This window comes from Triticum aestivum, chromosome 4D, assembly GCF_018294505.1.
Source record: "Triticum aestivum cultivar Chinese Spring chromosome 4D, IWGSC CS RefSeq v2.1, whole genome shotgun sequence".
NCBI lineage: Eukaryota > Viridiplantae > Streptophyta > Magnoliopsida > Poales > Poaceae > Triticum > Triticum aestivum.
In genome coordinates this window covers 365,323,690-365,395,778 of record NC_057805.1, presented here as the reverse complement: position 1 = coordinate 365,395,778, position 72,089 = coordinate 365,323,690, and positions in this window count along the sequence as shown.

The following is a 72,089-nucleotide window of genomic DNA, read 5'->3' as shown; positions in this document are numbered from 1 at the left end:
TGATAGATTGTCCGGAGTGCGAAGACTAGAATTGTCAGGATTTTGAGTGCGAAGGACTTTATCAAACTTGAAGGCAAGTTCCACTTTTGATCATACCAATCCTAAGTTTTTATTTTGCATGTAGTGCCTTCTATCAACATAGTAGTATGCATGTGTAGGACTACTATGCTATGTTAAACCCAGATAAGATAGACATATATATGTGATCCTGATAATCTTTGCCGCCACTTTGGGAATCATTATAGTGTAGTTATTGCTTAGCCATGCTATGGTGGACGTGGATTGGGTACAGTGTGATTCATGAAAGTTGCGAGAGAACCTAAGCAATGACTACATTAACAACAACTTACACGTATTATACTTCCCCGGGGGCTTTGCAATACCAATTGTTGGAGTATAATGTCCGGCCCTCTCCCATAGTTCGGACTTTTGGATGAGTTGGCTGGAGCATGAATTCAATATGTTGCCCACCTCCCTCCATCAGTCCGAACTATGGGAGAGGGCCGAACATTATACTCCAACACTCCCCCTCACGTCTATGCTTCTTTGGAGCTATATGACGTGGGCAGCGGAAGCGGGGGCAGGCCGCAATTATTTATTGCGTTTACTGGGTTTTGAACCCTGAACCTGTTGGTTGTAAGTTTATGCACCTAACCAGTTCATCCATCAGACCGATCTGAGAGAGAGGGCTGGACATTATACTCCAACACTCCCCCTCACGTCTATGCTTCTTTGGAGCTATATGACGTGGGCAGCGAAAGTGGGGGCAGGCCGCAATTATTTATTGTGTTTACTGGGTTTTGAACCCTGAACCTGTTGGTTGTAAGTTTATGCACCTAACCAGTTCATCCATCAGACCGATCTGAGAGAGAGGGCCGGACATTATACTCCAACACCAATTAATCAATCATCTAGGCGGAAAGGTTTGTCGGGACCAGTCGACAAGTACGTATCCTCTGGGAGACTTTGCATTACTCAGGAATAGGTGGATAATTTCGCCTAGGTTCAAAAAGGTTGGACATGTTTCATATCAAGTAGCTTCCTTGCGCAGCCACAAGCCATTATGGGCCTTGGCTTGGTTAACCCTAGTTGTGACTCTGGCCGGACGGTGCTATGAGATGTAGAAGAGCGGTAGGATTGGACCGGCAGTGGCCCAGAGGAACTCTTCGAAAGACCATGTTTTGTTCATCCCGTTCTCAAATACTAGGAAGTGAGAGGACGTGAAGGGAGGGATCAATTCTTGGGGGAAAAGTGTGCAAACCTCTGCAAAGTGTAAAACTAATCGATTAGCCATGTCCCCTGTTGCGGACAATTTTGAGCAACTGGACTTGAAACCTGTGGAAGATCTTCTCATCAGAAATAATTAATATGATGTGGGTTTAATTAAACCGTGATCCCCGGGGGCTCTCATGGAAATAATAATTTGGGAACCTATGACCCTCAGAGGGTCTCATAGGCGGGTTAAATTGGAGGTGGTCCAATTTAACAATAGGTTAATTAAAATGAAAAGAAATAAAAATTGACTAGGGAGTAGAGGTAGGATATAATTGGCTTTATGCAAAATAAACCTTAGAGCTTTCCACGTGTAGATGATAGGTATGTTTTAATACTTTGGGTGTGACTTGCCAATACATTCAATGTATTGACCCTTTGTGGTCGCAACGTTTCATGTTGCAGATTTTTCTGACGAAGAGTAAGGTGCGATAGGTCGTTGTTCTGCACTCAGTTTTGCCGTGGAGTTGATAGACTCATTTACCTTCGATGCTTCCATAGCTATTTTTTGTAATAAATACTCCTTTGAAGGACTTTGATGTAATAAAGTGTGTGATTGAACTCTGTTATCTTTCATCGAGTACTGTGTGTGCTAGCATAGTCGATCTAGGGACAGCACGGTAAGCATAGAGACTTCGATCCTTACCGGGTCGGGTCGCTACATTGAGAATCTCGACTAGTTGCAGAACATGCTCTGAAGGTTGAGGAAGATGCATTGATGCTATGATGCCATGGCTAAGAGCTGGACGGAGTTGAGAGATATGGAATACATCATGTACCTTGGATCCTTCGGGTAATTGGAGCTTGCAGGCCACTGGGTTAATCACCTGAATGATTGTGAAAGGGCCAAAGAATTTGAAAGGTAGCTTGTGATTGGCGTGCCTCTCGAGTAAAGTTTGAATGTACGGTCGCAACTTGACAAAGAGAGTCTCCCACTTGAAAAGTCTGTTCCATCCGCTTCTTGTCTGCTTGAATCTTTATAGAGTTGCGAGCTCTGCTCAGATGTTGTTTGAGCAGTTGTTGCATGAGCTTGCGCGCCTCGAGCCAATCTTTGAGAGCTGGTATTCTACAAGTGGATGTTGCCTCGAGGCCCCCATGCCTCGGCTCATGTCCGTATAGTGCAACAAATGGCGATGTCTTCAGAGTTGAGTGATAGCTTGAATTGTAGCCGAATTCTGCTAGGGCGAGGTGCTGACTCCACTTGCCTGGACATGCATGTATGAAACATCATAGATAAACCTCCAAGCACTAGTTGAGACACTTAGTCTGACCATCCATCTGGGGGTGATACGGCGTGCTCATAGTGAGTTCAGTACTGATAACACGGAATAGCTCGCGCCAAAACTTGTTGGTGAACACTGTGTCCCGATCAGAGATGATAGCTGCTGGTAGGCCATGCGGTTTATAGACATTTTCCAGGTAGGAATGAGTAACTTTCACAGCTGTAAAGGCGTGAGTCAGAGGAAGGAAATGGGCATATCTAGTGAATTTTTCACCACCACTAGGATGCAATTGAACTTGTTGGATTGTGGTAGACCGTTAATGAAATCCATTGTGACTACTTGCCACGCTCCTTCTGGTAATGGAATCGGCTCAAGCAGCCCTTGATATTTCACCCTCTTCGGTTTAGCCTGTTGACATATAGTGCAAGCTTGTACATACCGACGAACCTGATCTTTCATCTTTGGCCACTCAAAGAGATGGCGTAGACGTATGTAGGTGACCATAAACCCGAAGTGCCCCACAACTGAGTTGTCGTGAAACGCTGTCAACATGCGCTGTTGTAATTCATGTGCTCCTCCCAACCAAAGTCTGTTTCTGAAGTAAAGGAGATCGTTGGAGACTGAAAATCATTGCTTAGGGTCCGAGCCAGCGGCCATTTGAGCAAAGACCTTTTGCACTTGCCAATTGGTAGTGTAAATGGTAGCAATGTCATCCACCTAAGCGGGCTTGCAGACAGAGATCGCGGATAGGCTTGCAGAATTGTGCAGCCCATATGACAGAGCATCTGCGGTTCCATTAGCAGTCCCCTGGTGGTAGCTGATTTTGTACCTCGGTCCAAGGAGTTTAGTAAATGCTTTTTGCTGCCAGGGAGTGGTGAGACGTTGATCGTCCAGATGTGATAAACTCCGTTGATCTGTGCGAATGAGAAACTCGCATGTATGCGGAGACGGTCTCCACTTCTCAACAATCGTCAATATTGCTAAGCACTCCTTCTCATAAGTAGAGAGGCCACGGCTTTTAGGACCTAGTGGTTTGCTCATATACGCGGTCAGGTGCCCTCCTTGATGAAGTACAGCTCCTACTCCATAGTCACAGACGTCCATGTCAATGGTGAAAGTTTTACTGAAATCTGGCAACTATAGTACAGGAGTTGTAACCAGAATTTTCTGCAGGAGCTTAAAAGTTCTGTTTGTCTCTTTGATCCACACAAACGGATAATTCTTGTTGAGAAAATTGAATAACGGCCGAGCGATGATGCGAAAGTGTGCTTGACGAATTTCTGATGATAGCCAACCAAACCCAGGAAGTTGCGCACTGATGACCCACAAGTATAGGGGATCAATCGTAGTCCTTTCGATAAGTAAGAGAGTCAAACCCAACTAGGAGCAGAAGGAAATGACAAGCGGTTTTCATTAAGGTATTATCTGCAAACACTGAAATTGTAAGTAACGAGTAGTTTGGTAGCAAGATAATTTGTAACAAGCAAGTAACGATAACGGTAGGAAAAGTGTAGCAAGGTGGTCCAATCCTTTTGAGGCAAAGGACAGGCCAAAATGGTCTCTTATAATAAGCAAAGCGTTCTTGGGGGTACATGGGAATTTCATCTAGTCACTTTCATCATGTTGGTTTAATTTGTGTTCACTACTTTGATAATTTGATATGTGGGTGGACCGGTGCTTAGGTGTTGTTCTTACTTTAACAAACCTCCTACTTATGATTAACCCCCTCGCAAGCATCCGCAACTACGAGAAAAGTATTAGGAATAAATTCTAACCATAGCATTAGACTTTTGGATCCAAATCATCCCCTTACGGAATAGCGCTTAAACTAGGGTTTAAGCTTCTGTCACTCTCGCAACCCATCATCTAATCACTACTCCACAATGCATTCCCTTAGGCCCAAATATGGTGAAGTGTCATGTAGTTGACGTTCACATGACACCACTAAGGGAATCACAACATACATACCATCAAAATATCGAACACATATCAAATTCACATGATTACTTGCAACAAGATTTCTCCCGTGACCTCACGAATAAAAGTAACTACTCACAAGTGATAAACATGTTCATGATCAGAGGGGTATTAAATGGCATAATGGATCTGAACATATAATCTTCCACCAAATAAACCATATAGTGATCAACTACAAGATGTAATCAACACTACTAGTCACCCACAGGTACCAATCTGAGGTTCCGGTACAAAGATTGAACACAAGAGATGAACTAGGGTTTGAGAGGAGATGGTGCTGTTGAAGATGTTGATGGAGATTGTCCTCCCCAAGATGGGAGAGTTGTTGGTGAAGATGATGACGATGATTTCCTCCTCCGGGAGGGAAGTTCCCCCGGCGGAATCGCTCCGCCGGAGGGCAAAAGTGCTCCTGCCCAAGTTCCGCCTCGAGACGGCGGCGCTCCATCCCGAAAGTCCTCTCCTTATTTTTTCTAGGTCAAAATGACATATATACCAGAAGATGGGCACCGGAGGTGGGCTGAGCTGAGCACAACCCACTAGGGCGCGCCTGGGCCTCCTGGCGCCACCAGGTGGGTTATGCCCACCTGGTGGCCCCCCTCTGGTACTTATTGGCTCCAATATTTCTTATGTATTCCATAAAAATTCCTCGTGAAGTTTCAACTCATTTGGAGTTGTGCAGAATAGGTGGCCTGACGTAGCTTTTTCGGATCTAGATTTCCAGCTGCCGGAATTCTCCCTCTTTGTGTGAACCTTGCATTTTATGAGAGAAAAGGCATTAGAATTACTCCAAAAAGCATTATTATGCAAAAAAACATTATAAATAACAGTAGGTAAACATGATGCAAAATGGACGTATCAACTACCCCAAGCTTAGACCTCGCTTGTCCTCAAGCGAAAACCGAAATCGAAAAACATGTCCACATGCTTAGAGAGAGAGGTGTCGATAAAAATAAAATATGGACATAGAAGCATCATGAATATTATTATAACAGAAAAAAACTTAAACATAAAACTTTTATCATAGAATTTTTATCATAGACTTCTCATGAATAAGTAACAATTCATCACAACATCGAAGTATAAAGCATAAACTCTATTGGAAACCAACAAACTATGTTCTAAGTCAACTTTGCAACTACAATTCATCATCTTTTCAGGAAGGGTCACATATCGGAGCCTTTTTGGCAAGTCCACATACTCAACCATCATATAGTCTTCTATGATTCCTAACACTCACCACATAGACACTACTGCAGGATACTGCTAATGCCACACTACGATCAGAGAACCTTTGACGAAACTGTGTGTGATGCATTAATCCCAAACTATGGTGTAAAAACCCATCAAAAAAGGTGCAAAACATTTGCGATGGCGGAGCCATCAACACGGTTCAAATTTTAGTTGCCTGTGCGATCCAGGGCACACGATTAATCCACTCAAACTATTTGCGATGAGGCAGGACAACAAAAACGGGCAGCCATATCAATGTGTGTGCGATATACGGCATACGGTTCACTCGGACGAACTGTTTTCGATTAGGGAACACAACAGAAACGGTTCAACTTAACAAGATGTGTGTGATATGCGACATACAGTTCACATGGATGAACTGTTTGCGATGAGCCAAAAGAACACAAACGAGTCATGTAAACAAGACGTGTGTGATACGTGGCAAACAGCCGACTTGGATGAACTATTTGCGATGAGAAATTACAACGCAGACGGTTAATACAGTTAGTTCGTGTGTGATTCTGTGTGTACAAAAAACTTTGAAAAATGCAAACTAGTTGCTTGCGGTGGCTGGGAGTATCGCACACGATGCGTCTGTGAGTACTCGTGTGCAATGATTGGTAAGTTACACATACGTTTCCTTATGTTAACGCAGACGGTTAATATGCAAATGCCTTCTGGACATCGGGCACACGCTTAAACTCAGTGAACTGTGTACGATACTAATACTTTCCATGAAAATTTAAGAACTTGGGTAACAACATTTGAGTAACATATATATATATAGTGGTTACACTATTCAACAAAAGGAGGATCTTCGTAACACCGTTTTGACAACCATATGGTCCATATCTACATACTTAACATAGTAACAACTATCACATTTTAAGAGGCTAAGGGCCAACAACCATATGGTCCATATCTACATACTTAACATAGTAACAGCTAGCACATTTTAAGAGGCTGAGGGCCAACAACCACAACTATCCGCTGGAAGTAGCTTGATCACGGCGACTCAGCATCTCGTCAATGAAAAGGAAGAGCCCTCCTGTGCCTTTGTAGAGCATGAGTAGAACAATGTCTCCAATTTTCCAATATGGATGCATTGCCACGACAAGCGAGAACTTGTTAATTTGAATGGTTCCATTTCTGCGGGAAATGCAGTACCTTGCAATCACTTTGGTGTTATTAGCAGGCACAAGTGTAATTCGACCACACCGGGCAATTTATGTTGACATGTAGAATAAAAACCAATTGTAACATATCGTTGAAGATATATATAGTTTATGAGCATCACTATTAAAATAAGACTTTTTACCAGCGTTTTGTGCACACAATTGGTCTTGTTCAATATGTGCACCATAGGTCTAATTAATCCCATCCAAAATCCAGCGTTCATACGCTGTCCTATCTCTGTCAGATTATCAACAAAGTTTATGACTTGCTTCAAGTCCTTCCAGTGAAATTTGGTACGCTTAGTAACATACAGATCATTCACGATGCATCCAACATATCCTACTTAAAAGGTGGAAAGGTATTATTTATTTAGAACATGGCAGAAGAATATATAGTGTACATAAATTGCTAAATAGAATTTGTTACTGCCTAGGAACGGAGTCAGAAAATGAAATCACAACTGGTTGCTTAAATAGTGATCAATTAGTCAGAACAAATACCCTGATTTTGCTAAGTAATATGACCGCATGGAGAAAGTTGAAAGGACACTAACCTCGATTAGATTTTGATCGGCTGATGAGGTTGGGGAAGTAAACATCCATGTTAATTAGACCAGGCTGTGGTGCACGCACTGGAATTTTATTGCGAGCTTTCAGTTCATAACACTTAGACATTTTCTCCAAAGGTCTGCATTAAAATAGGAGTGACCATCTTTATAGTGTTTTACGCTAACCGTCATTGTAAATCCATGCTGCGTTGTCAATATGACATCCTGGGAGTCATCAACAAAGTAAAGCCCAAGATTTCCTTCTACTCCTGTTCTTGCAAAGCAAGGGATGTACTGCTTGAAATGAAAATTAAGAAAATATATATATATATATATATATATATATATTAGATATATTGTAATAACAAAGAAAGATGCAAATATGGGAGTAACTGATAGAACAAATCAATATATAGATAAAAGCAAAGTACAAAAATATAAAATTAAAAATAGGTAATGTAGCAACAGACGGTATATGTTCACAAATTTAGGCCATGCCGATCGTGGTAGGTTGAGATTGAACATACCGAGCGCTCCCTGAAGTCATCCGGAATGGTGAGATAGAACTTCGTTTCCGACTGGGTGCAACCACACTTGCCCAATTTGTGCTCGCACTGTGGACACATGAATGAACACCCACGAATCAGCTAGAACAAAAATGATTCCACGGCGATTTCCGCCGGTTGATTAACAGCGACGGACGAACTGCGATAAGAGATGAGTGAATATTTCGCTTAGTTGATTACCTTCTCCATGAGAATAATCCCGGCACAATCCCGCAGAAAACCCCAGTCAACCAGAGTCTAGAATGTCGGTGCAGATAGGTGGCGGAAAGCGGTAGGGGCGAAATCTCGTGTCGTTTGGAGCGCGACCTACGCTCGCCGACAACAGCCGTCGAGCTTAGGGTGTCCGCTGCGATAGAAGTTGATGAGGTTCAGAGTTGCGGAGGAGTCCGCGGCGAGTGGGAGGGGACGAAGTGGGCGAGGGTTTTCTTTTTTCCTTTTGCATGTGTGAGTGAACATACACGGTTCGCAGAGGCGACGGAGATGAATTGTGTGCGATAGTAAATCACCGAGATTGAATAGGAATCCAAATCTCCTTTGTCCTTCATCCATGAATTTTTTTTCTACGATGAACATAAACCCTGCTAATCACCGTGTTCAAATTTGGTACTTTTTCGGGTTCATTTACAATATTGAGGGGATTATGTGCATTTTGTAGGCATTAATGCACATAATTCAAATTCAAACAATTGGTGCTTGAAAAGGTGCACAAGAATGGTCTGGAAAAACCATACTCGTGGTATTTAGTAAATTCTCAAGCCTTTTACAAGGAATGGGCAGAGATTTCAAGGGAATGCGTGGCAATAGTCAACCACAAACGCGTCATTACTGGGTTATCAACTATAGAACAATGAAATACATGCTAGAAAAACATGATGCCTGGCATGGTGCCATGGTATGGCCTCACCGTGCCCTGGTTAAAAGCTGAGAAGGTTTGATTTATGTCGTCTAGCACGCCCTTCATGAATCGAACCATCATCGAGGAAGTTCCATGCTTTCGAGAGGGAAATCACCAAGATTGAAGGGGAATCCAAATTTGTCATTCAGTTTGTCATTCAGTTTTTTTCCAACAATCAACATACCATCTCAAATGAAACGTGTTCAAATTTGACATTTTTCCGGGCTCATTTACCATATTTAGGGAATTATGTGAATTTTCTAGGCATTAATTATGCGCATAATTCAAATTCGAACAATCGGTGCATGAAAAGGTGCACAAGAACGGTATGGAAAACCATGCTCGTGCTATTTAGTACATTCTCATGCCTTTTACAAGGAATGGGCGGATATTTCAAGGAAATGTGTGGCAATAGTCAACCATAAACGCGTTGTTTACTGGGTTAACAACTATACAAAAATGAAATACATGCTTGGAAAACATGACGCCTGGTGTGGTGCCATGGTATGGCTTCACCGTGCCCTAGTAAAAATTTGAGAATGTTTTCCTTATGTCGTCATGCACGCCTTTTATAAATCGAACCATCACCAGGAAGTTTCATGATTTCGAGGGGGAAATCACCAAGATTGAAGGGGGGATCCAATTTTCCTTTCTCCTTTGTCCATGAGTTTTTTTTCTACGATGAACATACGCCCTGCAAATCACCGTGTTCAAATTTGGCACTTTTCCGGATTCATATACCATATTTAGGGGATTATGTACATTTCCTACGCATTAATGCACATAATTCAAGTTCAAGCAATCGGTGCATGAAAGGGCACAAGAACGGCCTGGAAAACCATGCTCGTGCCATTTAGTAAATTCTCATGCCTTTTTCAAGGAATGGACATATATTTCGATGAGATGTGTGGCAATAGTCAACCACAAACGTTTGTTTATTGGGTTTTCAACTATAGAAAAAAATGAAATAAATGCTTGAAAAACATGACGCCTGGCATGGTGCCATGGTATGACCTCACCATGCCCTGGAAATTTTTTGAGAAGGTTTGGCTTATGTCGTCATGCATGCCCTTCATAAATCGAACCATCACCAAGGAAGTTCCATGCTTTCGAGAGGGAAATCACCAAGATTGAAGGGGAATCCAAATTTCCGTCCTAGTTTGTCATTCAGTTTTTTCCAACGATCGACATACCGCCTCAAATGCAACGTGTTCAAATTTGACATTTTTCCGGGATCATTTACCCTATTTATGGGATTATGTGCATTTTCTATGCATTAATGCACATAATTCAAATTCGAACAATCGGTGCATGAAAAGGTGCACAAGAACGGTTTGGAAAACCATGCTCGTGCTATTTAGTACATTCCCATGCCTTTTACAAGGAATGGGCAGATATTTCACGGAAATGTGTGGCAATAGTCAACCATAAACGCGTTGTTTACTGGGTTAATAACTATACAAAAAATGAAATACATGGTTGGGAAACATGACGCCTGGCGTGGTGCCATGGTATGGCCTCACCGTGCCCTGGTAAAAATTGGAGAATGTTTTCCTTATGTCGTGATGCACGCCTTTCATAAATCGAACAATCACCGAGGAAGTTTCATGGTATCGAGGGGGAAATCACCAAGATTGAAGGGGGATCCAAATTTCCTTTGTCCTTTGTCCATGAGTTTTTTTCTATGATGAACATACACCCTGCAAATCACCGTGTTCAAATTTGGCACTTTTCCGGGTTCATTTACCATCTTTAGGGGATTATGTGCATTTCCTAGGCATTAATGCACATAAAGTTCAAACAATCGGTGCATGAAAGGGTGCACAAGAACGGCTTGGAAAACCATGCTCGTGCTATTTAGTAAATTCTCATGCCTTTTACAAGGGATGGACAAATATTTCGATGAAATGTGTGGCAATAGTCAACCACAAATGTTTGTTTATGGGGTTTTCAACTATAGAAAAAATGAAATAAATGCTTGGAAAACATGACGCCTCGCATGGTGCCATGGTATGACCTCACCATGCCCTGGTAAAAATTTGAGAAGGTTTGGCTTATGTCGTCATGCACGCCCTTCATAAATCGAACCATCACCGAGGAAATTCCATGCTTTCGAGAGGGAAATCATCAAGATTGAAGGGGAACCCAAATTTTCTTCGTTCTTTACCCTGGAGTTTTTTTTCTACGACGAACATACACCTGATACGTCTCCAACGTATCTATAATTTTTGATTGTTCCATGCTATATTATATTCTGTTTTGGACATTAATGGGCTTTATTATACACTTTTATATTGTTTCTGGGACTAACCTATTAACCGGAGGCCCAACCCAGAATTGCTGTTTTTTGCCTATTTCACAGTTTCGCAGAAAAAGAATATCAAACGGAGTCCAAACGGAATGAAACCTTTGGGAACGTGATTTTCGGAACGAACATGATCCAGAGGACTTGGACCCAACGTCAAGACATCAACCAGGAGGGCACGAGGTAGGAGGGCTAGCCCTCCACCCTCGCGGGCCCCACGTTGCTCCACCGACATACTTCTTCCTCCTATATATACCTACGTACCCCCAAACTACCAGATACGGAGCCAAAAACCTAATTCCACCGCCGCAACCTTTGTACCCGTGAGATCCCATCTTGGGGCCTTTTCCGGAGCTCCGCCGGAGGGGGCATCGATCACGGAGGGCCTCTACATCAACACCATAGCCTCTCCGATGATGTGTGAGTAGTTTACCTCAGACCTTCGGGTCCATAGTTATTAGCTAGATGGCTTCTTCTCTCGTTTTGGATCTCAATACAATGTTCTCCCCCTCTCTCGTGGAGACCTATTTGATGTAATCTTATTTTGCGGTGTGTTTGTTGAGACCGATGAATTGTGGGGTTTATGATCAAGTTTATCTATGAACAATATTTGAATCTTCTCTGAATTCTTTTATGTATGATTGGTTATCTTTGCAAGTCTCTTCGAATTATCAGTTTGGTTTGGCCTACTAGATTGATCTTTCTTGCAATGAGAGAAGTGCTTAGCTTTGGATTCAATCTTGCGTGTCCTTTCCCAGTGACAGTAGGGGAAGCAAGACACGTATTCTATTGTTGCCATCGAGGATAACAAGATGGGGTTTATATCATATTGCATGAGTTTATCCCTCTACATCATGTCATCTTACTTAAAGCATTACTCTGTTCTTATGAACTTAATACTCTAGATGCATGCTGGATAGCGGTCGATGTGTGGAGTAATAGTAGTAGATGCAGGCAGGAGTCGGTCTACTTGTCTCGGACGTGATGCCTATATACATGATCATACCTAGATATTCTCATAACTATGCTCAGTTCTGTCAATTGCTCAACAGTAATTTGTTCACCCACCGTAATACTTATGCTCTTGAGAGAAGCCACTAGTGAAACCTATGGCCCCCGGGTCTATTCTCCATCATATTAATCTTCCAACACTTAGCTATTTTTATTGCCTTTTATTTTACTTTGCATCTTTATCATAAAAATACCAAAAATATTGTCTTATCATATCTATCAGATCTCACTCTCGTAAGTGACCGTGAAGGGATTGACAACCCCTTTATTGCGTTGGTTGCGAGGATTTATTTGTTTGTGTAGGTGTGAGGGACTCGTGCGTGGCCTCCTACTGGATTGATACCTTGGTTCTCAAAAACTGAGGGAAATACTTATGCTACTTTGCTGCATCACCCTTTCCTCTTCAAGGGAAAACCAATGCGGTGCTCAAGAGGTAGCAAGAAGGATTTCTGGCGCCGTTGCCGGGGAGTCTACGCAAAAGTCAACATACCAAGTACCCATCACAAACCCTTATCTCCCGCATTACATTATTTGCCATTTGCCTCTTGTTTTCCTCTCCCCACTTCACCCTTGCCGTTTTATTCGCCGTCTCTTTTCCGTTCGCCTCTTTTTCGCTTGCTTCTTGTTTGCTCGTGTGTTGGATTGCTTGCTTGTCACGATGGCTCAAGATAATACCAAATTGTGTGACTTTACCAATACCAACAATAATGATTTCCTTAGCACTCCGATTGCTCCTCTTACCAGTACTGAATCTTGCGAAATTAATGCTGCTTTGTTGAATCTTGTCATGAAAGATCAATTCGCCGGCCTTCCCAGTGAAGATGACGCTACCCATCTAAATAGCTTCGTTGATTTGTGTGATATGCAAAAGAAGAAAGATGTGGATAATGATATTGTTAGATTGAAGCTATTTCCTTTTTCGCTTAGAGATCGTGCTAAAGCTTGGTTTTCATCTTTGCCTAAAAATAGTATTGATTCTTGGAATAAGTGCAAAGATTCTTTTATCTCTAAGTATTTTCCTCCCACTAAGATCATCTCTCTTAGAAACGATATTATGAATTTTAAGCAACTTGATCATGAACATGTTGCACAAGCTTGGGAGAGAATGAAATTAATGATACGCAATTGTCCTACACATGGTTTGAATTTGGGGATGATCATACAAAATTTTTATGCCGGATTGAATTTTGCTTCTAGAAATCTTTTAGATTCGGCCGCGGGAGGCACTTTTATGGAAATCACTTTAGGAGAAGCTACTAAACTCCTAGATAATATTATGGTTAATTATTCTCAATGGCACACTGAAAGATCTACTAATAAAAAAGTGCATGCAATAGAAGAAATTAATGTTTTGAGTGGAAAGATGGATGAACTTATGAAATTATTTGCTAGTAAAAATGTTTCTTCTGATCCTAATGACATGCCTTTGTCTACTTTGATTGAGAATAATAATGAATCTATGGATGTGAATTTTGTTGGTAGGAATAATTTTGGTAACAATGCGTATAGAGGAAACTTTAATCCTAGGCCATACCCTAGTAATTCTTCCAATAATTATGGTAATTCCTAAAACAATTCTTATGGAAATTTTAATAAGATGCCTTCTGAATTTGAGACTAGTGTGAAAGAATTTATGAATTCATAAAAGAATTTCAATGCTTTGCTTGAAGAAAAATTGCTTAAAGTTGATGAATTGGCTAGGAACGTTGATAGAATTTCTCTTGATGTTGATTCTTTGAAACTTAGATCTATTCCACCTAAGCATGATATCAATGAGTCTCTAAAAGCCATGATAATTTCCATTGATGAGTGCAAAGAAAGAACCGCTAGGATGCGTGCTAAGAAAGATTGCTTTGTGAAAGCGTGTTCTTCTAATTTTTTTGAAAATAAAGATGAAGATCTAAAAGTTATTGATGTGTCCCCTATTAAATCTTTGTTTTGAAATATGAATCTTGATAATGATGGGACTGAATATGATCCACCTTTACCTAGAAGGTGTTCCAAAAATTCGGAGTCTTTAGATCTTGATGCAAAAATTGGTAAAAGTGGGATTGAAGAGATTAAAACTCTAGATATTAATGAACCCACTATTTTGGATTTCAAGGAATTTAATTATGATAATTTCTCTTTGATAGATTGTATTTCCTTGTTGCAATCCGTGCTAAATTCTCCACATGCTTATAGCCAACATAAAGCTTTTACTAAACATATCGTTGATGCTTTGATGCAATCTTATGAAGAAAAACTTGAGTTGGAAGTTTCTATCGCTAGAAAACTTTATGATGAGTGGGAAACTACTATTAAAATTAAAATTAAAGATTATGAGTGCTATGCTTTATGTGATTTGGGTGCTATTGTTTCCACGATCCCAAAAACTTTGTGTGATTTGCTAGGTTTCCATGATTTTGATGATTGCTCTTTAAACCTGCACCTTGCGGATTCCACCATTAAGAAACCTATGGGAAGAATTAATGATGTTCTTATTATTGCAAATAGTAATTATGTGCCCGTAGATTTTATTGTCCTTGATATAGATTGCAATCCTTCATGTCCTATTATTCTTGGTAGACCTTTCCTTAGAACGATCGGTGCAATTATTGATATGAAGAAAGGAAATATTAGATTCCAATTTCCGTTAAGGAAAGGTATGGAAAACTTTCCTAGAAAGAAAATAAAATTACCATATGAATCTATCATGAGAGCCACTTATGGATTGCCTACCAAAGATGGCGATACCTAGATATATCCTTGCTATTATGTCTAGGTAGGGGCGTTAAACGATAGCGCTTGTTGGGAGGCAACCCAATTTTATTTTTAGTTTTTTGCTTTTTGCTTATTTTTAGGAATAAATATTTGATCTAGCCTCTGGTTAGATGTGTTTTTATGTTTTAATTAGTGTTTGTGCCAAGTTTAACCTATAGGATCTTCTTGGATGATAGTTATTTGATCTTGCTGAAAATTCCAGAAACTTTCTGTTCACGAAAATAATTGTTAAAAATCACCAGAACGTGATAAAATATTGATTCCAATTGATGCTGATCAATAAACAAATTTTCTAGGTCGTCCTATTTTTTCTGAAGTTTTTGAGTTCCAGAAGTTTGCGTTAGTTACAGATTACTACAGACTGTTCTGTTTTTGACAGATTCTGTTTTTTGTGTGTTGTTTGCTTATTTTGATGAATCTATGGCTAGTAAAATAGTTTATAAACCATAGATAAGTTGGAATATAGTAGGTTTAACACAAATATAAATAAATAATGAGTTCATTACAGTACCTTGAAGTGGTGTTTTGTTTTCTTTCGCTAACGGAGCTCACGAGATATTCTGCTGAGTTTTGTGTTGTGAAGTTTTCAAGTTTTGGGTAAAAGATTTGATGGATTATGGAACAAGGAGTGGAAAGAGCCTAAGCTTGGGGATTCCCATGGCACCCCAAGATAATCTAAGCACACCAAAAAGCCAAAGCTTGGGGATGCCCCGGAAGGCATCCCCTCTTTCGTCTACTTCCATCGGTAACTTTACTTGGAGCTATATTTTTATTCACCACATGATATGTGTTTTGCTTGGACCATCTTGTATGATTTGAGTCTTTGCTTTTTAGTTTACCACAATCATCTTTGCTGTACACACCTTTTGAGAGAGGCACACATGATTCGGAATTTATTAGAATACTCTATGCGCTTCACTTAAATCTTTTGAGCTATATAGTTTTTGCTCTAGTGCTTCACTTATATATTTTAGAGCACGGCGGTGGTTTTGTTTTATAGAAACTATTATTCTCTCATGCTTCACTTATATTATTTTGAGAGTCTTAAACAGCATGGTAATTTTCTTAAGTTGAGAAATTAATCCTAATATGTTAGGTATTCAAGACTAGTAAAAAAACTCTCTTATGAGTGTGTTGAATGCTAAGAGAAGTTTCATGCTTGATGATTGTTTTGAGATGTGGAGGTAGTGATATTAAAGTTGTGCTAGTTGAGTAGTTGTGAATTTGAGAAATACTTGTGTTGAAGGTTGCAAGTCCCGTAGCATGCACGTATGGTAGACGTTATGTAACAAATTTGAAACATGAGGTGTTATTTGATTGTCCTCCTTATGAGTGGTGGTCGGGGACGAGCGATGGTCTTTTCCTACCAATCTATCCCCCTAGGAGCATGCGCGTAGTGCTTGGTTTTTGATGACTTGTAGATTTTTGCAATAAGTATGTGAGTTCTTTATGACTAATGTTGAGTCCATGGATTATACGCACTCTTACCCTTCCATCATTACTAGCCTCTTCGGTACCGTGCATTGCCCTTTCTCACATTGAGAGTTGGTGCAAACTTCGCTGGTGCATCCAAACCCCGTGACATGATACGCTCTTTCACACATAAACCTCCTTATATCTTCCTCAAAACAGCCACCATACCTACCTATTATGGCATTTCCATAGCCATTCCGAGATATATTACCATGCAACTTTCCACCGTTCCGTTTATTATGACACGCTCATCATATTGCTTTGCATGATCATGTAGTTGACATCGTATTTGTGGCAAAGCCACCGTTCATAATTTTTCATACATGTCACTCTTGATTCATTGCTATCTCGGTATACCGCCGGAGGCATTCATATAGAGTCATACTTTGTTCTAGTATCGAGTTGTAATCATTGAGTTGTAAATAAATAGAAGTGTGATTATCATCATTCATAGAGCATTGTCCCAATAAAAAAAGAGAAAGGCCAAAAAAAAGAAGAAGGCCCAAAATAAAAATTAAAAAATAAAAAGGGACAATGCTACTATCCTTTTTTTCCACACTTGTGCTTCAAAGTAGCACCATGTTCTTCATGACAGAGAGTCTCTTGTTTTGTCACTTTCATATACTAGTCGGAATTTTTCATTATAGAACTTGGCTTGTATATTCCAACAATGGGCTTCCTCAAATGCCCTAGGTCTTCGTGAGCAAGCAAGTTGGATGCACACCCACTTAGTTTCTTTTGTTGAGCTTTCATGCATTTATAGCTCTAGTGCATCCGTTGCATGGCAATCCCTACTCCTTGCATTAACATCAATCGATGGGCATCTCCATAGCTCATTGATTAGCCGCGTTGATGTGAGACTTTCTCCTTTTTTTTCTCCACATAACCCCCATCATTATATTCTATTCCACCCATGGTGCTTTATCCATGGCTCACGCTCATGTATTGCGTGAAGGTTGAAGAAGTTTGAGATTACTAAAGTATGAAACAATTGCTTGGCTTGTCATCGGGATTGTGCATGATGAGAGCATTCTTGTGTGATGAAAATGGAGCATGACTAAACTATATGATTTTGTAGGGATGAACTTTCTTTGGCCATGTTATTTTGAGAGGACATAATTGCTAAGTTAGTATGCTTGAAGTATTATTACTTTTATGTCAATATTAAACCTTTATCTTGAATCTTTCGGATCTGAATATTCATACCATAATTAAGAGAATTACATTGAAATTATGCCAAGTAGCATTCCACATCAAAAAATTTGTTTGTATCATTTACCTACTCGAGGATGAGCAGGAATTAAGCTTGGGGATACTTGATACGTCTCCAACGTATCTATAATTTTTGGTTGTTCCATGCTATATTATATTCTGTTTTGGACATTAATGGGCTTTATTATACACTTTTATATTGTTTTTGGGACTAACCTATTAACCGGAGGCCCAGCCCAGAATTGCTGTTTTTTGCCTATTTCAGAGTTTCGCAGAAAAAGAATATCAAACGGAGTCCAAACAGAATGAAACCTTCGGGAACATGATTTTTGGAACGAATGTGATCCAGAGGACTTGGACCCTACGTCAAGACATCAACCAGGAGGGCACGAGGTAGGGGGGCGCGCCTACCCCCTGGGCGCGCCCTCCACCCTCGTGGGCCCCACGTTGCTCCACCGACGTACTTCTTCCTCCTATATATACCTACGTACCCCCAAACTACCAGATACGGAGCCAAAAACCTAGTTCCACCGCCGCAACCTTCTGTACCCGTGAGATCCCATCTTGGGGCCTTTTTCGGAGCTCCGCCAGAGGGGGCATCGATCACAGAGGGCTTCTACATCAACACCATAGCCTCTCCGATGATGTGTGAGTAGTTTACCCCAGACGTTCGGGTCCATAGTTATTAGCTATATGGCTTCTTCTCTCTTTTTGGATCTCAATACAATGTTCTCCCCCTCTCTCGTGGAGATCTATTTGATGTAATCTTCTTTGGCGGTGTGTTTGTTGAGACCGATGAATTGTGGGTTTATGATCAAGTTTATCTATGAGCAATATTTGAATCTTCTCTGAATTCTTTTATGTATGATTGGTTATCTTTGCAAGTCTCTTTGAATTATCAGTTTGGTTTGGCCTACAAGATTGATCTTTCTTGCAATGGGAGAAGTGCTTAGCTTTGGGTTCAATCTTGCGATGTCCTTTCCCAGTGACAGTAGGGGCAGCAAGGCACGTATTGTATTGTTGCCATCGAGGATAACAAGATGGGGTTTATATCATATTGCATGAGTTTATCCCTCTACATCATGTCATCTTACTTAAAGCGTTACTCTGTTCTTATGAACTTAATACTCTAGATGCATGCTAGATAGCGGTCGATGTGTGGAGTAATAGTAGTAGATGCGGGCAGGAGTCGGTCTACTTGTCTCGGACATGATACCTATATACATGATCATACCTAGATATTCTCATAACTATGCTCAATTCTGTCAATTGCTCAACAGTAATTTGTTCACCCACCGTAATACTTATGCTCTTGAGAGAAGCCACTAGTGAAACCTATGGCCCCCGGGTCTATTCTCCATCATATTAATCTTCCAACACTTAGCTATTTTTATTGCCTTTTATTTTACTTTGCATCTTTATCATAAAAATACCAAAAATATTATCTTATCATATCTATCAGATCTCACTCTCGTAAGTGACCATGAAGGGATTGACAACCCCTTTATTGCGTTGGTTGCGAGGATTTATTTGTTTGTGTAGGTGCGAGGGACTCGTGCGTGGCTTCTTACTGGATTGATACCTTGATTCTCAAAAACTAAGGGAAATACTTACGCTACTTTGCTGCATCACCCTTTCCTCTTCAAGGGAAAACCAACACAGTGCTCAAGAGGTAGCAACACCCTACAAATCACCGTGTTCAAATTTGGCATTTTCCGGGCTCATTTACTATATTTAGGGGATCATGTGCATTTTCTAGGCATTTAGCGCATATAAATCCAATCCAGCTACAGCGCATTTTCTACGTTGTGATGTGAGGGACGTGGATTGCCGTTCGATCGCGGCGCATCCTACGATACACACGCGCGATCCGCGTGGCCGGGGTTCTGGCCAATCATAACGCAACACACAGTAGGCTCAGCACACACTGTTTCCGGAAGCGACGGAGATGAACTATGTGCGATAATGAACGAGAAAAATTGTAAGGGAAGCCAAATTTCTGTTGTCGTTTGTCGTTGAGCTCTTGAATACCACCGCACTGTACGGCTACCCGAGCCCTCCATCCCAGAGCTCTCTCCAAGCGTCGTCCATGGCACCGCGGCGCACAGTAACTGGTAAGGAAGCGATGGCATCCCGCCGCGCCGCGTTCCTCACCGCCCGCGACCGCACACATGGTAAGGAAGCGATGGCATCTCGCCGCGCCGAGTTCATCACCGCCGCTGGCCACACAGTTACATGGGCGGACTTTGAGGCTACCATGGCCGAATGGGCGGTGGATCTAGAGGCGGCCAAAGCCGCACAGAAGGAGCGGAAAGGGCAGAAAGCAATCAAGAAAAGAGAGTCCCGCCGCCGCAAGAAAGAAGAGGCCGCACGCCGTGGTGAGGAGAGCTTGGCGGAGATCGAAGCACGGTGGGCTACCGCCTACAAGGCCGGGAAGGAGAACGCCAGCGTCTGGCCATCATGCCCCGATGGCAGCATGTGAGAAGTAGTTTAAGTTTGTAGTATTAGAACAAATTACCAGTAGTACTTTAAGTTTGTAGTATTAACGTACAATGTCGGTAAGAGCATCCTTTGAGGGCTTTGAGCGTTGATTAGCATGTGTGCCCGTGTGCATTTTTTGCGTTAATCATTAGAAGATCACAAAACACATGGTTTCTATGTCGTACCCGTTTGATTTTTTGTGTTAATGATCCATAAGTCAGTTACCTGTGCGATGTTTCCTAATAAACCAGGCGTACCATTGGCCGAAGAAAATCACATACACGTGTACATTTTTTTGGAAACGGGATCTGCCAATTTTCTGTTTTCTCGCACATGAGTATTTTACGTGCTTCGTCTATGTTGTGTGTTCCCCCGCCTAAGTTTCAAGTTTCGCAGCAAAATTTTCTTTAGGCGCGCGATTTCAGAATTTATTCCTTCAACCACATCCCCACCCATCGAATTTCCTCAGTATCTCTCACCCCCCTCGCGCGCCTCCCCTACCGGTAGCTCAAACCGCCGCCGCCGCAACCACAGCTTCAACCACATCTACGTTATACTCGGATCCAGTCAGGTAACCCACCGATCTCTATCACGGCCCTGGTCTGATTGCTTAAATGGCGCCTGCGAAACATCCTCATGCCTCCAAATTCCCACCGCCAGGAGCTGATGGCGGTCCATGGTGCGATGGCTGCTGTGCATGTTGACCCGAAGGAACACCTCGCCTCCGCCACCGCCGACATGGTGCAGGCTCTGGCCCAGATGAAGTACCCCAACGACTACCCCCAAGACTTAACAGGTAAGATCTGACCAGCTAAATCTTACCAATACCACTTGCAACAACTATGATTTGTACGGTTGATGTATTAAGCATGTTCGTGCCTTGTTTATTTCAGTACTGCACACTGTGTGATGTTCAAATATTACCGTGTCCAGCTCAATTTCTCCAATACCAGCAACAAAGTTACAATACATGACTCAGGATATCACTAGAGATGCTGCCCATTTTCTATTTTTAGTGGATGCTAACCCTGTTGTGCTTAACATGCCTGTCCATGTACTTACGCTGGGTCATAGCGGCCGATGCTGTTGTTTGCCGTTGAGGTTAGCTGCATCCCATGTCTTACAGTATTTCACATCATTTTTGCAATTGCAGTTTAACTTCTACCATTTACTGGTTGCTTGTAGGTACACATGTCAGTGGCACTGATCCACGCTTCGACCCGGAGGAACAGCTCGCCTCCGCCGCCGCTGACTTTGGGCGGGCTCTGGCCAAGATGAAGTGCCCGAGCAACTACCTCTCAGGACTTACCAAGTATGTACTCACCAGTTCAATCTTACCAATACCAGTTGCAATTAATGGTTATGTTCTGTACGATCGATGTATTAAGCATGTTCTAGTAAACATGCCTAACACGTTTTAGCTACTTTCCCTATATTTTTATAGACAACTGGGCCATTCTCCGCTCTAGCAGCACCTGCCTTGTGATGTTTAACTCTGCCAATTGCATTTTTATCAGTACCGGTTTCAATGGCTATTAAACCTGTTGCAATTAACAGTTGAATCCATTTTCAAATAGTTGTATTTCAATGGCTACAAACTTACAAAACATGACTTAGGATGCTGTTAAGCCTGTTGCAATTAACAGTTGTATCCATTCTTTAATCTGTCCCTTTGCTACCATGCTACTCTCCGCAATGAAGATATACTAGAGATGTTTGCCCATTTGCTATTTTTAGTGGATGCTAACCCTGTTGTACTTAACATGCCTGTCCATGTACTTACACAGGGTCATAACGGCCGTTGTTGCTGTTTGCCGTCGAGGTTAGCTGCATATGATGTATTACAGTATTTCACATCATTTGTGCAATTGCAGTTTAACTTCTGCCATTTACTGGTTGCCTGTAGGTACACATATCAGTGGCACTGGTCCACGCTTCGACCCGGAGGAACAGCTCTCCTCCGCCGCTGACTTTGGGCGGGCTCTGGCCAAGAAGAAGTGCGCCATCAACTACCTCTCGGGACTTACCAAGTATGTACTCACCAGTTCAATCTTACAAATACCAGTTGCAATTAATGGCTATGTTTTGTATGGTCGATGTATTAAGCATGTTGTAGTAAACATGCCTAACACGTTTTAGCTATTTTTCTTACCTATTTATAGACAACCGGGCCATTATCTGCTCTGGCAGCACTTGCCTTGTGATGTTTAACTCTGCCAATTGCATTTTTATCAGTACCGGTTTCAATGGCCATTAAGCCTGTTGCAATCAGTTGTATCTATTTTTAAATAGTTGTATTTCAATGGCTACAAACTTACAAAACATGAATTAGGTTGCTGTTAAGCCTGTTGCAATTAACAGTTGTATCCATTTTTTAATCCGTCCCTTTGCTATCGTGTTACTCTTTCGCGATGAAGATATAACTACAAATGCTATCGTTTTATTACCATTTGCTATTTTTGGTGGATGTTAACCCTGTTGTAGTTAACATTGGCTTTGCATGTACTTACACAGGGCTACAATGGGCGATGCTGTTGTTTGCCATCGAGGTTAGCTGCATCCCATGTCTTATACACCACCTATTCCTAAATATAAGTATTTTTAGAGATTCCAATATAGACTACATAAGGAGGAAAATGAGTGAATCTAGATTTTAATCTAAACTATATCTATAATTCTATATACATCCGTATGTAGTTCATATTGAAATCTCTAAAAAATACTTGTACTTAGGAATGTAGGTAGTTGTATTTTAGATCATTTGTGCAATCTCAGTTTAGCTTCTAACATTTATTGGTTGCTTGTAGGTACATATATGAGCAGTACTGATCCACGCTTCGATCCCTTTTGCGCATGGGCAATGAGATATTCATGAACAAGCATCAAGTGAGGAAACTAAGAAAGATTGTTAGGCGAAAGGAACGGGTGACTGGAATTAAGCTCTTTATTTACACTTTGTCCAAGACAACAGTGATCTTTAGGATGGTAAGTAATGTGTTGCCTTTTCCCCTGCCCACAACAAGTTACTCTATTAGACCTCAGTATCTGATATTTTTCTCTTTTCAGTGGTTTCCGAAGCTATTTACTGATGATTACCTTGCAAACTACATGACCGGAGTAGAGGCAACTAAGATTAAAGTATATAATTCATGCTACCATGATAATGCTCTAGAAGTCTTCCTGGAGGCGGTGAAGGATGGGCGGGCGATCGTCACAAGGGGTTGGACAAAAGTGGTTCGTGCCTATGGCATGCAGGAAGGCACATTATGGGCACTCCGCTTCTTCAACACCATCGACAGTCAAAATGATTTACACTTGTCTCTTCACCTTTACCGCCTTTAAATATTGTGGTTCATCATAGTTAATTGTTGTCTAATCCTGTAATTACTGAACATATTGTACTGACAAATTTGTTTATGGATTCATTGTTGAACCATTGTGCTGAGAATTTGAATTGCACGTTTCATATTTCAAAATTTCCAATTGCGATCAATCTCCACTGCACACACGACATCCTCTTGAAAACTGTTTGCGTTAGGCCACCTTGCGCTAACGTTTACCACATACAAACTCCGTGTGATGGACAACCTTTGCCACATAGTTTCTTCTACGCACCGTGTGTGATGCATTCAATAACGCAAACGATAAAATTGTTAATATCGTGTGCAATGGCAACGCTATCACAAATGATTTAACGGGGAAAATTGTGTGTGATGTACCTGCGAATGGAAACGTTTTCCTTGGAGCGACTATGTGGGATGTACATACGAACGGAAACATTTAGCGGGGACTGACTGTGTGGGATGTACTTGCGACCGGAAACAATTTCGCCTGTATAATTATATATTTTTTTAGCACTAATGTACGTATAGCCGTATTTGAGCGCTCGCCGGTCGCACACGACCTCATTTTGCCAAGCGTGTGTGCTAGGAGGGCATATCCCTGACGGTTTCTAGCTCGTGTGGAAAGGACCCCCGTATCACCCACACTCACTTGGCGACGGTTCCAAACGTCGTCTCGGAAAGGGGTTAAAAACCGTTTGTATAGCACCGACGCGTACCAGTGATAGATGAGCAAAACGTTTCAACCGGACACATAGAAAGATAGGGGCTTATGGTTTCGCCTCCCAACATACTCACCTCGAGGGTGATGTCAACAATAATAACTCATGCTACCCATATCCAACTGGATATATGTGCCTAGATCTTTCCTCACCACATGATGCTTGCCAAAAGAGAAAATAAAAGGAATACAGAGAAGAACTTTGACTGATGCATAAAACTAAATACATAAAAGTAAAAGATAGGCCCTTCCCAGAGGGAAGTAGAGGTTGCCATGCGCTTATTTGTTTGTATTCTCAATCCCTTAGTGCAAAAGAACGTCACGTTATATTGCCCCTTATGATAGCAACCTTTATTATGCAGTCTGTCGCTTTTATTCTTTGCCATCACAAGTTCGTACAACGCTCAATTTTCTCTTACACTAAATGATCTAGCACTTTTAGAAGCAATTTTTATTGCCTTATTGCACTTATGACAACTTACTTGAAGGATCTTACTCAATCCTTAGGTAGGTATGGTGGACTTTTGAAAATAAGATTTGGGTTTAAGGGTTTTTGGATGCACAAGTAGTATCTCTACTTGGTGCGGAATTTTTGGCTAGCAAAGATGGGGGGCAAGCACCACATGTTGAAGGATCTATGACAATATAACTTCTATGTGAATATGAACAAACATAAATCATTACGTTGTCTTCCTTGTCCAACGTCAAAAAATTAGAATATAATATTTTGATGGGGGCTCACAATCACAAAAGATTTCCAAGATAGTGTATTTGCATGTGAACCTTCTCTTCCCGTATTAATTCTTTCATGAATTGCATCATTGACCAATGCTATGTTTGTCAATCTCCAATAAAATTTTGTACTTATACTTTTCCTTATGTGATGTCATTACTTACCATAAGATTAGCATATGATCTTTTTCATTTATTTCCTTTCTTTTTATTGAACATAAAAGTAAAGAAAACCAAACTCAAACTAAACTTTATTATATATCTCACACAAGATTACAAAGATAGATCACTAAGAAAACTCTCAAAAAAAAGGATCAAACTAAACTTTTCTTCATCTAAAGCAAAAGATAACTAAGGATTGAACTAAGATAAGTAAAGGCAAAAGATAGTGGAGGTGATACGATATTGGGGCACCTCCCCCAAGCTTGGCGCAAGCCAAGGGGAGTGCCCATACCTGATACTCAATTTTCTTTTGTGATGAAAAGGGAGGTGGGTGTGATGAAATAACTCCCAATATATCCATGAGTGCATCCTTCAAGCCTTGGTTCTCGTGGAGGGCTTTACAAAGCAACTCGGTGTTTTTCTCCACTTCGGCCATAATATGTTTATTCTCCGGCCCCCAGGAACTTGTTCCTGCATCACTTTTTCTTGGACGAGATATGTCCCAATTGGACGGTATGTGCACACGGGGAGTATTTTCGAACCCATAATTGTGAATTAAATTGTGAAAATTGTTACGATGTAACCTGTGTAAAGGCCTCCTTGGAGGGAGTTCTTCTTGAACTTCAGGGTTCTCTTGACTGTTTGATGATCTTATGTCCTGATGAGGATTAGGACGAATGGAGATGCCAGCCAATGTGCCCCTCTCAGAAGTCGGAGGGTGAACTCCAGGAGAGTTTCCTTCATCTTCCTCCATGGCAACCTCCTCAACTCCCTCTCCCCTTAGCTCCCCCTGTAGCAACCAAGCATCACCTTCTTCATGGTTGGAGAAGGAAAAAATCCGTGGTACTTGGCCTGACAGGTCTGACAGAAAACAGCAAGAAAAGAAAACAGAAGATTTCTCCACGATGCGATGGTCAATAGGTTCGGGGGGGGGGGGTATATGAAGATTTTTTGGGAAACAAGCAAACGGAAGAAAAATGGAGTCTGAAATGTGCCCGAGGTGGGCACAACCCACCTGGGCGCGCCTGGCGCGCCCTGGTGTCTTGTGCCCACCGGGGTGCCTTCCTGGTTGTTTCTTATTTTCCTAATTTTTGTTATATTCCAAAACAGACAGAAAATATTTTGGCGGATTTTTCGTAGTCCGTTTACTTGCCGTATCACGTACCTCCCCTTTTTTCATGATTCTGGAGTGTTCCGGAAGGTTTCTTTTATGTGTTCTTCCGGTGTCATAGTTTGGATAATATTTCTTTCAACATTAATGGGCGTACCTGAGATATAACGTTTTATTCGTTGCCCATTAACAACCTTCGGGTTAGTACCTTCGGCATTATTTATTTTGATAGCTCCAGATCAATAAACCTCCTCGATAACATCAGGTCCTTTCCATTTGAAGAGGAGTTTTCCTGCAAAGAATCTGAAACGAGAGTTGTACAAAAGAACATATTCTCCAACTTTGAACTCACGCTTTTGGATTCTTTTATCATGCCATCTTTTAACTTTTTCTTTAAATAACTTGGAATTTTCATAAGCTTGGGTTCTCCATTCATCTAGTGAGCCAATATCAAATAACCTCTTCTCACCAGCAAGTTTTAAAATCATAGTTGAGTTCTTTAATTGCCCAATAAGCTTTATGTTCCAACTCAAGAGGCAAATGACAAGCTTTTCCATAAACCATTTTATAAGGAGACATACCCATAGGATTTTTATATGCTGTTCTATAAGCCCAAAGTGCATCATCTAATTTCTTAGACCAATTCTTCCGGGACCAATTGACAGTCTTTTGTAAAGTTAATTTTATTTCTCTATTGCAAAGCTCAACTTGACCACTAGACTGAGGATGATAGGTCATGCAATTCTATGGTTAACATCATACTTGGCAAGCATTTTACGGAAAGCACCATGAATAAAGTGTGAACCACCATCAGTCATTAAATATCTAGGGACTGAAACCTTGGGAAAATAACTTCTTTAAGCATTTTAATAGAGGTGTTATGATCAACACTACTAGTTGGAATAGCTTCTACCCACTTAGTAACATAATCAATAGCAACCAAAATATGAGTATACGCATTAGAGGAAGGAAAAGGTCCCATATAATCAAATCCCCAAACATCAAATGGTTCAACAGCAAGTGAATAATTCATAGACATTTCTTGACGCTTACCGATATTACCTGTTCTTTGACATTCATCACAAGATAAGACAAACTTACGAGCATCCTTGAAGAGAGTAGGCCAATAAAACCCAGATTGCAATACCTTGTGAGCAGTTCTGTCTCCCGCATGATGTACTCCATAAGCTTCGCAGTGACATTTCTGTAGGATTTGTTCCTGTTCATACTCAGGTACGCAACGTCTAACAATACCATCTACTCCTTCTTTATAAAGATGTGGGTCATCCCAAAAGTAGTGTCTTAAATCATAGAAGAATTTTTCTTTTGTTTGTATGTAAAGCTAGGGGGTATGTATTTAGCAACAATATAATTAGCATAGTCAGCATACCAAGGTGTACTATTAGAAACATTTATTGCAGCTAATTGCTCATCAGGAAAACTATCATTAATAGGTTGTGGGTCATCAAGAAAATTCTCCAACCTAGACAGGTTATCAGATACGGGGTTCTCCGCTCCTTTTCTATCAGTGATATGTAAATCAAATTCTTGTAGCAAGAGAACCCATCAAATAAGCCTAGGTTTAACATCTTTCTTTTACATAAGATACTTTATTGCGGCATGATTAGTGTGAACAATTACTTTTAAATCTACAATATAGGATCTAAATTTATCACAAGCAAACACCACCGCTAGAAATTCTTTTTCAGTAGTAGCATAGTTTCTTTTTGCACTGTCTAGAGTTTTACTTGCGTAGTGAATAACATTCAGTTTCTTATCAACACTTTGTCCTAGAACAGCACCAACAGCATAATCACTAGCATCACACGTAATTTCAAAAGGCAAGTTCCAATCAGGTGGTTGAACAATAGGTGCAGAAATGAAGGCTTTCTTGAGTGTTTCGAAGGCTTCTAAACAATCATCATCAAAAACAAAAGGAACATCGTTTTGCAAAAGATTTGTAAGAGGCCTAGAAATTTTAGAAAATTCTTTGATAAATCTCCTATAGAAACCAGCATGACCAAGGTAACTACGAATACCTTTGATATCTTCAGAACATGGGATTTTCTCAATTGCATCAACCTTAGCTTTGTCCACATCAATACCTCTTTCAGTAATTTTATGGCCCAAAACAATACCTTCGTTAACCATGAAGTGGCACTTCTCCCAATTAAAGACAAGATTTGTTTGCTCATATCTCTGCAAAACTCGATCAAGATTGCTTAAACAATCATCAAAAGACTTCCCATAAACAGAAAAGTCATCCATAAAAACCTCAACAATCTTTTCACAGAAGTCAGAGAATATAGCAGTCATGCATCTTTGAAAGGTAGCAGGTGCATTGGATAAACCAAAAGGCATACATATATAAGAATAAGTTCCAAAAGGACAAGTAAAAGTGGTCTTTTCTTGATCAGGTTGAGAAACAGGTATTTGTTAAAAACCAGAATATCCATCAAGGAAGCACAAATGTGTGTGCTTAGATAATATTTCTAGCATTTGATCAATAAAAGGCAGAGGGTAATGATCTTTTCTAGTTGCTTTGTTTAATTTTCTAAAATCAATTACCATTCTATAGCCTGTAACAATTCTATGTGGAATAAGTTCATTCTTATCATTAGGAACAACAGTAATACCTACTTTCTTAGGGACACAATGGACAGGACTTACCCATCTACTATCAGCTATAGGATAGATTATACCTGCTTCCAGAAGTTTTAATATTTCCGTTCTTACCACTTCTTTCATCTTTGGATTTAACCGACGTTGGTGATGAATAACAGGTTTAGCACCAGGTTCCATATTAATATTGTGATGACATAGAGTGGGACTAATGCCCTTTAAATCATCAAGAGTATACCCAATAGCAGCTCGGTGATTCCTTAGAACTTTCAATAATCTTTCTTCTTCATGTTCTGAAAGGTTAGCACTAATAATAACATGATATATCTTCTTCTCATCAAGATAAGCATATTTCAGAGTGTCTGGCAATTGTTTTAATTCGAACATAGGATCACCTTTAGGTGGAGGTGGACCTCCTGGAGTTTCAATAGGCAAATTGTGTTTAAGCATAGGACGTTGTTCAAACAAAATCTTATCTATTCCATTTCTTTCATGCATATGTAAATCATTTTCATGGTCTAGCAGATATTATTCTAAAGGATCAGTAGGAGGTACAACAATAGAAGCAAGACCAATAATTTCATCCTTACTAGGCAATTCTTTCTTATGATGCTTTCTACTAAACTTGGAAAAATTAAACTCATGAGACTCATCACCAAAACTAACACCGATAGTTTGTTTCTCACAATCTATTTTAGCATTAACGGTGTTCAAGAAAGGTCTACCAAAGATAATGGACAAAAGGCATCTTGTGGGGAACCAAGAACAAGAAAATCAGTAGGGTATATTATTTTCCCACACAAGACTTCAACATCTCTAACAATCCCAAGTGGTGTGATGGTGTCTCTATTAGCAAGTTTAATAGTAACATCTATGTCCTCTATCTCAGCGGGTGCTATGTCATTCATAATTTCTTGATATGAGGTAAAAGGAATAGCACTCACGCTAGTACCTATGTCGCATAAACCATGATAACAGTGATCTCCTATTTTAACTGAGACAACGGGCATGCCAACAACAGGTCTATGTTTATCTTTTTCATCTGGTTTGGCAATTCTAGCAGCTTCATCACAGAATTAAATATGCCCATCAATATTTTCAACCAGGAGATCCTTAACCATAGCAACACTAGTTTCTACCTTGATTTGTTCAGCTGGTTTAGGTATTCTAATATAACTTTTATTGACCACAGTTGAAACTTTAGCATGTTCCTTCATCCTAACAGGGAAATGTGGTTTTTCAAGAAAAACAGTAGGAACAACTGGATCAACATTATAAATAATAGTTTCATCTTTAGCTATTAACGGTTCTTTAATTTCTTCTTTAATAGGTGGGTGATATTTAAACCACTTGTCCTTAGGGAGATCAACATGAGTACCAAAAGATTCACAAAAGGAAGCTACTATCTGTAGCGACCCGACCTCAGACGGTCAAGTCTCTGTGCTTAATTGTCATCCCTGGATGGGTATGCTGACACACACAGTACTCAAGGATTTATAACAGAGGTAAATCACATGTATAAAGTAACGTAAATACTATTACCTCAATCCAAATAGCGGAAGTAACAACAAGGTTGTGGGTTCCCATCAACACCAACGACAAAGTTGAGTGTAGAAATCGTAACCCTAACGTATCACTTACTCGTCGTAAGAATCCTGCAACATGAGACGTTGCTGCCATGTAGGTCAGTACATTGAATGTACTGGCAAATTCACACCATAGAGCAATGATGAATAATGGCTATCACTACATGCATATATGGCTGGTGGAAAGCTCTAAGTTTATTTTTGCATAAAGCCAATTTTTCCCTACAGCAAAGGAATATATTTTATTTAACTACCAAGTTGGTTGAAAATTATTGAGAAGGTTCCTCCAACTCAATCCCAAAAATCATTAATAACCCAACAATTTTATTATATAGAGTGATGAGATCAACATGATAATCCAAGAACCAGATACTCAAGATGTCCATAACCGGGGACACGGCTAATCATGATTAGTTTGTACACTCTACAGAGGTTTGCGCACTTTTCCCCACAAGACTCGATCTCCTCCGTTGAATTTCTCGCACTACATGATGTTTGAGAAACGGATGACCGAGACATAGTCTTTCAGAAGCGTTAACTCTTTACTCTGGGTAGACAGTACCACCTACATCCCCCTACATTTGCTAGCCTACCACTAAAAGAGGTCACACAACATACTCAACTATGCCAGAGCCCATAATGGCTTGTGGCCGCACACGGAAGTTTCTAGTTTGAATAATCTTATGATCCCTTTGACCCTGGGTGGCAAACCATAGGATGATCACACGGGTCCTCCGGGATATCCTAGGACAACACTGGATTCTCAGGTGCCCGGGCAAACCACTGGGTGCTCCAGGGTGCCCCAACCAATCCACCCAGATGTGTATTAAAGTAGCCACCTTAGTTTAACCCTTAGATATAAATAACTCTCACATCTTCCATGAAATCTCTCATACCAATCCACGTATACGAGCATAGCATAGCAGTAAGCATAAGGTAGAAGTAACTCCCAAGGTTTGAATGCAGGACAATAGGTTCCTACCTCATCAACTACTTCCCAATACCCACACGTTATCAATTCCTAACCATGCAATGTTTGAGGGTTGAGCTAATGCATAAAAACTGGGTAATAAAGGGATATGATCAAAGTGTGAACTTGCCTTGTACTGTTGATGAAGATGATTCACACTCATAACTCCTGATAGTTCTACTCGTCACACTCCGGTCAATCTATCATAAGCAAGCAATAGTAACCACACATAAGCAATCATGCAAAAGAATCGAAGAAAAGAACTCGGAAAACACCAAAAACAAGCAATTAACTCTTGCAACAGAAAACAATTTCTAACAGTACCCAAATTGTGTGGATTTTGCCTTATCAGAAAGTTTAGGTCAAGAGCTTCGATTTGCAAAAAGAATCAACTAAATCGGAGTTATAAAACTCGAGTTATGATCAAACGAAGTTCAAATACAAACCTGTTTGAATTCAAATTTTAAACTTTAAAAAATATGTTTAAGTTGGATTACTGGATAGAGGGGATCATCACAAAGAAGTGGGCGTTGGTTTCGTTGGATTTGGATAAACGAGCGAAAAGTAACGAAGGTTTGAAGATCAGGGACTCATTTGTAAATAAAATATTCACGGATGGGTCCTTGGCCGAAAAATAAAACAGAAAAAGAAAAACTTAACGGACGAACGTTCGCTACAGAAGCATAAGAGACGAATTCGTCCACTACAAAGGCTTAACTAGTGAACGTTCGCTACTTAGAGCATACCGGTTCGAAAAAAAATAAAAGAAAACAAGCCGATCTAATCCTAACCGTTGATCCTAGATCTAACGGACGAGAGAGAGCGGGGAGTTACCGCGGCGGCGGCAAAGTCCGGCGACGTGGGACGGCGGCGGCGGCTCGGCTCCGGTCGTCGGGGAAGGCGGCGAAGAGCACGGGGAGGGGCGGCGCGGAGCGGCGGTTGCGGTGGTGGCGTCGGCGGCGGTCGACGGCGACGAGGGCGGCGGCTGCGGCTTCCGGCGGCGGCGGCGGCAGCGGTGAGATGCGGTGATGGCGGCGCGACGCGTGGAGGAGAGAGAGGGGGCCGGGCCTCGGGTATTTATAGATGGGGGAGGGGCGAGGTCGCGTGGAGGAGGGGCTGGAGAGGCGGCGACGGGACGGAGTCCCGGTTGGACTTGGCGGCGTGGCGGCGGCGGTCTCCTGCGGGAGTCCTGCTCGGGGACGGGAGGAAGGAGGCGCGCTGGGCACTGGGCCGGCTGGGTTTCGGCCCAGTCGGTCCGAAAGAAGTTTTTTTAAACACAGTTAGACAAAAATAAATAAAACACAAGAAATAAAAAATATTATATGGGCATATAATATATCAAAAAGTTTAGAAAATTATTTTCTACAACGTGAACATTTTTCAAGCATCAAATAAAATCCACAAAAATTCAAATAAATCAAAGAGTGCTACTAGTGCAATAAAACCCAGTAGAAAATCATTTTAAAAATACCAAAATGATTTCAAATTTATTTCTCTTCAATTTTTTGATGTAGGGAATCATTTTACCCTATTTTCCATGTATTTTATTTTTGGAGAAAAATAATTTGAATAAAACCCAAATAACTCCAAACTGAAAATAATTTGAAAGGGACTTTAAATTTGATCCTTTGAAACTCCCAACTCATATTTCATATGTTTTGAAGAAGTCATTTTGTCTTCTCTCATGAAATCATTGAGTTGCTTAAAATTTCTAAATTGGAAATATTTCCAAGTGAAATTCAAATATTTTCAAAAAACCTTTTCATTTATTTAAATGGAAGAAGTTTGGTCATCTTCTCTCTAGGGTTTTGTATTGAAAATAATTTGAATTCACGAAGATCATAAATGGAAAAAATGAAAGTTTGGGAAAGTCCTTTTATTCCCTCTGATTTAACTTTCACAAAGTTTCGAATTTCACTCAATTTCACACAAGCAACCACACCACAATCAAACAATGAATCAAATCTATTAATTTAATATAACTTTCCAAAATTTAGAATTTTGGGATGTTATACTATCTCAGAATCAAGTCCATATTTAGTGCTAAACTTTGAAAAGCATGGGTATTCATAAAAGATTTAACGCAATCAAACTTAAGCTTAATACCTGACTCTTTACCTTCCTCGAGTTCCCAATCTTCAGAGTTGCAATTAATTCTTTCTAAAATATCCCACCGGAATTCAATAGTCTTCTTCATAGAGGAACCAATATAATAAGTATCGAGCATGGATTGATCATTATGAGAAAGTCGAGCATAAAAATTCCGATTAATAAATTGTCTTGAGAGCTCATGGTTGGGGCATGAATATAACATTGACTTAAGGCTCCCCCAAGCTAGAGCGATACTTTCTCCTTCACAAGGCCAAAGATTATATATATAATTCCGATCACGATGAACTAGATGCATAGGATATTTTTTTGGTGAAACTCCAATTTCAATCGATTCCAATTCCAAGATCCGATATCATCGCATAGCCTATACCATGCCAATGCTTTCCCTTCAAAGATAAAGGGAAAACCTTCTTCTTAGCTTCATCTCCGGGTAAACCTGCAAGCTTAAACAATCCACAAATTTCTTCCACATATATCAAATGCATATCAGGATGTTCGCTTCCATCTCCTGCATAAGGATTAGCTAGCAGTTATTCTATCATACCCAAAGGAATTTCATATTCTGTATTTTCAGTAGGTGCAGTGGGTTGAGGGGCAACTAATTGTGGTTCCGATCGAGGTAAAGATACCCCAAACAAACCCCTCAAAGGATTGTTCTCCATAGTAACAAGTGAATATATATTTCAGCACGTAGTAATAATTTTTCCTTACCAATTTCCACTTACCAAGAGCGCTTCACTCCCCGGCAACAGCGCCAGAAAAGAGCCTTGATGACCCACAAGTATAGGGGATCAATCGTAGTCCTTTCGATAAGTAAGAGTGCCGAACCCAACAAGGAGCAGAAGGAAATGACAAGCGGTTTTCGGTAAGGTATTGTCTGCAAACACTGAAATTGTAAGTAACGAGTAGTTTGGTAGCAAGATAATTTGTAACAAGCAAGTAACGGTAATGGTAGCAAAAGTACAGCAAGGTAGCCCAATCCTTTTGAGGCAAAGGACAGGCCGAAACGGTCTCTTATAATAAGCAAAGTGTTCTTGAGGGTACACGGGAATTTCATCTAGTCACTTCCATCATGTTGGTTTGATTTGTGTTCACTACATTGATAATTTGATATGTGGGTGGACCGGTGCTTAGGTGCTGTTCTTACTTGAGCAAACCTCCTACTTATGATTAACCCCCTCGCAAGCATCCACAACTATGAGAAAAGTGTTAAGAATAAATTCTAACCATAGCATTAGACTTTTGGATCCAAATCATTCCCTTACGGAATAGCGCATAAACTAGGGTTTAAGCTTCTTTCACTCTCACAACCCATCATCTAATAAATACTCCACAATGCATTCCCTTAGGCCCAAATATGGTTAAGTGTCATGTAGTCGACGTTCACATGACACCACTAAGGGAATCACAACATACATACCATCAAAATATCGAACACATATCAAGTTTACATGATTACTTGCAACAATATTTCTCCCGTGACCTCAAGAACAAAAGTAACTACTCACAAGTGATAAACATGTTCATGATCAGAGGGGTATTAAATAGCATAATGGATCTGAACATATAATCTTCCACCAAATAAACCATATAGTGATCAACTACAAGATGTAATCAACACTACTAGTCACCCATAGGTACCAATCTGAGGTTCCGGTACAAAGATTGAACACAAGAGATGAACTAGGGTTTGAGAGGAGATGGTGCTGTTGTATATGTTTATGGAGATTGCCCTCCCCAAAATGGGAGAGTTGTTGGTGATGATGATGATGACGATTTCCCCCTCCGGGAGGGAAGTTCCCCCGGCGGAATCGCTCCGCCGGAGGGCAAAAGTGCTCCTGCCCAAGTTCCGCCTCGAGACGGTGGCACTTCGTCCCGAATGTCCTCTCCTTATTTTTTTCTAGGTCAAAATGACTTATATGCCAGAAGATGGGCATCGGAGGTGGGCTGGGCTGAGCACAACCAACCAGGGCGCTCCTGGGCCTCCTAGCGCGCCCAGGTGTGTTATGCCCACCTGGAGGCCCCTCTGGTACTTATTGGCTCCAGTATTTCTTATATATTCAATCAAAATTCCTCATGAAGTTTCAGCTCATTTGGAGTTGTGCAGAATAGGTGGCATGGCGTAGCTTTTTCGGGTCCAGATTTCCAGCTGCCGGAATTCTCCCTCTTTGTGTTAACCTTGCATATTATGAGAGAAAAGGCATTAGAATTACTCCAAAAAGCATTATTATGCATAAAAACATTATAAATAACAGTAGGTAAACACGATGCAAAATGGACGTATCACGCACCTCTTTAGCAGATTGAGGAACATGCCACTTCTCGATGGTCCTGACTTTGTTGGGATTTGTTACAACACCCTCTCTCGATGATGTGTGCAAAGTAAGAGATATGTCGCTGATCAAAAGAATATTTGGACTGTTTTACGTGCTAGTGATCCTTTTTCAGAAGCTACAGAACCTGGCGTAGATGGCCAACATGGTCTGATAGCATCTTACTGAAGACGAGAATATCATCGAAGAAAACCACCACACAGACCCGGAGCACTGGTTTTAGAGTGGTGCTTATGGCGCCTAGAAATGTGGGTGGATCACTAGCAAGGCCAAACGACACTACTCTGAACTCCCAATGTCTTGTATGCATTTTAAACGCGGTCCTGTATTCCTCCCCCTCTGCTAGGCAAATTTGGTGATAGCCCACATACAAATCAAGTTTTCAGAACCATTGAGCGCCTGCTAATTCATCCAGTAGCTCATCAATCACCGGAACTAGATACTTGCTGACCATTGTCATGGAGTTTAGACGGCGATAATCAATGCACAACTGCCATGTCTGTCCTTTTTCTTGACGAGCAAAACTGGAGATGAAAATGGGCTAGTGCTTCTATGAATCATTCCAACATCGACAGCTCTTTGACCTGACGGTCAATCTCATCCTTGAGCTCCGGTTTGTATCTGTAGGGCCGCAAGTTGACTGGTTGAGCTCCCTCAGTGGGGGGTATGCGATGGTCACACTCTCATCGCAGTGGCTGAGAAGTAGGAGCTTCAAAAACTTTAGTGAATTGTTCCAAAACTCTCAAGATGTCTTGTGGTATTGAGTGTTAGGTAGCCCTTCTTCAGATAGCGCAGACAACTAAGCCATATAAGCCACCGATCGTTATTTACACGACTTCGGTAATTCCTCTGTGGAGATTGCAGAACACTGTAGCTGAGATGCAGAAATTGCTTGGAGGTTCACTTGTCCAGTAGCAGTGATGACTAACAGATGTTGTGCCTCCCAATCGATACACATTGGATTGTGTTGCCTTAATCAATCCCTGCAAAGTATGGTATCATAAGCTTCCAACTGAATACCACCATCAGCTACCTTGACTTTGAAGGGCTTGAGAAGATTTGTTTGCCCTTGCATCTTTGCGGCAAGACGAGTGTCCACAAAGGAAGCTGAATGTTGCGTTTAACTTAAAAAAGATTTGTTTGCCCTTGCTTCTTTACGGCAAGACGGGTTTCCACAAAGGAAGCTAAATGTTGCTTTTAACTTTAAAGAAAAGACAGTATTGTGTTTTCTAGGCAATCGCAGGCCGCTAGCGCACCAACAAGGCCATAACTAAAAACGGGCCGCCATGGGTTGTGGACATCGTGTCTGAAGCAACTAAACCGATCGAGATATGATTCAAAAAAACCTGTGATTTCTCTTTTTTTCAAGAAAACTTTTAGTATATTCATCAACTATCAGGTAGTATAAAGAACACTAGAAGTAAAATCTACAATCAGGTCCGTAGACTACCTAGCGATGACTAAGGCACGACACCGTCATTGTCGGCGTTCTGGGAACCGGGGTACCCAGACTTGCCTGCCTGCGGCCCATGCCGTGGCTCCATCGACGGCCTGGTACTACCCATCTTCAGCACCAACAATGCAAGACCCTTGCGAGGCGGACGACGCCAAGACCTCCAGAAGAGGCGGCCTCCTCAGGCTAGCCCCTGAGGAGTGGAGATTCCTATGTACGCCCTCACCTCGCGAGGTTCGGATGACGCAAGCCATGACGACCAAGGCCAGGCGGGCCCCAGCGGGCACAGTACAACAGGTTTCCTCTTTGGTGCTAAATAGGCAAGCGTAGGCGCGGAGTCCCGAGGCATCAACCAAAGGTTTCCATTTCCGTGCTTCAATACCAAGACCGCCAGGATGACAGGACGGAGGTCATCGCCGAGCCCACCATGGCGTCACGACCAGAAGCTTTGCAGGCGCAGACAACCTTTTCTCAGGATAAGATGTACTAGTTGCCTCCCTTCGAATTTGGCCGTTGTGGGATCCCTTCCCTCCTTCTTTCTGGGGAGAGGACCAAGGCCACTATAAATAGAGCCTAGCCACCACCGTAGAAGGGGACGGATCATTCATTCACCCACACCCTCACCAGCTCAAACAAACACAAGAACACACCTCCTGAGGTTGTTCTCCCACTGTACTAGTTCATCCTTAGCCCACTGATACGTCTCCGTCGTATCTATAATTTTTGATTGTTTCATGCCAATATTATACAACTTTCACATGTTTTTGGCAACTTTTTATATGATTTATTGGACTAACCTATTGATCCAGTGCCCAGTGCCAGTTCCTATTTTCTGCATGTTTTTTGTATCGCAGAGTATCCATATCAAACGAAGCCCAAATGCAGTAAAATTTCACAGAGAATTATTTTGGAATATATGTGATTTTTTTGGAGTTGGAATCACCGCAAACGGAGGCCCACACAACCCACAAGACACCAGGGCGCGCCCAGGCCCCTGGCGCATGGTGGTGGGTTGTGCCCTCCTCGAACGTCAGTTGGAGCTCTACTTCGGGTGCAAGGAAGCTCATATCCGGAAAAAAATTGTGTTAAAATCTCAGCGCAATCGGAGTTACGGATCTCCCGGAATATAAGAAATAGTTTTCAGCCAGATCTGGGGAACGCGAAATAGAAGAGAACAAAGAGGGAGATCCAATCTCGGAGGGGCTCCCGCCCCTCCGGCGCCATGGAGACCAAGGACCAGAGGGGGAACTCTCCTCCCATCTAGGGGGAGCCCAAGGAAGAAGAAGAAGTAGAGGGGCCATCTCCCCCTCGCTTCCGGTGGCGCCGGAGTGCCACCGGGGCAACGATCGGGACGACGATCTACATCAACAACCTTGCTACCGTCAACACCAACTTTCTCCCCCTCTATGCAGTAGTGTAACACCTCTTCCCCCGCTGTAATCTCTACTTAAACATGGTGCTCAACTCCATATATTATTTCCCAACGATCTATGGTTATCCTATGATGTTTGAGTAGATCCGCTTTGTCCTGTGTGTTAATCATGATCTTGGTTGGTATGATTGTATATTTTATTTATGGTGTTGTCCTGCAGTGCCCTCCGTTCTCGGGCAAACGTGAGGGGCCCCCGCAGTAGGGTGTTGCAATATGTTCATGGTTCGCTTATGGTGGGTTGCGAGAGTGACAGAAGCTTAAACCCGAGTAGGTGGGCTATGGCGTATGGGAGTAAAGAGGACTTGATACTTAATGCTATGGTTTGGTTTCATGGCCTTAATGATCTTTAGTAGTTGCGGATGCTTGCTAGAGTTCCAATCATAAGTGCATATGATCCAAATAGAGAAAGTATGTTAGCTCATGCCTCTCCCTCATATAAAATTGCAAGAATGATTACCGGTACTTGTTATCGATTGCCTAGGGACAAATAACTTTCTTGTTGACACAAACCCTTTTACTAAACACCTAAGTTTTATTATCTTACAAAGTACTTCTAGTTTTATTCTTGCAAAAGTAGTTCTAGCATCTGATTTGGGGAACGTCAAGTGTGCGTAGAGTTGTATCGGTGGTCGATAGAACTTGAGGGAATATTTGTTCTACCTTTAGCTCCTCGTTGGGTTCGACACTCTTATTTATCGAAGAAGGTTAGAAATGATCCCCTATACTTGTGGGTTATCAAGACCTTTTTCTGGCGCCGTTGCCTGGGAGCAATAGCGTGGGGTGAATATTCTCATGTGTGCTTGTTTGCTTTATCACTAAGTAGTTCTTATTTCCTGTTCTAAGTTGTTCTCTATCTTTAGTTATGGATATGGAACACGAAACACCAGAAAAATTAGTGGTACTTGCAGGAAAATTAGTGGTACTTCACCATATCGATGTCTCATGGTGGTCAACAATTTGTGGTTTCTCCTGCCGGAAAATGGGTTTGGGTTGAACCTCACCGTATATCCTACGATTGGCAACAACTGCCTTGTACAAGGGAAAAATACTTACACCATTCTAAGGTTTAAACAAGGTTTTGATCGTCGTCGCTCTACTATGGGTAAGTCACTCAGATTTACCGTCCCATATAGCAAAGCGAATAATAAGAGTAAGTCGGTATGGTGATCAATCCATCCCGCACCCAAATCATTACCCTGTATATGGTTTAGCGAATCTCGCATTCTAACACTCGTTCATCCTCACAAGCATTGCAGAATCTCTTATCCACGAACTGGGTTCGGATATATCCATTGATTCCGCAAGCCAAACAAAACATCTATTGTTCTTCACAATTCTCGGGTTTCATAACTCCTATAAGATCGTCTGTTGATAAAGGCATAACTTCTTCCAGGGTTTTTCCTTCAGCAAGAATGTGCTTGCTTCTTGGCAGGTCCTGGGGCCTATGGGTTATGGCCCATCTCATCACTTGTAAACCTTGAACTCATCATCGGGGGCAACTCATCATTACTCCAACATCCAGCTTCCCAGCATTCTCAAATCCATCCAATTGTACTGTCTCTCTTCCTTCTATTGGCACCAAACTAAAACGTGATTACTCCGACTCATCATGGAGTTACAATTGCTCCATATTTCCAACATCATACCTCCTTTATACTCCAATAATACTTCATCCCTTCATTCTTGGGGTATCCCACATATCGAGACAAAACTCATACTTATTTTGTCCAAAATCCACTCCGTGGAATGTCATTATCTTCTCCAGGGGTCAAGTGTCCTCGCAGGGTACTACCACCCTTGAAATGCACAAATTCATCCATAGACCATGATATCCTCGAAAATGGTCAAAAAATATTTCTTCATAGAGTAACAACTCATAAAATCCATATCAGTAACAACGATGCTTTATTGGTTCTCAAATTATTACAATCTCCTGGATTTCCATTACATGCCTCTAATCAACACTTCAATATAAAAGAATTGTTCCCACTACTACTACTATAATTCTCACAGACTCTACTATTTAGCACAAGCCTCCTTCTCTTTGGGATAATCCCTGGCAAAGTGCCCTGCTTCATTACAGCAGAAACATACTACTTCTGACAAATATCATGGTTTCCTCATGATTACATAGCCTCCTTGGGTCCTCGGCTTCCTTTTTGGGCAACTGCTGAGGTAGTGCCCTGACTCCTTGCACCTGTAACAGGTGATATGACTCAGCTCCTTCCTGGAATCCAATCTACTTCTCTTCCTGTACTTTTCCGTTCCCACCAGGGCTTCTATTTTCTGTGGGTCATACTCTACTTCCTCTGTCGGGAATTCTACAAGATCCCCATTCAGACAATTCTGTGATATGTGTCCTTCTTCTCCACATGAATAGCATGACTTGGTGCAGGGTTTAATTGTGTCTTCTTCGGGTGTGTCCTCCACCTCTTCCTTCATCACCGGTTCTTCTAAAATCCCCATGATGGCTCCTTCACTACTTCTTTCTTCTGCTGGATGGTTCTTTGTACCATGGGGTAAATGTGACACTGAGCAGGGTAGTGGGTAGTCCCTTCACATAAGAAACAAGTCATCTGCCTAGTTGGTCATTCTTCAGCTGGTTGACTTCCTTCACAATTAGGGCATTCATCCTTGTGTTCTTTGTGGTTGTGTCCTATTTCTCCACAAAGCTTGCATGCACAGGGTTTCTTCATACCATTTCCATAAGGCTTCAATTTCTGGGACACAAGACGAGACTTTAGCAAAGTCAACTTAAATTCCTTCCAATTGGTTACTCCTTGCCATCCATTGATGGTTTGGTACATCCTCCACCAAGTAGCAGCACCTCTTTCAAAGCACTGAAGAGCATGCTGGGTCATATCCTTTCCGACTATAGGGTTCTTCATGTGATCCTCCATATTCTGAATCCATCGGTCCGTCTCTAATTGACTCATCGGTCCAGAAAATATAAGCTCATCTCCACTCATCCTATATTGGATCCATGGGTTTTGTGGTGGGATAAGAGAGATAGAGAGCGATGCACACAATACAAACAAAAGTTTTGAAAAGACAGATTTTATTTGTGGCTGTCGGAAAAAAACATCAAACAAATGACAGCTCACAATCGTCGCATCCAACGCAGGTATATAACAGGGGTTTGGTCTTCTAAAGGTCAATGAATCTTCAAAGTCACCAAACACTTCAAGTCTTGTTCATGTCTCCGATGGCTTCTTCCGATCGTGCTTGTCCTTCTCAAGTTCCTTTTGCCAGATCCTCTCTGTTGACACAAAGTCTCTCATGACGTCCTTTAATATTCTGGAGTTGCGTTCCAAACTTCTGGGTTTCAACATCCTTGGAATGAACCACGGTCCTACTGCCCTTCAGTTCATATCGAATCTCCAGTATCTCGAGGTTTTGCTCCTCCAGCTTGGCTACTTTCAGCTTCTGGGTCCTGAGTTCTTCACGAAATACTTCCTTGTCAAATACGACTTCCTGAAGGTCCATCTTAAACTTCTCGATGTAGTACTCTAGGTCCTGGCGATACACCGGCTGAGGTGAAAACTTCATCTTTTGCTGTTAGGTGCTCCATTAGCCTTTTTGTCATCCAATCCTTCCGAAGTAATGCATGCTCAACTCAGCATGGTGACAATAGCACAAACGGTCGTTAGCATCATGGATAGCCGTGTTTATGCCCATGTCTCTGTCATGAGCATTCCATAGTTGATATCTCCTGTCTTGGGGTTTTCTTGACAAAAACTTTGAGTTCTAATGCTCTATGTTCCGGTCTTTCTCTGATACACCTTGATCTCGGGTATTGACAACTTCCATAGTCTGCCAAGTTCCATAAGGGTAACCTTCCTAGGTCACACAAATCTGGGAATTCTTCAGAGCCTTCAAATTCTCCTAGTCTTCAGAGTCTTCAACCGTTGTAGTTTCCATTAGTATAATGCACGGTAAAATCCTCTTCATTCCGAAGCGGTCTTAGGTTTCCGATATCTTGTACTTCTTCGGAGTGGTCTCATCAGTCGTATCCTCGTGTGGTCAAAAGGGGAAAGGGGTATAGTCTAACTAAAGGGGATATTTGAATAAGCTCAGAAGAGAGGAGAGGTAAAAGATCTTTTTGAAAAGAAAGTTGTAGAGAAAAATCTTTCCTATGGGCTTGCCAGTTTCTAGGTGTTACGTCCTATAGTCAACATGTGCTCTGATACCATCTTGTAGCGACCCGACCTCAGACGGTCAAGTCTCTGTGCTTAAGTGTCATCCCTGGATCGATATGCTGACACCCATAGTACTTGAGGATTTATAACAGAGGTAAATCAAATGTATAAAGTAACGTAAATACTATTACCTCAATCCAAATAGCGGAAGTAACAACAAGGTTGTGGATTCCCATCAACACCAACGGCAAAGTTGAGTGTAGAAATCGTAACCCTAACGTATCACTTACTCGTCGTAAGAATCCTCCAACATGAGACGTTATACCCATGTAGGTCAGTACATTGAATGTACTGGCAAATTCACACCATAGATCAATGATGAATAATGGCTATCACTACATGCATATATGGCTGGTAGAAAGCTCTAAGTTTATTTTTTCATAAAGCCAATTTTTCCCTACGCAAAGGAATATATTTTATTTAACTACCAAGTTGGTTGAAAATTACTGAGAAGGTTCCTCCAACTCAATCCCAAAAATCATTAATAACCCAACAATTTTATGATATAGAGTGATGAGATCAGCATGATAATCCAAGAACCAGATACTCAAGATGTCCATAACCGGGGACACGGCTAATCATGATTAGTTTGTACACTCTACAGAGGTTTGTGCACTTTTCCCCACAAGACTCGATATCCTCCATTGAATTTCTCGCACTACATGATGTTTGAGAAACGGATGACCGAGACATAGTCTTTGAGAAGCATTAACTCTTTACTCTGGGTAGATAGTACCACCTACATTTGCTAGCCTACCACTAAAAGAGGTCACACAACATACTCAACTATGCCAGAGCCCATAATGGCTTGTGGCTGCACACGGAAGTTTCTAGTTTGAATAATCTTATGATCCCTTTGAGCCTGGGTGACGAACCATAGGATGATCACACGGGTCCTCCGGGATATCCTAGGACAACACTGGATTCTCCAGGTGCCCGGGCAAACCACTGGGTGCTCCAGGGTGCCCCAACCAATCCACCCAGATGTGTATTAAAGTAGCCACCTTAGGTTAACCCTTAGATATAAATAACTCTCACATCTTCCATGAAATCTCTCATACCAATCCACATCTATGAGCATAGCATAGCAGTAAGCATAACGTAGAAGTAAATCCCAAGGTTTGAATGCAGGACAATAGGTTCCTACCTCATCAACTACTTCCCAATACCCACACGTTATCAATTCCTAACCATGCAATGTTTGAGGGTTGAGCTAATGCATAAAAACTGGGTAATAAAGGGATATGATCAAAGTGTGAACTTGCCTTGTACTATTGATGAAGATGATTCTCACTCATAACTCCTGATAGTTCTACTCGTCACACTTCAGTAAATCTTTTGTAAGCAAGCAATAGTAACCTCACATAAGCAATCATGAAAAAGAATCGAAGAAAAGAACTCGGAAAACTCCAAAAACAAGCAATTAACTGTTGCAACATAAAACAATTTCTAACAGTACCCAAATTGTGTGGATTTGGCCTTATCAAAAAGTTTAGGTCAAGAGCTTCTATTTGCAAAAAGAATCAACTAAATCGGAGTTATAAAACTCGAGTTATGATCAAACGAAGTTCAAATACAAACCTGTTTGAATTCAAATTTTAAACTTTCAAAAATATGTTTAAGTTGGATTACTGTATAGAGGGGATCATCACAAAGAAGTGGGCATTGGTTTCGTTGGATTTGGATAAACGAGCGAAAAGTAACGAAGGTTTGAAGATCAGGGACTCATTTGTAAATAAAATATTCACGGATGGGTCCTTGGCCGAAAAATAAAACAGAAAAAGCAAAACTTAATGGACGAACGTTCGCTACAGAAGCATAAGCGACGAATTCGTCCACTACAAAGGCTTAACTAGTGAACGTTCGCTACTTAGAGCATACCGGTTCAAAAAAACAAAAAAAACAAGCCAATCTAACCCTAATCGTTGATCCTAGATCTAACGGACGAGAGAGAGCGGGGAGCTACAGCGGCGGAGGCAAAGTCCGGCGACGTGGGACGGCGGCGGCGGCTCGGCTCCGGTCGTCGGGGAAGGCGGCGAAGAGCACGGGGAGGGGCGGCACGGAGCGGCGGTTGCGGTGGTGGCGTCGGCGGCGGTCGACGGAGACAAGGGCGGCGGCTGCGGCTTCCGGTGGCGGCGGCGGCGGTGAGATGCGGTGACGGCGGCGCGACGCGTGGAGGAGAGAGAGGGGACCGGGCCTCGGGTATTTATAGATGGGGGAGGGGCGAGGTCGCGTGGAGGAGGGGCAGGAGAGGCGGCGACGGGACGGTGTCCCGGTCGGACTTGGCGGCGCGGCGGCAGCGGTCTCCTGTGGGAGTCCCGCTCGGGGACGAGAGGAAGGAGGCGCGCTGGGCACTGGGCCGGCTGGGTTTCGGCCCAGTCGGTCCGAAAAAGTTTTTTTTAAACGCAGTCAGACAAAAATTAAATAAACCAAAAGAAATAAAAAATATTATATGGGTATATAATATATCAAAATTTTCAGAAAATTATTTTCTACAACGTGAACATTTTTTAAGCATCAAATAAAATCAACAAAAGTTCAAATAAGTCAAAGAGTGCTACTGTTGCAATAAATCCCAGTAAAAATCATTTTAAAAATAGCAAAATGATTTCAAATTTATTTCTCTCCAATTTTCTTATGTAGGGAATCATTTTACCCTATTTTCCAAATATTTTATTTTTGGAGAAAAATAATTTGAATAAAACCCAAATAACTCCAAATTGAAAATAATTTCAAAGGGACTTTAAATTTGATCCTTTGAAACTCCCAACTCATATTTCATATGTTTTGAAGAAGTCATTTTATCTTCTCTCATGAAAATCATTGAGTTGCTTAAAGTTTCTAAATTGGAAATATTTCCAAGTGAAATTCAAATATTTTCAAAAACCATTTTCATTTATTTAAATGGAAGAAGTCAGGTCATCTTCTCTCGAGGGTTTAGTATTTGAAAAGAATTTGAATTCACGATGATCATAAATGCAAAAAATGAAAGTTTGGGAAAGTCCTTTTATTCCCTCTCATTTAACTTTCAAAAAGTTTTGAATTTCACTCAATTTCACACAAGCAACCACACCACAAACAAACAATCAATCAAATCTATTAATTTAATATAACATTCCAAAATTTAGAATTTTGGGATGTTACACTATCTCAGAATCAAGTCCATATTTAGTGCTAAACTTTTGAAAAGCATCGGTATTCATAAAAGATTTAACGCAATCAAACTTAAGCTTAATACCTCACTCTTTACCTTCGTCGAGTTCCCAATCTTCAGAGTTGTGTTTAATTCTTTCTAAAAGATCCCACCGGAATTTAATAGTCTTCTTCATAAAGGAACTAGTACAATAAGTATCGAGCATGGATTGATCATTATGAGAAAGTCGAGCATAAAAATTCTGAATAATAAATTGTCTTGAGAGCTCATGGTTGGGGCATGAATACAACATTGACTTAAGCCTCCCCCAAGCTAGAGCGATACTTTCTCCTTCACGAGGCCAAAGATTATATATATAATTCCGATCACGATGAACTAGATGCATAGGATAATTTTTTTGGTGAAACTCCAATTTCAATCGATTCCAATTCCAAGATCCAATATCATCGTATAGCCTATACCATGCCAATGCTTTTCCCTTCAAAGATAAAGGGAAAACCTTCTTCTTAGCTTCATCTCCGGGTAAACCTGCAAGCTTAAACAATCCACAAATTTCTTCCACATATATCAAATGCATATCAGGATGTTCGCTTCCATCTCCTGCATAAGGATTAGCTAGCAGTTATTCTATCATACCCAAAGGAATTTCATATTCTGTATTTTCAGTAGGTGCAGTGGGTTGAGGGGCAACTAATTGTGGTTCCGATCGAGGTAAAGATACCCCAAACAAACCCCTCAAAGGATTGTTCTCCATAGTAACAAGTGAATATATATTTCAGCACGTAGTAATAATTTTTCCTTACCTATTTCCACTTACCAAGAGCGCTTCACTCCCCGGCAACAGCGCCAGAAAAGAGCCTTGATGACCCACAAGTATAGGGGATCAATCGTAGTCCTTTCGATAAGTAAGAGTGCCGAACCCAACGAGGAGCAGAAGGAAATGACAAGCGGTTTTCGGTAAGGTATTGTCTGCAAACACTGAAATTGTAAGTAACGAGTAGTTTGGTAGCAAGATAATTTGTAACAAGCAAGTAATGGTAACGGTAGCAAAAGTGCAGCAAGGTAGCCCAATCCTTCTGAGGCAAAGGACAGGCCGAAACGGTCTCTTATAATAAGCAAAGTGTTCTTGAGGGTACACGGGAATTTCATCTAGTCACTTCCATCATGTTGGTTTGATTTGTGTTGACTACTTTAATAATTTGATATGTGGGTGGGCCGGTGCTTAGGTGCTGTTCTTACTTGAGCAAACCTCCTACTTATGATTAACCCCCTCGCAAGCATCCGCAACTACGAGAAAAGTATTAAGAATAAATTCTAACCATAGCATTAGACTTTTGGATCCAAATCATTCCCTTATGGAATAGCATAAACTAGGGTTTAAGCTTCTTTCACTCTCACAACCCATCATCTAATAAATACTCCACAATGCATTCCTTTAGGCCCAAATATGGTTAAGTGTCATGTAGTTGACGTTCACATGACACCACTAAGGGAATCACAACATACATACCATCAAAATATCGAGCACATATCAAATTTACATGATTACTTGCAACAATATTTCTCCCGTGACGTCAAGAACAAAAGTAACTACTCACAAGTGATAAACATGTTCATGATCAGAGGGGTATTAAATAGCACAATGGATCTGAACATATAATCTTCCACCAAATAAACCATATAGTGATCAACTACAAGATGTAATCAACACTACTAGTCACCCATAGGTACCAATCTGAGGTTCCGGTACAAAGATTGAACACAAGAGATGAACTAGGGTTTGAGAGGAGATGGTGCTGTTGTAGATGTTTGTGGACATTGCCCTGCCCAAGATGGGAGAGTTGTTGGTGATGATGATGATGACGATTTCCCCCTCCGGGAGGGAAGTTCCCCCCGGCGGAATCGCTCCGCCGGAGGGCAAAAGTGCTCTTGCCCAAGTTCCGCCTCGAGACGGTGGCGCTTCGTCCCGAAAGTCCTATCCTTATTTTTTTTCCAGGTCAAAATGACTTATATACCAGAAGATGGGCATCAGAGGTGGGCTGGGCTAAGCACAACCAACCAGGGCGCTCCTGGGCCTCCTAGCGCGCCCAGGTGTGTTATGCCCACCTGGAGGCCCCTCTAGTACTTATTGTCTCCAGTATTTCTTATATATTCCATCAAAATTCCTCGTGAAGTTTCAACTCATTTGGAGTTGTGCAGAATAGGTGGCATGAAGTAGCTTTTTCGGGTCCAGATTTCCAGCTGCCGGAATTCTCCCTCTTTGTGTTAACCTTGCATATTATGAGAGAAAAGGCATTAGAATTACTCCAAAAAGCATTATTATGCATAAAAACATTATAAATAACAGTAGGTAAACATGATGCAAAATGGACGTATCACGCGCCTCTTTAGCAGATTGAGGAACATGCCACTTCTCGATGGTCCTGACTTTGTTGGGATTTGTTACAACACCCTCTCTCGATGATGTGAGCAAAGTAAGCGATATGTCGCTGATCAAAAGAATATTTGGACTGTTTTACGTGCTAGTGATCCTTTTTGAGAAGCTGTAGAACCTGGCGTAGATGGCCAACATAGTCTGATAGCATCTTACTGAAGATGAGAATATCGTCGAAGAAAACCCACCACACAGACCTGGAGCACTGGTTTTAGAGTGGTGCTTATGGCGGCCAGAAATGTGGGTGGATCACTAGCAAGGCCAAACGACACTACTCTGAACTCCCAATGTCTTGTATGCGTTTAAAACGCGGTCCTGTATTCCTCCCCCTCTGCTAGGCAAATTTGGTGATAGCCCGCATAAAAATCAAGTTTTCAGAACCATTGAGCGCCTGCTAATTCATCCAGTAGCTCATCAATCACTGGAACTAGATACTTGCTGACCATTGTCACGAAGTTCAGACGGCGATAATCAATGCACAACTGCCATGTCCGTCCTTTTTCTTGACGAGAAAAAACTGGAGATGAAAATGGGCTAGTGCTTCTATGAATCATTCCAACATCGAGCAGCTCTTTGACCTGACGGTCAATCTCATCCTTGAGCTCTGGTTTGTATCTGTAGGGCCGCAAGTTGACTGGTTGAGCTCCCTCAGTGAGTGGTATGCGATGGTCACACTCTCATCGCAGTGGCTGAGAAGTAGGAGCCTCGAAAACTTCAGTGAATTGTTCCAAAACTCTCAAGATGTCTTGTGGTATTGAGTGTTAGGTAGCCCTTCTTCAGATAGCGCAGACAACTAAGCCATATAAGCCACCGATCCTTATTTACACGACTTCAGTAATTCCTCTGTGGAGATTGCAGAACACTGTAGCTGAGATGCAGAAATTGCTTGGAGGTTCACTTGTCCAGTAGCAGTGATGACTAACAGATGTTGTGCCTCCCAATCGATACACATTGGATTGTGTTGCCTTAATCAACCCATGCAAAGTATGGTATCATAAGCTTCCAACTGAATACCACCATCTGCTACCTTGACTTTGCAGGGCTTGAGAAGATTTGTTTGCCCTTGCATCTTTGCGGCAAGACGGGTGTCCACAAAGGAAGCTGAATGTTGCGTTTAAGTTAAAAAAGATTTGTTTGCCCTTGCTTCTTTACGGCAAGACGGGTTTCCACAAAGGAAGCTAAATGTTGCTTTTAACTTTAAAGAAAAGACAATATTGTGTTTTCTAGGCAATCGCAGGCCGCTAGCGCACCAACAAGGCCATAACTGAAAACGGGCCGCCATGGGTTGTGGACATCGTGTCTGAAGCAACTTAACCGATCGAGATATGATTCAAAAAAACCTGTGATATCACTTTTTTTCAAGAAAACTTTTAGTCTATTCATCAACTATCAGGTAGTATAAAGAACACTAGAAGTAAAATCTACATCCAGGTCCGTAGACCACCTAGCGATGACTAAGGCACGACACCGTCATTGTCGGCGTTCTGGGAACCGGGGTACCCAGACTTGCCTGCTTGCGGCCCATGCCGTGGCTCCATCGACAGCCTGGTATGACCCATCTTCAGCACCAACAACGTAAGACCCTCGCGAGGCGGACGACGCCAAGACCTCCAGAAGGGGCGGCCTCCTCAGGCTAGCCCTTGAGGAGTGGAGATTCCTATGGAAGCCCTCACCCCGCGAGGTTCGGATGACGCAAGCCATGACGACCAAGGCCAGGCGATCACCAGGGGGCACAGTACAACAGGTTTCCTCTTTGGTGCTAAAGAGGCAAGCGCAGGCGCGGAGTCCCGAGGCATCAACCAAAGGTTTCCATTTCCGTGCTTCAATACCAAGACCGCCAGGATGACAGGATGGAGGTCATCGCCGAGCCCACCATGGCGTCACGACCAGAGGCTTTGCAGGCGCAGACAACCTTTTGTCAGGATAAGATGTACTAGTTGCCTCCCTTCTAATTTGGCCGTTGTGGGAACCCTTCCCGCCTTCTTTCTGGGGAGAGGACCAAGGCCACTATAAATAGAGCCTAGCCACCACCGTGGAAGGGGACGGATCATTCATTCACCCACACCCTCACCAGCTCAAACAAACACAAGAACACACCTCCTGAGGTTGTTCTCCCAATATACTAGTTCATCCTCAGCCCACTGATACGTCTCTGTCGTATCTATAATTTTTGATTGTTTCATGCCAATATTATACAACTTTCACATGTTTTTGGCAACTTTTTATATGATTTATTGGACTAACCTATTGATCCAGTGCCCAGTGCCAGTTCCTGTTTTCTGCATGTTTTTTGTATCGCAGAGTATCCATATCAAACGGAGCCCAAATGCGATAAAATTTCACGCAGAATTATTTTGGAATATATGTGATTTTTGGGAGTTGGAATCACCGCAAACGGAGGCCCACACAGCCCACAAGACACCAGGGCGCGCCCCAGGCCCATGGCGCGTGGTGGTGGGTTGTGCTCTCCTCGAACGTCGGTTGGAGCTCTACTTCGGGTGCAAGGAAGCTCATATCCGGAAAAAATCATGTTAAAATCTCAGCGCAATCGGAGTTACGGATCTCCCGGAATATAAGAAACAGTTTTCGGCCAGATCTGGGGAACGCGAAATAGAAGAGAACAGAGAGGGAGATCCAATCTCGGAGGGGCTCCCGCCCCTCCGGCGCCATGGAGACCAAGGACCAGAGGGGGAACTCTCCTCCCATCTAGGGGGAGCCCAAGGAAGAAGAAGAAGTAGGGGGGCTCTCTCCCCCTCGCTTTCGGTGGTGCCGGAGTGCCACCGGGGCAACGATCGGGACGGAGATCTACATCAACAACCTTGCTACCGTCAACACCAACTCCCCCCCTCTATGCAGCAGTGTAACACCTCTTCCCCCCGCTGTAATCTCTACTTAAACATGGTGCTCAACTCCATATATTATTTACCAACGATCTATGGTTATCCTATGATGTTTGAGTAGATCCGCTTTGTCCTGTGTGTTAATCATGATCTTGGTTGGTATGATTGTATATTTTATTTATGGTGTTGTCCTACAGTGCCCTCCGTTCTCGGGAAAATGTGAGGGGCCCCCGCTGTAGGGTGTTGCAATATGTTCATGGTTCGCTTATGGTGGGTTGCGAGAGTGACAGAAGCTTAACCCGAGTAGGTGGGCTATGGCGTATGGGAGTAAAGAGGACTTGATACTTAATGCTATGGTTTGGTTTCATGGCCTTAATGATCTTTAGTAGTTGCGGATGCTTGCTAGAGTTCCAATCATAAGTGCATATGATCCAAGTAGAGAAAGTATGTTAGCTCATGCCTCTCCCTCATATAAAATAGCAAGAATGATTACCGGTACTTGTTATCGATTGCCTAGGGACAAATAACTTTCTTGTTGACACAAACCCTTTTACTAAACACCTAAGTTTTATTATCTTACAAACTACTTCTAGTTTTATTCTTGCAAAAGTAGTTCTAGCATCACACCTACAAACTAGTTTCATACTTGTTTTCGGTAAAGCAGACGTCAAGTGTGCGTAGAGTTGTATCGGTGGTCGATAGAACTTGAGGGAATATTTGTTCTACCTTTAGCTCCTCGTTGGGTTCGACACTCTTATTTATCGAAGAAGGCTACAAACGATCCCCTATATACTTGTGGGTTATCAAGACCTTTTTCTGGTGCCGTTGCCGGGGAGCAATAGCGTGGGGTGAATATTCTCATGTGTGCTTGCTTGCTTTATCACTAAGTAGTTCTTATTTCCTGTTCTAAGTTGTTCTCTATCTTTAGTTATGGATATGGAACACGAAACACCAAAAAAATTAGTGGTACTTGCTACTCATGGAGATGGGGAACCTCCTAAAACCCTCAATGCTCGTTATGTTAAAGATATTATGCACTACTTTGATAATCCTGAGAAAACCCCATTCAACATGATAATGGGAGTAACGTTGGATCAACGTGAATACTTTAGGGATTATCGCTTGACACAAAAAGGGAAACTTTTATGGGATCAAATGCATATGTTGCATTGGTATGCTTGGAATTTATGTCAGAGATATGATTTTACTTGTTGCTCTAAGATGAATGCTCCACATCTTCCCTTTTCATGTGAATCTAATGATAATGAAACCTTGGCTTCTTATGCTAATGGCATATATGATTATTATGATGTGGAACGAATAGAAGAATTTGTTGCTTTTAAGGGTGCTTATGAAATTGAATCTTTGTTTGAAAAGTATGAAGCTTTTGATGATGATGTTTATAGACCTGAAAATTTTGCCATCCTTAAATATTGCTATGATAATTACAAATACAACTCCGATATTGATAAATTTATGCTATCCAAGAAGAGATTAATATTTTGCAGGAGTCTATGGAAGAAGGAATTGATGGACTGTGACCTCATTGGATGAAAAAGATGATGAGGAGAGCGAAGAACAAAAGGAGGAAGAGCGGATTAGCTACCCGTTCCCACCTTCTAATGAGAGTAACTCTTCAATTCATATATTATTTAATGTCCCTTCATGCTTACCGAAGGCTGAATGCTATGATAATTGCTATGATCCTGTTGATTCATTTGAAATGTCCCTTTTTAATGATGCTTGCTATGCTTGTGGCCAAGATGCCAATATAAATTATGCTTATGGAGATGAACTTGCTATTGTTCCTTATGTTAAGATTGCAATTGTTGCTATTGCACCCACACATGATAGTCCTATTATCTTTTTGAATTCTCCAAGCTACACTATATCGGAGAAGTTTGCTCTTATTAAGGATTACATTGATGGGTTGCCTTTTACCGTTGCACATGAGGATTTTGATGAATAAAATATGCACGTGCTTGCTGCTCCTACTTGCAATTATTATGAGAGAGGAACTACATCTCCACCTCTCTATGTTTCCAAGACAACAAAATTGCAAGAAACTGCTTATACTATGCACTGGCCTTTACTTGATGTGCATGAATTGTTCTTGTATGACATGCCGATGCATAGGAAGAGAGTTAGGCTTCGTCATTGCTTCATATATGTTGCTTTGTGCTCACTACTAAATGCCAAATCATTGTTAATTAAAATTGGCTTTGATATACCTTGGGATCCGGGTGGATTCATTACTTGAGCACTATATGCCTAGCTTAATGGCTTTAAAGAAAGCGATGCCAGGGAGACAACCTAGAAGTTTTAGAGAGTCATTTATTTTTGTTGAGTGCTTTAATATAGTTTAAAAACAAAAAAATATAGAGGGGAACTTAAAACTTTTCACAAAAGAGAAGCGATTGGAAGTTATGCATTGGAGAAGTGAGGGTCGACCTTGAACACTTGTGTTCATGCTCATGGATACAATGTAGAATTTATCATGAAGATTCTCACAAAAATAATTATCCCCTTGTACAATTCCATTGTATTATAAAAATAATGTGCCAAGATTTGCCTTTAGGATGATTAGATTGCTTGTTGGTATGTGCTGTGCAGAAACAGAAACTTTGGCTGTAGCGTGTGAATTTTCGTTTTTTTACTAGAACGTCAAAAGGTTCTGAAACTTTTTTCACAGTCTTGCTATACAAATTGTTTATTTTGTCCTAATTTTTCAGAATTTTTGCAGTACCAGAAGTATGGCAGATGTTCAGATTGCTATAGACTGTCCTATTTAAGACAGATTCTGTTTTTGATGCATTGCTTTGCTCGTTTTGATGAAACTATCGATTTTTATCCGTGGTATAAGCCATGGAAAAGTTATATTACAGTAGCTAAAATGCAAAAACAAAATATGAATTGGTTTGTAACAGTACTTAGAGTAGTGATTTGCTTTATTATACTAACGGATCTTACCGAGTTTTTTGTTGAGTTTTGTGTGGATGAAGTGATCAAGGGTCGAGGAGGTCTCGATATGAGGAGAAGGAGGAGAGGCAAGAGCTCAAGCTTGGGGATGCCCAAGGCACCCAAAGTAAATATTCAAGGAGACTCAAGCGTCTAAGCTTGGGGATGCCCCGGAAGGCATCCCATCTTTCTTCAACAAGTATCGGTATGTTTTCAGTTTCGTTTCTTTCGCGTGGTATGTGAAAATCTTGGAGCATCTTTTGTGTTTATTTTTTACTTTTATTTTATGCACCATGCTGGTATGAGATAGTCCATGGTTGATTTATAGAATGCTCATTGCACCTCCCTTATATCTGTTGAGTATGGCCTTGTAGAATGCTTCATGTGCTTCACTTATATCATTTGAAGTTTGGATTGCCTGTTTCTCTTCACATAGAAAACCGTTATTTGAAGAATGCTCTTTTTCTTCACTTATATTTGTTAGAGCATGATCTTTTGTAGAAAGAATTAACTCTCTTGCTTCACTTATATCTATTTAGAGAGTCAACAGGAATTGGTCAATTGTATGGTTAGTCATAAAATCCTGCATAAAACTTATGGATCACTGAATATGATATGTTTGATTCCTTGCAATAGTTTTGCGATATAGAGATGATAATATGCGGGAGGTACTAGTAAATGGTTGTGGATAGTAGGAATATTGGTGTTAAGGTTTGTGATTCCCGAAGCATGCACGTATAGTCTCTCGTTATGCTATGAAGTTGGAGCATGATTTATTGATTGTCTTCCTTATGAGTGGCGGTCGGGGACGAGCGATGGTCTTTTCCGACCAATCTATCCCCCTAGGGGCATGCGCAGTAGTACTTTGCTTCGAGGGCTAATAAACTTTTGCAATAAGTATATGAGTTCTTTATGACTAATGCGAGTCCATGGATTATACGCACTCTTACCTTTTCGCAATTTGATAGCCTCTACGGTACCGTGCATTGCCCTTTCTCATCTCGAGAGTTGGTGCAAACTTCGCCGGTGCATCCAAACCCCATGATATGATACGCTCTATCACACATAAGCCTTATTATATCTTCCTCAAAACAGCCACCATACCTACCTATTATGGCTTTTCCCTGGCCATTCCGAGATATATTGCCATGCAACTTCCACCGCTTCCGTTTGATGACTTGAGCATTCATTGTCATATTGCTTTGCATGATCATATAGCTGACATAGTAGTTGTGGCTCAGCCACCGTTCATCATTTCTCATACATGTTACGCTAGATCATTGCACATCCTGGTACATTACCAGGGGCATTCATATAGAGTCATACTTTGTCATAGGTATTGAGTTGTAATTTTTATTTCTTTCGAGTTATTAGTAAACAGAAGTGTGATGATCATCATTATTCATTTTTAGAGCAGTGCCCCAGTGAGGAAAGGATGATGGAGACTATGATTCCCCCATAAGTCAGGATGAGACTCCGGACAATGAGAGAGAGAAAAAATGGAAAAATGAAAAAAAATGAAAATGAAAAAAAATAAACAAAGAGAGAAGGGGCATTGTTAGTATCGTTTACCACACTTGTGCTTCAAAGTAGCACCATGTTTTTCATATAGAGAGTCTCCTATGTTGTCACTTTCATATACTAGTGGGAATTTTTCATTATAGGATTAGATGCACACCCACTTAGTTTTCATATTGAGCTTTCATACACTTATAGCTCTTAGTGCATTCGTTGCATGGCAATCCCTACTCCTCGCATTGATATCAATTGATGGGCATCTCCATAGCCCATTGGTTAGCCGCGTCGATGTGAGACTTTCTTACTTTTTTGTCGTCTTTATATTTCCCCCTATCATCATACTCTATTCCACCTATAGTGCTATATCCATGGCTTGCGCTCATGTATTGCGTGAGGGTTGAAAAAGCTGAAGCGTGTTAAAAAGTATGAACCAATTGCTCGGCTTGTCATCGGAGTTGTGCATCATAAATACTTTGTGTTAAGAAGACAGAGCATGACAAGACTATATAATTTTTTTAGGGATAACTTTCTTTACCGTTGATATTTTGGAAGACATGATTGTTTATTGGGATGCCTGAGTATTGATGTCTTTATGTCAAATTATAGACTATTGCTTTGAATCACTTATGTCTTAATAAGTTAATATTCATGCCATGACTAGATATATGATCAAGTTTATGTTAGGTAGCATTCCACATCAAAAATTATCTTTTTATCATTTACCTACTCAGGGATGAGCAGGAATTAAGCTTGGGGATGCTAATACGTCTTCGTCGTATCTATAATTTTTGATTGTTTCATGCCAATATTATACAACTTTCACATGTTTTGGCAACTTTTTATATGATTTTTTGGACTAAACTATTGATCCAGTGCCCAGTGCCAATTCATGTTTTCTGCATGCTTTTTGTATCGTAGAGTATCCATATCAAACGAAGTCCAAATGCAATAAAATTTCATGAAGAATTATTGGAATATATGTGATTTTTGGGAGTTGGAATCACCGCAAACGGAGGCCCACACAGCCCACAAGACACCAAGGCGCGCCCCAGGCCCCTGGCGCGTGGTGGTGGGTTGTGCCCTCCTCGAACGTTGGTTGGAGCTCTACTTCGGGAGCAAGGAAGATTATATCCGGAAAAAATCGTGTTAAAATCTCAGCACAATCGGAGTTACGGATCTCCTGGAATATAAGAAACGGTTTTCGGCCAGATCTGGGGAACGCGAAACAGAAGAGAACAGAGAGGGAGATCCAATCGCGGAGGGGCTCCCGCCCCTCCGGCGCCATGGAGACCAAGGACCAGAGGGGGAACTCTCCTCCCATCTAGGGGGAGGCCAAGGAAGAAGAAGAAGGAGGGGGGCTCTCTCCACCTCGCTTCCGGTGGCGCCGGCGTGCCACCGGGGCAACGATCGGGACGACGATCTACATCAACAACCTTGCTACCGTCAACACCAACTTTCTCCCTCTCTATGCAGCGGTGTAACACCTCTTCCCCCCGCTGTAATCTCTACTTAAACATGGTGCTCAACTCCATATATTATTTCCCAATGATCTATGGTTATACTATGATGTTTCAGTAGATCCGCTTTGTCCTGTGGGTTAATCGTGATCTTGGTTGGTATGATTGTATATTTTGTTTATGGTGTTGTCCTACGGTACCCTCCGTTCTCGCGCAAATGTGAGGGGCCCCCTCTGTAGGGTGTTGCAATATGTTCATGGTTCGCTTATGGTGGGTTGCGAGAGTGACAGAAGCTTAAACCCGAGTAGGTGGGCTAAGGCGTATGGGAGTAAAGAGGACTTGACACTTAATGCTATGGTTGGGTTTCATGACCTTAATGATATTTATTAGTTGTGGATGCTTGCTAGAGTTCCAATCATAAGTGCATATGATCCACATAGAGAAAGTATGTTAGCTCATGCCTCTCCCTCATATAAAATTGCAAGAATGATTACCGGTAATTGGTATCGATTGCCTAGGGACAAATAACTTTCTTGTTGACACAAACTCTTTTACTAAACACCTAACTTTTATTATCTTGCAAAGTACTTCTAGTTTTATTCTTGCAAAAGTAGTTCTAGCATCACACCTACACACTAGTTTCATACTTGTTTTCGGTAAAGCAGACGTCAAGTGTGCGTAGAGTTGTATCGGTGGTCGATAGAACTTGAGGGAATATTTGTTCTACCTTTAGCTCCTCGTTGGGTTCGACACTCTTATTTATCGAAGAAGGCTACAAACGATCCCCTATACTTGTGGGTTATCACCCACCTCGACGCTAATCCACCACAAAGCAGGAGTAGGGTATTACACTACAAGGTGGCCCGAACCTGGGTAAATTACCGTGTTCCATTTCCTTCTCGTTCATCGAGCTAGGCCATGGGAACGACGAGTTGGCAGACTGGGGAGGTTGAGTTCTTTGCACGCACCCCAGAGTTCGAATCTATCCAGGGTCTGCGGAGCCCAGAATCCGACATTTGGTGCGCCAGGTAGGGGTGCGTCGGAGCCTCTCTTCCTCTGGTTGATTCGCCATCGTGTCGACGTTCCCATGGCTGATTCTCGTCGAGTTCGTGCTGAGCGCCAGGCTGCCCACACCGCCCGCGTCGCCCAGACGGCACCTGTAGGTGATGGTGCTCCCCGTTGTTCCCCGTCGCCTGCGGCCAACGCTGCCACCGGCCCCGCGGCCCACGAGCAGCAGGCTTCATCGCTGCAGCCCTCTGTGCGGCGTGATGGACGCACCGCCACTCCGTCGCTGACCCTGGCGGCTGCTTCGTTTTCTCATGCCGGTCGTGGCACGGCGAACGAGCAGGCTGCGTTGCTCATGGCACACGAGCTCCTGCGCTATCGCCCTACCGATGACTTCTATGAGGACTAGCTGGACCGCATCGCCGAGCTCGTCAGCGCCGCGGGAGAGGCCCTTGTGTTGTCCTGCTCGCTGCCTCCACCGCCGCCTCTCGTGGGCGATGTGGCCAACGGTGCGCCTCCTCCACCTCTTAGACAAGATGTCATCCCTGAGCCAAGGCGTGAGGCTCCACGGCACGACCCGCCGCGCAGGGCGCCGGCGCACGACGAGGAAAGCTGCCAAGTGGTGCAGCGGCCCCAAGGAGAGGCGTGTGCGCTCCTAGCGCCGCCATGTCAAGACCGCGCGCCGCTTGAGGCGGTGGTGCGCGAGCGCAAAGGTCAGGCTCCACCTCCATGGTGGGCTCCCATGACCACGGCAGGATGTCACGCGTTCACCCCGGAGCTACACCGCGTCGTCTGGCCAGGGAAGTTCAAGCCCGACCTACCTCCGTGCTACGACGGCACCCCCGACCCTACCGAGTTCCTGCAGCTCTACGAGTTGAGCATCTAGGCGGCCAACGGCGACGAGAAGGTCATGGCGAACTGGTTCCCCATGGCCCTCAAAGACGGCGCGTGTTCGTGGCTCCTGAACCTCCCCGCGGGATCGATCTCCTCCTGGGATGAGATGCGAGAGCGCTTCGTCGCCAACTTTCAGGGCACTCGCGACCTGCCACCGGCCACAGGTGACCTGTGGCGCATCAAGCAGCAGCCAGGAGAGACCTTGCACAAATACATCCAGCGCTTCAACAACGTTCGCCTCAAGATTCCCAAGCTGTAGGACGAGGCCATCATTTCGGCGTTCACTGATGGCGTCCGGGACATCAAGACAAAGGAAGAGCTCACCATACACGAGGACCTATGCACGGCTCTGGAGTTGTTCAACATGGCAACCAAATGTGCAAGAGCTGAGGAAGGTAGCCTCTCCCTCCTGAAGCTTCCAGAGGCTGACCCAGAAGACAAGAAAGTCAAGGCCACGGATGTGAAGCGCAAGGGCCAGCCGTGCTCGCAGCTGAACCCGAGATGAAACGCGGTTGCGACCACCCGGAGTCATCCAAGAGCAGCCGCTCGTTCTGCGTCTTCCACAACGTGCACAACCACAACACCAATGACTGCCAGGAGCACAAGGCCATCCACAACGGGCACCTCGGTCGACGCCCCGAGCGCAACGACGAGGCTACGACTATGGAGGAGGCTGAGGCGGAGGGCGTTGGGACAACCACGACCCCCGCCAGGACTGGCGCGATCAACCTCGTGAGGACCGTTGGCAGGGCCAGCCTCGCGAGGGTCCCTGGAGGGATCAGCCTCGTGAGGACCGTCCATAGGGCAACACTGGCCTTCCTCCGCTGCCGCCACCGCCAAGAAGGAATGATGACCACCACCAAGATGATGGGGCTGGGGGCTTCCAAGAGCCTCATGCCATCGCTTGCATCCTAGGCAGCGCTCAGGCCCCTGCCTCCCATCGCATCTTCAAGCAGTTCGCTCGTGAGGTGAACGCGTCCCTCCCCAAGCTCGAGGTGACGCGTCCGCTTAGGTGGTCCAAGTACGCCATCACCTTCGACTCTGCTGACCAGCTCAAGTGCGTGGCCACTACCGGCGCCCTCCCGATGCTCTACTCGCCTACCATCAGCAACGTCCTCATCACCAAGACACTCATCGATGGAGACACGGGGCTCAATGTTCTCTCCTTCAAGATGTTCGACAGGCTCCAGGTGCCGTACGACCAGCTTCAGCCTACCAAGCCTTTCTCAGGAGTGACCGACGGCTCCACCACCCTGATAGGGCACATCCGCCTCCCTGTCACCTTCGGCAAGCACGACAACTACCGCACTGAGCTCATCGACTTCGACGCCGCCCACATTCGCCTCCCGTACAACGCCATCCTTGGGTACCCGACCCTGGCCAAGTTCATGGCTGCAACGCATCACGACTACAATGTCCTCAAGATGCCAGGAAGTTGCGGCATCATCATGGTCGCCTGCGATGAAAAGGACGTATTGTGCTCCCTCGAGCGCGCGTACCAGGTTGCAGCGGTCGAGAACCCAGATGACGAGGGTGCTGTCTACCCTCCTGAGGCTGTCCCTAAGAAGAAGAAGCAGCTTCTCCACTGAGGGCCTCAGGAGGATGGGGCGACCGGCGGCCCTGCCTCAGGACCTGCGCCCACTAACGGGGCGCCGTCCCCTCTTACATAGGAAGGCGCACCCGGTGCCCCTCTGAGGCCGGGCTCGAGGGCTCTCCTTTGGAGGGCCTCCGACCTGGCCAATGTCACGAGGGAGGCGCTCGGGCTCCATGTGGAGGCGTGCTTTAACGCGCGTTTCCGCGAAGAGAGCGTAGGGCGCGAGGCGCCAGGTGCTCAGGAGTTCATCACCAAGGCGATCAAGGAGCTTCAAGGGGCGCAAGCCATGCGTGGCGAGCGCTGTCACACACCCCTAGTGTAGCTGTTGTCCCTGACGAGGGCAGCGAGCTGCGCGTATGCATCAATGTCCAAGGGCTCAACACAGCCACATCTCAGGAGCTCTTCTGGCCATCCCATGTTGGCCGGTGCGAGCCCCCCCCTCACAGCTATGTTCACATGCCTTTCGGTTTGCTACACAGGGCTGCCACACACTAGCACCACATGTAGGGTGTCCCGGCGGCTCATGAGGCCAGACGTCAGGCGATCCTATCGGAGGCGGCGCTGGATCCTTGCGAGCCTCCCGAGCCTCCGGAGCCTCATGAGGTTCAGGACCCGGATGACTCGTGAGGAGCGACTTCTGCAGCAGGCGTCTTCAGCTACGTCTACACTTCTTCAGCAACGGTGCTAGGTGACACTTTTTGGTTTGTTCAGTTGGGGGCGCCCCTCGGGCTGCATTATCCCCAAGCCGCATGGGCCCGTCCCTGTGGCATGTATCATTCTTTGCATCTATTAGAACTGACTTTACCCCTTCCATGAGTTGTTTTATGATTATCACATGTCTGTACGGTGCTTCGTCGCCATGAACGTCGTACGCCCTTGCAAACCCGCTCACGACCGCCTCATGATTAAGGACTGGCACGGCGTCTGTGCTCGGGTCCGTCAGTGCAGCGCCACTAAACCCAAGTGGCTGAGCTCTGGCTTGCGGGCCAGCTCCCATGCACGTCACCTCCCATGGTCCTTGGTGCCTTGTTCTCACATGAGCTAATCGCGAGCGGATAAGTTAGGGCGCGCGACCCGGTGCCTCGCCGCTGCGGGAGCCGCGCGCCGGTTGTCTTTCTTCAGGATCTTTGCATGAGAAGACTAGGTGCGGCGTCTGTGCTCGGGTCCGTCCCTGCAGCGTCGACAAACCCAACGGCTGAGCTATGTCTGGCGGGCCGGTCCCGTTCACATCACCTCCTGGGGTCATTGGTGTTTGGCCTTCTCATGTGATATCCTCATGAGTTTCACTCGGTGCAGGCTACCTAACCATTTCGCAGGTCCATCACAAGTGTTCCAAATCAAATTCAGGCACAACTCGCCTTGAGGTAGGGCCTCGTGAGTCCCGCGCTGGCTCACGAGTGCCCATACACACCTCCTCCAGTCCTGCCGTGCAAGCCACGTGTCAGGACGGGGTTGTACACGCCCCGGAGTCTCCCCTCAGAGGGATCTCCCACCCACCTACTAGTGGAAGCCCCATGCTCCGCGCTGGCGGGCGACACGGTCGAGGAGCGGCTATGCCCGTACAAGAGTGGAAGCACCATGCTCCGCGCTGGTGAATAAACAACTGAGGGCAGCCTAACGGCTGCAGTAACCTCAGGAGAGCCACTAGGCTCGCTGCTCAGCCTCACCGCGCCGCTTTCCCCTCAGGAGAGTCACGCGAGGGGTTGGGCATGGGGGCTACGCTCAGGTCACGCCTGGCATACGCCACCTCGCCAGGGCCCTCGGACCTGGTCTTCGCGCGCCCCTCCCGAGCGAGAGCCCGGCGAGGAAATGTATGGAGGCTTGTTCGTACGTCAAGGGGGACTCTTGAGAATCTCAACTCAGGAGCCTCACTGGTCATGTATCCCCCCACCCCTTGGTCTCGTCCTGGTGATCCGGAACACCCAACGGCGGCTGAGGTATGCGCGGCCGGGCCCTGCCGACGCAGAACGCTAAAACCTACACCCGCATCTCCTTCCCGAGGCTTGTTCGTATGTCAAGGGGGACTCCTGAGCATCGCGACTCAGGAGCCTCACTGGTCACGTAGCCCCTCACCCCTTGGTCTCGTCTTGGTGATCCGGATGACCCAACGGCGGCTGAGGTATGCGCGGGGCCAGGCCCTGCCGACGCAGAACACTAAAGCAAACGGAAAGGAAATCGCGGAATCCTAGCAAATTATTACAAAGCATATTGTCTCTTAAAAGCTCAAAGCATAAGTTCCTATGCCTCCACGAGGCACGATAAATGTTGTAGGGTTAAAATAGGGGGAAGCACCGCCATCGAGCCTCTTCCTCAGCCTTGGACACCACTGTCGCCCGCCTGGGGAGGCCCGTCATCGACAATGTTGCCGCCATCCTTGCCATCAGCCGCAGTCGCGGGGTCGACGCAGAGGAACTTCTGCAGCAGGGCCTCCACCTGTTTCTTCACGGCCTCGGCAGCAGCGTCATGGAGCTCAAGATCCACAGGTTCGAGCAACGCACGAAGATCGAAGCTTGGGTGCCGAAGGTGGAGGTGGCCGAAGATGCGCCTCACGGCCGAGGTGAAGAGCGCGAGAGCTTCCACCCCCACCAGGGGGCCCAGTCTGGCAACAATACCCTCGAGCGTCATGGCAAGCTTGGGAAGCAGTCCGGCGGGGCCCTCCTTCGGAGCCGCCAGCAGCTTCTCGTACCCTTCCCCATAAAGGTCCTGCAGTTCCTGACCTCAGCTCGAGGGAGACGAAGGCGTCGTGCCCCATGGCGGCTGCCTTCTCAGCCGCGGCGAGGGACTTCTCCCTGGCCTCCAGCCGAGCCTTTTCCTTGGAGACAAGCTTGGTGTGGGACGCCTGGGCCACCTCTGTCTCCCCCTTCAGCTTCGCCAGGCGCTTCCGTTCCGCGGCCTGTTCCTAGGCCGCTTGCTCCAGCTCGGCGCCACGATCGGCAAGAACGGCCTCCCGGGCCTTGAGCCCCTCCTCCTACTCCTCAAGCAGGCGGGTGCGAGTGGCCTGCTCGTCGTGAAGGGCCTTCAGCTCGCCTTCCGCCATGCGGCAGCATTCCTCGGCGCCCGCTGCGTCGGTCAATGCTGCATCACGAGCAGCTACGGCCACGCCGGCCACCTTCCTGCCCTCCACGGCGACGGCCTCGGCTTAGCCCCAGGCTGTCCTGATGGACGAGTCGGCCTGGAGCCACCTTGAGACCAGCCCCCTCGCCATGCGCCGGTCGGCGCCCTGAAGATCAGCCTAGAGCCCGTCCAGCACGGTGAAGGGATCCTCCAGAGCGCCGGGCACGGCAGAGGAGCCATGGTCCGCCAGTGTGACGGCTTGGGGAGAAGGTGGTACCGGTGCCTGGGCTGCCGAGGCAACAACAGCAAGGACGGCAGGGGGCTCCGGAGCCCTGTGACCCCAGCGGGTGCGCTGGAGGTGGGCGCCTCCGGAGTCGGATTGACGACAGGGGTGGCCCTCTCCTGACGCTGGACCCCCAAGCCTCGAAAGGCCAGCCCGTCGTAGGAGGACGCGAGCCAGCCTCTTCTTCCCGCACCAGAGTCGCCGTGGCCGCGGCAGGCAACTTGGCCTCGGAGGCCCTGGCCTCCTCCCTCCTCCTTTTCAGCATCGGCTGCAGCCTGGCCACCAAAAGGAAGACGTCATGAGCACGGCATCCAGAATGAGAAGCAGGAACAAGGTAAAACACTTACTCGTCATCAGCCACGTACGCCCTCCTCTAGCCAGGAACGCGGCACCCCCGAGCTTCCTGGGCATGAGCTTCGCCGCGCTCTCAGGAGCGGACGAGCGCGCGACGACCGGCTCTGCGATGGTGGCGGCTGGCGACAAGGCGGAGGCGTCGCCCGGGAAAGTGACGCTGTCTCGCCCTTCTTCGGGGTCCCCTGCTTCAGCCTCCTCAGAGGGGTGCCCCCGGACCTCATCGCAACCCCGGTGGAGCGCGGTGATCCCTCGACCAGGTACTCACTGGCGTCGTCATCATCGGAAAGGGCGTGGAGGAGCTCACTCTGCCGTGGGGGAGAGGTCTCCCCCACCCGCTCCAAGATCGCTTCCAAGTCCTCCTGCCCCTCCTCACCGGAGTGCTCACCGGAGGACACCGGCACCGGGGAGCTAGGGGGCTGGGAAGACTTCAATGGCACGAGCCCCCGCTCGTTGAAGATGGGCATGGCGGCGGCTACCTTCTCTTCGTCGTCGCGGTGGTACAGCGGGAGATAGCCTTCTGGGAGGCCATATGGGTCCTCCCGAGGCCAAGGGAGCCACACCAACCAAGAAGAAGCAGCTGTTCACCCAAGACAAAGCGGAAACCAAGCAGGTGCCGGTCGATGAGGAAGGGTCCTCAGGAGCCACCTTTACCATAGGTGCCGACCTCGACCCAAGCCAAGAGGAAGCACTGGTGAAGTTCTTGCGCGCGAACAAGGAAATATTCACATGGGAACCCAAGCAGCTGGTGGGGGTCCCAAGAGAGGTGATTCAGCATCACTTGAGGGTGTGCCCCAATGTACGCCCTGTGAAGCAGCAGGCGAGACGGCAGTCCACGGAGAAGCAGGCCTTCATCGTCCAAGAAACCCGCAAGTTAGAGGCGGCGGGTGCCATTCGCGAGGTTTGGTACCCCGAATGGCTGGCAAACCCCGTCGTTGTGCCGAAGAAAGGCGGGAAGGAGAGAATGTGCGTCGACTTCACCAACCTCAACAAGGCCTGCCCCCAAGATCCGTTCCTGCTTCCATGCATCGACCAGATCATCGACTCCACCACCGAGTGCGACCTATTGTGCTTCCTGGATGCGTTCTCAGGGTATCACCAACTCAAGATGGCGGTAGAAGATGTAGAGAAGACAGCCTTCGTGGCCCTGTGTGGGGTGTACTGCTACACCTGCATGCCCTTTGGATTGCGCAACGCGAGCGCGACTTTTCAGCGGTTGATGCACATCGCCTTTGGGCAGTAGCTCGGAAGAAACGCGGAGGCCTACGTCGACGACATTGTGGTGAAGTCTCGAGAGGCAAGAACCTTGATCCAAGATCTGGAGGAGACCTTCGCGAGCTTGCGCTAGGTGAACTTGCGACTTAACCCAGAGAAGTGCGTGTTCGGTGTCCCTTCCGGCAAGCTGCAGGGATTCCTCGGGTCCCACAGAGGGATCGAGGCGAACCCGGAGAAGATCAAGGCCATTGAAGACATGAGCCCACCGCAGACCCTCAAGGAAATGCAGAAGCTGGCTGGTCGGGTAATTGCGTTGGGACGCTTCATCTCCAAGCTGGGAGAGTGCGCCCTACCCTTCTTCAAGCTAATGAAGAAGAAGGTCCCGTTCGAGTGGACCCCGGAGGCCAACCGAGCTTTTCAAGACCTCAAGAGATACCTGACCAGCCCTCTGGTGATGGTGGCGCCACGACCTCTCGAGCCTCTAGTACTCTATCTTGCCGCACCCCGTACTCCGCCTGCGTGGCGCTGGTGGCGGTTCAGGAAGAGCACCAAGCCAAAAGCGCGTCGCGTCAAGCTACGCCGCCAGCCCGGATGACGCAAGATCAGGAAGGCGCAGCAAGAGCCATAGCGGCCTCAACAGAGGACCAAGCTCGGCAGGACGACACCGCCGAGATTCCCGCAAGCGATCAGGCGTCGGGAGTTCCACTACCTCAGGAGACGCCCCAACTTCCGCAAGACACGAGCCTCACCAACGCGCCAGCCCTCGTCGAGCACCTGGTGTATTTCGTCAGCATGGTGTTGCGGAACGCGAGAGCATGATATCGCATGCCTCAGAAGCTCCTGCTCGCACTCTTGGTGGCCTCGCGCAAGTTGCGACACTACTTCCAGGGCCACCCCATCAAGGTCGTCTCAGCCTACCCATTGGAGAGAGTGCTCAGGAGCCCCAACTCTGCTGGAAGGGTCGCTGAGTGGAACATTGAGCTGCAGGCATTCCAGTTGGAGTTCAGCACTACCAGGGTCATCAAGGGAGCCGCACTCGCTGATTTTGTGGCGGAATGGACGGATGCCCCGACGCTTGAAGTAGGCAAGGACCGGTCCACCTCACCGGGAAGTGAGGTGGCAGACGGCTGGGTCATGTATTTAGATGGAGACTCCGCGCACAAGGGCGCGGGGGCTGGAGCAGTACTCATCTCGCCCACTCAAGACAAACTCTACTACACCATGCAGCTCTGCTTTCAGCAAGGCGAGAAGGTCTCCAACAACATCGCAGAATACGAAGGCCTCATAGCTGGCCTGAAGGTTGCGCTAGCTCTGGGGGTGAAGCGCCTCTCCGTTAGGGGCGACTCACAGCTCCTCATCAACTTCTCCAACAAGGTATACAAGCCGAAGGATGAGCACATGGAGGCATACCTCGTGGAGGTGCGCAAGATGGAGAAGCAGTTCCTGGGCCTGGAGTTGCAGCACGTGCCCCGGGGCACCAACAAGGAAGCTGACGACATCGCCAAGAGGGCATCCATGCGGCAGCCCCAAGAGCCTGGCGTCTTTGAGGAATGGCTCTTCAAGCCATCAGCGACACCACCACTTTCAAGAACAACTCAGCCTCGGGAGGAGCTCCCGCAGCCGCCTGCCACAGGAGCCCCAGCCTGTGGCCCGACCTCAGGAGCGCGCCTGCTCTTGGCGCTCGAGCCCCAAGAGGGATGCTGGACCAAGGAATTCAAGGAATACCTGATGCAAGGGGCGCTACCGGAGAAGGAGGAGGACGCAAAACCCGTGGCCCGGCAAGCCACGTCATACTGCATCCGGGACGGAGAGTTGTACAGGAAGCGACCAAATGACGTTTCACTGCGTTGCATCTCCAGAGACCAGGGGAAGGAGTTGCTATCTGACATACACGGAGGGGATTGCGGGCACCACTCGTCATCACGGACCCTCATCGGCAAGGCATTCCGCAGCGGATTCTACTGGCCCACGCCGCTCAACGACACAGCCGAGATGGTGAAGTCCTGTGAAGCCTGCCAGTTCCATGCCAAGCAGATCCATCAGCCGGCTCAGGGCCTCCAGACCATCCCACTCACATGGCCGATCGCGGTCCGGGGGCTGCATATCTTGGGCCCGTTCCCTCGAGCGCCCGGGGGCTACCGCTACCTCTACGTTGCCATTGACAAGTTCACCAAGTGGGTGGAGGTGGAAGCCATCCGCACCATCCCAGCTGGTTCCGCGGTCAAGTTCATCAAGGGTCTCGTGAGCCGCTTCGGGGTCCCCAACCGCATCATCACTGATAACGGCTCGCAGTTCACCAGTAATCTCTTCGAAACATACTGTGCTAGATCTGCTACGCTTCGGTGGCGCACCCCAGGAGCAATAGCCAGGCCGAACACGCCAACGTGTGGGTCCTGAGGGGCCTCAAGACCAGGACTTTCAAGAAGAAGCTAGAGGCCTGCGGCAGGGGCTGGTACGACGAGCTCCAGTCTGTGCAGTGGTCCATCCGCACCACCGCCACCAAGCCAACGGGCGAGACCCCGTTCTTCCTCGTCTACGGAGCAGAAGCGGTCCTCCCTCATGAGGTCAAGCATCGCTCCGCACGGGTCCTGGCATTTGATGAAATGCAACAGGACGCCACACGGGGGATGGACCTCGTGCTGGGGGAGGAACGCCGCCGCGAAGACAGCCTACGGGCGGCAAGGTATCAGCAGGCGCTGCGGCGATACCACTGCCGCAACATCCGCTCCAGGACACTCGAGGCGGGCGACCTCGTCCTGAGGCGGGTCCTCTCCAGGAGGGGCTGCATAAGCTCTCACCCATGTGGGAGGGCCCGTTCAGGGTCGTCCATGTCTCCAGGCCTGGCGTTGCGCGCCTGGAAACACAGGACGGGGTGCCCATCCAGAACGCTTGGAACATCCAGCACCTCCGGAAGATCTACCCATGAAGCAAGGGCCAGCGCCTGTGAAGCAAGGCCCAGTGCCTATGAAGAAGGCCCAGTGCCTGTGAAGATCGCCACCCGTGACACTCTCACGTAATAATGAGTGGGGCTGCACATGCCCCGGAGTCTCAGGAGTGCCGCCCTTGGGCCTCGGGGGCTCCCTCCCACGTCTTAGTGGCATCACTTAGCTCTGCGCTGGTGAGAAGCCTTGAAGACTAGACTAGGTGCCGGACGCGGCTTATCATTTGCTTTCCGTAGTTGGCTCACCTTCTTTTAATTGAAGTTTGCTTTTGGTGTTCCTTGCTGATTTGGTTCCGTCGCCTTTTGCCGCTATTTCTGACTCTAGTTAACCTATTTTCTCTCTCTTGCATACCTCGCGAGGGGGCTAGGTAGGTGCCCTCACGAGCGTTTTTCCTTCTCTCTGCCTTCCGTCTGCTTTCTCACGAGGCACCCTCGCTCGAGCCTATAAGCTGGCGCATCTCTCCTAATCCGTGCCCCTCGGGTACCGCGATATGAAGCGCTGGGTCAAGGCTTGGGTGAACGATAAGTCTCCTAGCGAGCTTCCTAACGAATTTTTTCCAGTTCCTGAGCGACCACTGAGTCAAGACGGGCACCAGGAAACAAGTGCCTCGTGAAGAGGAGGCTACCCCAAACGTGCCAAGCTAAGTTGTTTCCACACAAAACAACGGCACAACAAAGAATAACATGGTGATTGAGGAATCACGGTTCGATACATGCCCCTCTGGAGCCCATACTGGTTCCTTTTGGATATAGGAGGAAAAGGAAGAACAAAATAAAAGCGGCGCTCGGCCCCACAGTGGTTCAAGGGGGCGGGCCCTTGGCGACGTTCCGAGCTCAGTCGGAGGCGCGGCGACGAGACGACCCGCTGCCACCTTCGAAGCGGGCGCGGCGGCTGGTCGTAGCCACCACTGCTGGAGCTGCCGCCAGAGGAAGAGCCATCGTAGCTGGATGAGATGCGGTCGGCACCAAGGGCGGGTTCGACCTCCTCCCCGTCCCGACCATCGCCAAGGCCGAGCACCTCCTCACCTTCGTTCACCTCGGGGCAACACCCGGCGCGGTGACCATCTTCCCCAAACACCCTCATGTAGAGGGTCGCATAACCGTCGTACTTGAGATGGAGGGTGCACCACCTGCCCAGGCCGCGCGCGCGGGCGAACATCTGCCAACCGCGGGCCAGAGCTATGTTGCCCGCGATGGAGACCTCGACCGCAACCCAAGAAGCCCTGCAGTAGCAACCGTCCGCCTGCAGCCAGAGCCCACCTGGACCGGAGGCTGGCAGCTCGTCGGCGAAGAAGCGTGGAAGCTGAAGCCAGTTGCCGGCCGGATCCTCCGACCAGACGACGAACTCCGGTAGCACCTCCGCCTAGTGGAAGCGCAGCTGGGGAGGCCATGCAACCATGGCACGTCTCCTCTCATCGGCAGGGCTGCCACGACTGGAACGACCCCTGCCACGCGCAGCGGCGTCACCGCGGGAGCAAGGGGCCGCGGCGGGGGTCGCGGTGTGCTTGCGGGGACGACCGCGTCCATGCTTGGGCGCCGGGGACCCGGGCCCCTCTCGAGGGGCCTTACCCTTCTCCGCGGCAGAGAACCCCTTCGACGGCGCCATTGCTACTAGCAGAGGAGCAAGGAGGAAGAAGCAAGCGGGCTGGGAAGAGATGGGCGATGGGGGCTCTGCCCCCCTCCCCATTTATAGCAAGAGAAGTCCAACCAGCGCCCCCACGATCACAGGTAATGATGGTTTTCCCTTGCATGTCGCAGGGACTTGTCAAGTCGGGCAGTTGCCGAGGCAGCGTGGGGAAGCAGAGACGCCCACGTCCAATCAACCACCACGCATCGACCAAGGCCGCAGGCTATTGGGGCCCGCGGCGCTCCGCACTTGACCTTTGGCTTCGCCACGGAGCCAAGCCCGAGCGTGCCTTGGGCCCGGGGGCTACTGTGGGTGTTCTGGGAACGGGGGTCCCAGACTTGCCTGTCTGCGGCCCACGGCATGGCTTTGCGCGTGGGCCCGTACGGCCCATCTTCATCAACAAGGCGTTCAAGACCCTCGCGAGGGGCCAAGCCTCGCAAGGCGGACGACACAAGACTTCCTCAGGAGCGGCCTCACCAGGTTGGCTCGCGAGGGGTGGAGAGATCAAGGCAAGGCAAACCTCGCGAGGTTCTTGTGACGTGAGCCATGACGATCAAGATCAGGCGGGCGCCAGCGTGCAGTGTCCTTGTTTCCCCTTTGGTGCTAAGGAAGCAAGCGCAGGCGCGGAGTACCGAGGCGTCAAGCAAAGGTTTCCATATCGGTGCAACGAGACCAAGACCAGCAGGACGGCGAGACGAAGGTCACCATGGAGCCCGAGGCGGCGTCACCACCAGAGCCTTTTGCAGGCGAAGACCGCTTTTGTCAGGATAAGCTGTACTAGTTGTCCCCTTTCAAATTGGCCGTTGTTGGCTCCCTTCCCGCTCAATATTTGGGGAGAGGACCAGGGCCTCTATAAATAGGACCGGCCACCACGGTAGGGATGGACCGGATCGGATCTAGAGTAATCCTCGCCCACACACAGAGCACAAGAACACCTCAACCTCAGGAGGCTGTTCTTCCCCTTGTAACTATTCATCCATAGCCCAAGAGGCAATCCACCACCACACTGGAGTAGGGTACTACACCACAAAGGTGGCCCGGACCAGTATAAAATCTTGCGTCCCTCGTGTTGTGAGTTCGTTGAGTTTTTCCCTTGAGATCTTAGCAAGCTAGGACGTGGACCGGTAGGGGGAGAACTTCGCGCGCACCCCAGAGTTCGAACCTTAAGGGTTCTGCCGGAACCCGTGATCCGACATTATGGAATGTATCATCCAACAAAAAATAGTGTTAAATAGTACTCCCTCTGTAAAGAAATATAAGAGGTTTAGATCATGCTCGTGTATTTCTTTGTAGAGGGAGTAACAGTGAACCATAAGATAGTATGTAATGTATCAATCCTCTTCTCTTGTGTAACCTGCAAAAAGGAATTCAAGGAGATTATTCTTTGACTGTCATAGAACTTTCCCACCATACCATCTTCCATGGTGATTCACAATAATGCCGCCTTCTGGGGATCCTTGTCCACACGCTTGTAGACTTGATATGAAATGACCGAATATTGCAGCTGCCCTATTATCACTATTTAATTGCTGACACCAAAACTACAGTTCCATCTTAGGACCCAGTCATCATATGCCCTGCAACAAATGTTATCCATGTATATACACAGAGGAAACATGAATTAACGCAGAACACAACATTACGGAAAATTGAGAGTTGTTTACACAACTACTACGCCAAGCACGCGTGGTTTGACGTTGGAGCCTGTTAGTTTCATTTTCCTTTCTTTTTCTGCGGTGAAGAGGGACTGTCATTTACTTGTTAGATCTGTACAAATTTGAAATTTTGCAGACTTTGGAAAATTGAATTATGTCCACGTGGCCAACAGGCAACAGCCAACCTATAGGCCAAATGACCAA